Raw genomic sequence first — 72,089 nt, forward strand, 5'->3', positions numbered from 1 at the left:
CTGCGGAATCGAATTTTCCCCCTAAGAAGAGTTATGTTCTTCTAATTGGTGAAGGTTCCAATCCTAAGAAAAGGAAGAGGAACCCTTCCAAGAAGAAGAAAGTAGGTGAGAAAATGCCGGTTCCACCAAAAGCTGAAGACCCCAAGAGCAAAGTTGTTTGCTTTCACTGTAACAGGGTGGGGCACTGGAAGAGACTCTGCAAGGTTTACCTTGCAGAATTGAAGAAGAAGGGTAGTGAGACTACCGCTTCTGATTCAGGTATGTTCATGATAGAAGTGAATATGTCATTAAATCAAATTTCTACTTGGGTATTAGATACCGCCTGTGGTTCTCATATCTGCAATTTGTTGCAGGGACTAAGGAGAAGTAGGAATCTTGAGGAAGAGGAGGTGATTCTACTGATGGGAAATGGAGCAAGAGTTGCTGCTGAAGATGTAGAATCATTTCATTTACATATGCCTACGGGCAAGACTATTATTTTAAATAATTGTTATTTTGTTCCCTCGATTGTGAGGAATATTATTTCTATTCCCATGTTAGACTTGGCTGGATTTTCATTTATTATTGAGAATAATGAATGTTCTATTCTTAGAGATAATATTCTTTATGGACGTGGTACTTTAAATAATGGTCTGTATAAATGTGACATAATTTACTTCAGATTGAACAAACTAATAAAAGAAAAGGGATGATGAAAATCTCACTTCATTGTGGCACTGCAGTCTCCATTTAGTAGACATGGAGAGAGGGCTGCAAATTTGCTAGGAATGGTACACACAGATGTATGTGGACCAATGTCTACGCAAGCCGTGGGTGGATTTTCATACTTCATTACTTTCATGGATAATAGATCTAGATTCGGATATGTGTTTGATGAAACACAAGTCTGAAGCCTTTGAAAAGTTCAAAGAGTATAAGTATGAAGTGGAGAAACAAACCAAACATAGTATTATAATTCTTCGATTAGATCGAGGTGGTGAATACTTGAATGGAGAGTTTCTGGATTATCTCAAAGTAAATGGTATAGTATCCCAGTGGACGCCTCCAGATTGGTATCTGAAAGGATAAATCGAACTTTGTTAGACATAGTTCGGTCCATGATGAGCTATGCAAATCTTCCAGTATTCCTATGGGGTTATGCATTGGAAACCTCAGCATATTTACTGAATAAGGTGCCTTCCAAATCTGTTCCTCAAACTCCGTATGAGATATGGAAAGAAAGGAAACCGAGTCTTAAACACGTTAAGATTTGGGGATGTCCAGCTTATGTCAAGTAAGTTGACCCAGATAAGCTGGAATATCGATCCGTAAAATGTAGTTATGTGGGATATCCTAAAGAGACTTTAGAGTATTACTTTTACACCGATCATCGGGTGTTTGTCTCCAGACATGCTACCTTCTTGGAAAAGGAGTTTATCCTTGAAGGAAACAGTGGGAGCAAAATTGAACTTGATGAAGTTCAAGAAGCACAAACTACTACGGATCAAGTGAAAACACCTGTTCTGACTGAACAACCTTCTGTGGAACAGCCCATTCGTAGGTCAGGGAGAGTGTCTCGCCAACCTGAGAGGTAATATGGCCTTGTCATTGAGAATGACAATGAGTTGTCGATCATTGATGATGACGACCCTGTGACCTATAATGAGGCTATGAGTAGTGTTGACTCAGAGAAATGGCATAGTGCCATGAAATCCGGAATGAAATCTATGTATACGGGATACAAAAGAATGATTAGAGCAGATGGCCAGGTGGAGACCTTTAAGGCCAGGCTTTTGGGGAAAGGATTCAAACAAAGGCAATGGATTGACTTTGATGAAACCTTTTACCTGTAGCCCTGTTAAAATCAGTTCGGATTTTGCTTGCGATTGCTGCTTACTACGACTATGAGATCTGGCAATTAGCCAGATGGTTTTCTTTCCAAGAGAAATGAAAACCTAGTGTGTAAGCTGCTGTGAACCATATATGGTTTAAAGCAAGCTTCTCGTAGATGGAACATCCGTTTTGATGAGACAAACAAAGAGTTTGGTTTTATGAAAAATGTAGATGAACCATGTGTCTACAAAAGGGTTAGTGGGAGCGCGATAACATTTCTTGTGTTGTATTGAATTAGAGTTGACACACATAACAACATAGCAGACCCACTCACAAAGCTACTTTATGAAAGTCACTTTGATCGTCATAAAGACAAGATGGGTATTAGATACCAGAGTGATTGGCTTTAGTACAAGTGGGAGATTGAAAGGAATATGTCCTAAGTCCAATCATGTATTAGGATTTAGAAATAACTTTTTATGTAATCTGTTTTGATTTCATTGATATTAATAAAAGACTTGTTTTATTTTTATTACAGGCTCTATCTATTTAAGTGTTTAAATAAGATATACCATAGTTTAGAGTAAAGCTTTTTATGGATTATGATGAGATCATAATAGTGAGACCTAAAAGATGATAACTCTAAACTCAAATAGTTCCTGATCATAGGATTACTAACTGGTAATTAATAATCCGCAAAGATCGGTACATATTATGCTTGCTTCATTATGAAGGATGTCTGTTCTCATAGACATTTGTGTGGTGACACTATAGCTAGTATGTAGGTGCTTATTATAGAATAAGTTCACTGAACATGACTCGCACAGCTGAACAACTGATGGAGTTCACTCACGTGTCAGCAGTTGTTCACATAGTGATAGTTGTACAAGTATCCTTAGACTTGAGGTCATCATAGTCATCTTGTGTACACTGAACTATGCTTTGGTTTAGTTCTTAGTCTCTAGGGACAATTATTAGGGCTCTACTGGGTATAGGAATTTGTACACGAAGATAGTGTATGATCAATAAAGGATCTACCCCTTCCAGTGAAGGAAGCGAATGTTCAAGGCTGATCCACTTATGCTAGTTCAGGAATCTCTGGCCAGAGTGAATGAAATTAGAAAGGAGTTTCTAATTTGCATAGAACTAAGCATAGTAAATGGTAAGCAAGTGATTAAATTAGATAGGCTTGACACAAGATCCATGCCTTGTATTTAATCAGGACATTGTAGGGTAGAAGGAGTTTATTGTACGGTAACTATTCACTGAATAGGTTCTTGGTATTCTAAGCAGTGAATTTGTATTATCCGGATAGTCGCGATATGCTGAGAAGTATCCCTCACGATGTAGAATAGATATGATTAACTAATTAATCATATTTAATAAATTAGAGAATTTATATAAATAATGATAAAATAGTTTTATTATTATTTATTTCTACCACCGGCTTAATATTGAACCTACAGGGTCACACCATAAAAAAAGAATGATTTAATGGTGGAGGATTTAATTAATAATGGCTGATAATTATTTATTTATGAAATAAATAATTAATTAAAAAATTTAATAATTGATTAAATGAGATTTAATTGATTATAAATTAATTAAGAAAAATTCTTAATATTATTAATTAAGAATTTAATTTTTGGAAATTAAATCAAGAGAGAGAATTATTTCTAAAGTGTTTAGAAAAAGGATTAATAATTAAAAGGTGTTTTAATTATTAATGAGAATAATAAATGGGTTAATAATAATAATATTTTATGGGAAAATTTCAGCTGAAAATTTTGCTTATAAATATATTATTATAAACCCTATTTTTATTCTAACCCAAAAAGTTTTTAGAAAACCTAATGCTCTCCACCTCCTCCTCCTCCTTAACGTCGTTTTCTTGGTGGATACCGGTGGAGTGCTTCACGTTTGAGGAGCAGCTGCTAAGGATCTCCGATCGTTGCTTTTGGATCGCTATTAAAGGTTAGTAATAGATTCATATGTTTTAATCACGATTTATATATTTTTATTTGGATTTTATATGTGTAAAAGTGTTTTACCATGCCTCTGCTGCGATTAAAAATCCAACAGAGACGCGGCTCCACAAATCCGATAATAATTGTCTAACAGATAATCAAATTTATTCTTTAAATACGAAAGTCTTTATTCTAATTCAAATAACACGAAACTAAGCAGCACTGATCTTCACATAGTTCACATTCCTTATTCTTAATATGCTCCAAATTCCGAACCTGAAATGTTAAAAGGGGTGAGCTACACAGCTCAGCAAGTACAAATTGACTAACTCTTAAACAGAAAAACAATGGGTGTTTTAATAAAATGATTTTTCTTAAAACAATAATAGTTTTGTAAAATATTTTCTAAAATAAATCCAACCCAAAGTTTTATATTTTAAAAGTTAGAATTTAAAACTAAAAACAAAGCAGATTTTATAACAGATCAGAACAGAATAAAACAGAACGAAACGATAATTCTTATAAATACCACAGTTTTGATCTACGGCCACACTTTGCCAGTAGCCGGGGCATCTAATTTTTATTCTTATTCTTTATACCACACTTTGTCAGTGGTCGACATCTAAAATTCAATAATTACGCGCCCTTAATAGGTATCTAAAGTTGCACACTCGTGCGCCTACTAAGGATATCTAAGGCTAGTTCCGGAACTATAGCGTAAATTACGAACGGGTTTGAAAACGTAGAGACTGGGTTCTAAAATTCACAGATATCTATATCTTATAATTTCAAAATTAAAGTTCTTATATCTTATACGAAATCAAAAACAGAATTGAAATATCTTTTTCGAAAATTAAAACTAAGTCAAAAGTACTTACCTCGAAGTCGACTGAAAATCGAAAATTACACACGATCAGATCCTAAAATTTTAATTAGCAAAACACATAATAATTAATAACAAATTTGTACACTCAGATTACATGAAGCACTTAAGCAAACAAACTAGCAGACCACGTATTTTGATCACATGCGCATAATTACATTAATCAATTAGATTTACCATTGTCTACTATTAACAATTCAATAATCTAAAATAAATTTAACAAGGCTTCTGCATGCATGTACAGTTAACTCATGAAATATATTAATCCTTTGTACAATTTTCTTTGAACTATTAGCGCAATTATACAAAAAGAAACTTGAACATATGGAACTATGCATGCACTTTGGACAAAATAGACAAAAAAATACATGTAAACAAAATTAACAAACAAATTTGCAATAAAATTAAAGTACTAAATATATAACAAGCACAAAACTTATACATTAATACTAAATTAAATTTACTAACTCAAAATTTACAAAACCTTTAAACTAGCACGTAAACATATATCAGCTAATAAAATATTACTAAAAAAAATTTATCAATAAAAAAAAACAAGCCAATTAAGTAACCGAACATGTTAATAGCTATAATTATTCATAAAAAAAAAAGAACCACCGGGCGCGTGTTTCATTCTCAGACCAATTAAAACATGGTAGACAACTATTATACTCAAACAAAACTAAACATATTGAAACATACATGTGCAAAGCTACGCATGTCGTACCAGAAATAAAATAAAAAGAAAATACGTACCTTTAGCCCTAGCTCAAAACTGTCTGCGCGGCTCAAAATTATTATAAAGGGGTTCTTATATAGGCACATAAACACACAACCCTAATTTTAATTAGGATATAATACAATTTCTTCTTATAGATTTTGTATGCTCTCCAAGCAAATTCTAAAAATAAAATATTTGACACACAAATACCTAAAATAAAAAAAAATTCTAATTTATTCTTACACTTATTTCCACATATAACAAATCTTTTCCCAACTCAATAACTTACACAAAAAGTTTCCGGGATATTCCAATTTAAAATATTTATCTAAACGAATTAATATCATAATATCTAATAAATAAATTAAATATAAAATTACGGATTTTACACATACGATACTACTAAAATTTATAGGAGATTTCTTGGATTGAAGTAAGAGATTTGGAAAATAAGAAAATAAAAAAATTAATACAATCAAATTTGGAAACTGGTCATAAATTACTAAAAAAATTAAAAAGTTACATATCAATATTTTACCAAACTTTCACATGAACACATTCAAAAACCCAATGAAATCAGAACTCCTGTATGTAACTCTTACCGACTCAAAATCAAAACTATAAACTCATTCATTCTAATAGAATGGTGAAACAATTATATATATAAACACAAAAATAAAATAATTTTGTAATAATGTGAATTTGGTTAAAATTAAACAAATCTCACAAGATATTTTTCTTATAAACAGAGTTTTATAACTTTTTTTATATAAAAATTAAACATTAAATTTTTATTGAGAAGGAAAAAAGTTAAAATAATTTATGAAACTACATCTTTTAAAGCCTTAAAATGTGTGTCCAACTTTCATCGCCTACGGTAAACTTCTTGGGGGATATATGGAGTACTATATATAAATATATAGACATATATCAAATCATTAAAATATTAGAGACTACCACTATATTTTAATAATGCTACAAAAAATTGACATAATGTTAATAATCAAATCTCAACCTAACGTTAATGACTAAAAAAAATATGAACCTAATATTAGTGAGTAAAAGAAAAAAAATATACTTGAATGGTAAGTTTCTGAAGACACGATAAGTTGGGTGACGAAAAAATCCATTTTCCCTTATTTGTAAAGGTTTGGTGGAGAAGTGGAATTTTACATAGACATAGAATTTGTTTAGTAGTTGTCTATTTAGATATGAATTTGATTTGAATAATATAACTATAATTACCTAGCACGGATAATTTTATACTTTTAGCAAGTACCGACCAAACGACTATCAAACTTTTAATGTTCGTCTATTATAATATAGTACTAACCTAAAACTCGTGCAATACACGGATTATTATTAATATTATACTTTTTTTGAATTTAATTTGAAGTGAAAATTTTAAACTCTGAAATTTATTTATTAGAAATTTTTGATAATATGATTTGATAATTATTTTAAATATGGATGTGTATAATTTAGTGAAATTTTAGTTTTTAAAGAAATATCACTGATTGCAAGATTTAATTTTGTTGAAATTCAAAGGTGTATTCACAAAAGATAATTATGTTTTAATTAAAAGATAAATTTCAACTCACATCAATAGTAAATGAATTATCTTTACTTTGATATACCGAACAAATCTAACTAATTATATTGAAATTTATTTTAGTTTAATTTGTTTAAACCCGAATCAATGATAAAAAATTAATGTATCAATAATAAAAAATCAATTTAAACCCGAATAAAAGAAGATTTTATTTTATTTTATCCGATATAGTTATTTTCTTATTTTAATTTTGATTTATCATGAATCAATTGTATAATTTTTTTAGTCTGGATGAATAACATGTATTTATTTATATTAGTCCTACGCAATTATACAGACTAAGGAATCATCTCTATTTTCATTTTATTAAAATAGTTTTGAATTTTACAGTAATTGAAAAAACCCATAATTATATAAACCGAAACATTCCATACATAGATCTTCAATCAAACTTTTAATATTTCTGCTATTAGGATCGGATCTTAGTTATCTCACAATCTTAAACCTACATTATACCTAACAACAAATTAGGTTGACTTTAATTTTATTTAACACTGATTATTGATATAAAAGTCACTTTTAGTTTGAATTTAATTTTAGTTTTAGCATAGGTCAATAATATACATTATTTTATTTTAGCCCATATCAACCATCTAATTACATTTATTTTATTTTTAATTTTATTTTAGCTCTGGTTAAATATTATTTTGTTTTAAACCGAATAAATAACATATTTTGTTTTATTCTGATGACATTATAGCGACCAACACATTATGTTGTAGCCCGTTTTGATAATATTATTTTTAGCTATATCGGTAGTATTTATTATAATGTTTTATTCCGAGAAAGCAAATCTTGATTTTAGTTTCAGACCCGTTATGTCAACCAAATCCAACTAATTATATTTAGTTTTTTTGTTTAATTTCATTTTAGTCCGGAATGAATATTATTATGTTTTAGACCAAATTGATTATCAATATAATTTTATTTTAGTCGGATGACATTATATCTGTCAAACAAAATTTTCTTTCAATTTATTTTGTTTTAGCTCGTTTATGTTTTTTGTTTTAGCCTAACATTATATCGACCAAACGAATTTATTTTCAAATTTTTATTAGTCTTTATTATTTTATTTTAATCTGAGGCTGCAAATTCAACTAATTGTACATAATTTATTTTTATATTTTATTTAGGGTTAGATCAATAGTATAATTTTTTTAATAATATATATTATTTTGTTTAAATCAAAACCATTAGACATATTACAATTCTATTTGTATTTATATAATTATATTGTGAAATATAATATATTTATGAGAGTATTTTATTTTAAACATTACTATAATTACCGGGACCAGACCGACTACCAACACAATTTTCATTATTTTTAATTTAATTTTAGTTCTGGTTAAATATTATTTTGTTTTAAGCCGAATAGATAACATATTTTGTTTTGTTCTGATGATATTATATCCACCAACGCATTATGTTGTAACCCGGTTTGATAATATTTGTTTAGCTAGATCAGTAGTATTTATTATATTGTTTTACCCTGACATAGCAAATGTTGATTTTAGTCTCAGACCCGTTATGTCAACCAAATGCAGCTAATTATTTTTTGTTTCTTGTTTAATTTCATTTTTAGCCCAGAATGAATATTATTATGTTTTAGACTGAATTGATAATATGTATAATTTTATTTTAGTTTGATGATGGTATATCTACCAAACGAATTTACTTACAATTTATTTTATTTTAGCTCGTTTATTTTTTTTGTTTTAGCCTGATAACATTATATCGATCAAAATAATTTGCTTTTTAAATTTTTTATCAGTCTTTATTATTTTATTTTAACCCGAGCCTGCAAATCCAACTAATTGTACATAATTTATTTTTATTTTTTATTTAGGAATGGATCAATAATATAATTTTTATTTAATATTATATATTATTTTGTTTAAATCAAAATCATTAGACATATTACACTTCTATTTATATTTATATAATTATACTATGAATAATAATATATTTATGATAGTGTTTTATTTTAAATATTACTATAATTACGACGACCAGACCAACTACTAACCAATCTTTCATTGTTTCATTTTTAATATAATAATATAGATTGATAGATAATATAGAAGATTGATAAATTGATTGATAGATAATCACCATATATTAAAAAGAATTGTCCATAATAATTTTAGAGAAAGAATAATTTTATTTGGAGAAAAAAAAAGACAACATGTTTTACTTAAAAAAGGTAGAAATTAGAAGGATTTGTCTAAAATATTTGTAGAGAAAGAGTTGTTTTAGTTAGTGAAAATAAAAATGGCAACGTATTTTACTTATAAAGGTAATTGGTTATATATTAATTAAATAAGAGTAATTGAGTAGAATATTAATTTTTTTAAGAAAAGACAATTATGTAATTGAAGGAAGAACCGTAAAGTTTCGTATATAATATAATAATATAGATAGATTAGTAATTCGACTTCAAAAATCAATTTTTTTTATTTTGTTTATGTAATTGAATTGTAAGATAATACTTATTTTAAGTATATTTAACTTTATAATAGTAAAAATTATATAAAATAAATATTTTTTACTGTGGACCCGTACAAAATATATCTGCGACAACTATTGGTTAGAGGTAAGGATGATGATGTTAAGTTGCTGTTTTAAATAGTGGTTAGAGGTAAGGATGATGATGTTAAGTTGGTGTTTTAAATCAGTCAAGAATTTATGGATTGATAAAGTGAAGGAGCTTAACAAAGTTATAAGCAAAACAATATTTATATAAAATAAATAATTAAGTAGCTGAAAAATGTAATTTATTAGTTATTAGTGATTATAATATTATTATTTTATTTTATTAAATAAACATGTTCGTGATATTTAAAAGATGTTGTTTTAATTGAGAGGAATAAAAAAGGTAACGTGTTATAGTTGAAAACGATTTTTATTTCTTTTTCTATTATAATTCAATTACTAGAAGAAGTTGTTTTAGTTGAGAGAAATAAAAAAGGTAACGTGTTATAGTTAAAAACGAATTTTATTTCTTTTTCTATTATAATTCGATTAGTATGGCTAATAAATTTTTTAAGTAAAATAAGGGTAATTCAGTAAATTCAATGTGTACCAAAAAACATGTACCGTATCAAAATTTTCAATATTTCGTCTTTTATATAATAGTAATAAATAGATATCGCCTCATCATTTACTTTTTAATATTTCATTTAAATTAATTTTCCAAATTTCTAACATTGTTTACGGTGTCGCATTTTTATTGTTAATATATTTTTTAAAGTTTTTAAAAAGTTCACAAATATATATTATTGATTACACCAAAATAGAAAAAAACTTATGTCGTACCATATTATTTAACAAACAAATATGTAATTTACAATATTCTTTTAAACTATTAGTTTGAGCATATTTTCTTATGACGATCAAATAATTACATTAATTAAAAAAAATTGAGTCGCGGATAAAAAATCCGAGTAGAAACATGTCATATATTCCCAGTTCAAGGGAGAGTATCCATTTTCAGGTATAAATTTGCCATCTCTCTTCTCATAATCATTAATCACACACACATGTATACACACATGTATGTATATTTCCTTTCATCACCTTGTTTAATTTATTTTCTGAAACTTTTCTTGATTGTTCACTTGATTTTGTTATAAAATTCTGATCTTCACTTGTATCTTCACTTTTGTGTGTTGGGTTATGATCTTTTTGACATTGCCCATTTGTGTTTATTTGGTAACTATATAGATCCATAGTTTACCCATTTCATGTTATATGCTATTTACTTGTATGTGTGATGATATTTGTGTTTGTGCGTATTTATGTAAATGTAAATGTGTGGTTTGAATGCAGATTGAGTTTGTGCTAATGATTGGACTTTTCGATGTGCTCATTCGACTGATATGAGTTCAAGAAAATGTATACTGGATTAGTGAAATGTGCGAATTTTACGAGACTCTATTGTTTTTAAAATTGGATTGATTTTGGGCAAAAGATTTTAGGTTGTTCGATATTGTTGGTGTAAAGATGGTTGGGAGGAGAAACATGGGGAGAGCGTCCCCTTTTGTTTTGGTTCTGGTGACACTTGGGGTATTCTTTGCAACATATAACTTAATAACTGTGGTGATTCACCACAGATACGGGGTTGTTAATGGTTTGGACTTGGTTGATCCTGTAACGGGGTTGCCACGTGATGAGTTGGCGATGATGACTAGTTCAAATGCACCGCGATATCATGTTGCTCTTACTGCAACTGATGCGGCATATAGTCAATGGCAGTGTAGGATTATGTATTATTGGTATAAGAAGTATAAGGATATGCCTGGATCGGGTATGGGTGAGTTCACACGGATTTTACACTCGGGAAAGTCTGATAGTTTGATGGAGGAGATTCCGACTATGGTGGTTGATCCGCTTCCTCATGGGCTTGATCGGGTCAGTTTTCTTATCTCTGCATTTTAATTTATCAGTTAGGTATCTACCCCTTTCCAACATATTGTGGCATATTGTGGTCTCAACCATTAAAAAGTCATCATATTATGCACAAAACAATCTTTTTTATATTCACATGACTTCATTTACTGATTTTTTTTTGCATTTGCATTTGAACTTCTAAGCATGCTTAGAATTTTTCCCCTTCTATATGATTATTTTTTTCTTTTAATCATGCTTTGCTTTCTATATGTGGGAAGATGTGTTTAACTATGTTCACATTCTTAGTAGTTTTCAGTCCCCGATAGCACTCAGAAGCTTAAAAATATTTGATGCAGGACAAGAATTGAAAAGGCAACGATTTATTAAGGAAGATCGATAATAAGAGAACAAACGATGAATTATACGATTCCGAAGAATAATTAATCAATATTATTCCCAAGAAAATGTATAATCAAAGTTAAGTAATAATGTGGGGGATTACATCACTTATATGGACTATAAAACCCTAATATTAGACTTAATGGACTAAGACCCATAAACAATTGGGCTTTATTATAAATAAACTCCATGAATGATATACTCTTAGCCCCACATATAAAAAATATAGATAAATGCATCAATTATCTTTACACTAAATATATATAAACTAATTAATAACATATATATTAATTGTTTATTCTCGTTCCTCGTCATTCTCCCCTTAGAGAAAACTCGACCTCGAGTTTTGTAAAAATCAAGAATCATGCAAGAATGAGATGGAACCAACATGAACTTTATGTTTTTCAAGAGAAACGGTTTAGGTGAAAGGAACTCCGAAAATTAACAAGCAAGCGAAGGTAGTTTAGGCATGTACTCCGGAATGATGAAGTCGATGTGCTCAACCTCAATAATATTATCAAATACTCTATGATCCTCAACAATATGAAAGCAGCCAGGTCGTGGCTTAATTTCTTTCACTTGCTCCTCACTTGCAACCTCTATATGCTCAATTGTTTTTACCTTCTTAATTGGATCTTCTATAATTTGTTTAACCTCCTCAATGTTATCATCCATGGCAGCTTCTTCAATATGCTCAACTTCCATGTCCTCTTTGATCATCTTCTCATTTTCCAAATGTACGAGACATTTAACCTGAGATGTGAGAGTCTCAAAAGTCCTATGTACTTCCTCCTTTGCAAGTTTGTAACTATCATCTGCAAGTTTGCATCTTTCTTTCCTCAGCTCAATACGATACTTGTTTTCCAGCCTTTCAAGTTCATAATATTGATTATCTAACTCCTTCAAGGTAAGCTCATATTGAAGTAACTAACGTTCGCGACAAACAACAAACATAGACTTCGTAGTAGAACTCATCATGTTCACGCTTAAGGAAATAAATATTATCTTTCACAATATCAATTTGACGCTTGATATGGCAGACATGTTAGACATGTTTCAAGACATGGAAAAACAGTTGGAATTGAAGAACAAATCAAAACTTGGAATGAGTAGATTTTGAAAATTTCAGGGGCTGATTTGCACTTTCTGGAATGCTCAGCGACTGATTTTTATTATGTGCAAACTGCAGAAACTAGATTTCAAATTCCTGGAACATTAGGAACTGGTTTGTTGTATTCTGGAGTTGAATAACCCTTCGTTTTTCACGCAAACGAGTAGGAAAGCAGTGACCTTTGACAACGGCGAACGGGAACTAATTTCCAGCAAACAGATGCGGTTTCCGGCAAGCAACCCTGGCAGCTGCGTTAACTCTGGTGGCTAGCGACAATATTCCAAACTCAGGCCTTTCCAGATGTCCAGATGCGATGTTCGTTTTTTCTTTGATCTGATTCTTCTCTTTCGTTATGGTAATGGCCGATTAGGGCAGTAGTTGGTGTGGTGCGGGTTTGGGTAGAGTTATTAGGGTCCGAATATGCTGATTTGGGAACTAGGGTTTTTATCGGGTCGGGTATTTAGGTTCAGAATTTGGGGATTTAGGGTAAGCGGTTTGTGGGCAGAAGCTGTATGGTGGTTGATTGGTTGATTGTATGGTGTGGGTAGAATCCTGATCAGAAATTCCGGCGGAGATGAACAGTGACTTCTGAGGTGAACAGTGAAATTGTGACGTGGTGAACAGTAAAAATGAAACAGTGAATCGAATTCGACTCTGATGCCAATTTGATGTAGGACAAGAATTGAAAAGGCAATGATTTATTATTAAGCAAGATTGATAATAAGAGACCAAGCGATGAATTATACGATTCTCAAGAATAATTAATCAATATTATTCCCAAGAAAATGTATAATCAAAGCTAATTAATTAATACATAACTTATATAGACTATAAAATTTTAGTATTAAATCTAATGAACTAAGGCCCATAAACAATTGGGTTTGATTATAAACAAACTCCATAAATGATATACTCCTAGCCCCACATATAAAACATATAGATAAATGCACCATATATCTTTACATTAAATATATAAACTGATTAATAAAATATATATTAATTGTTTATTATCCCTAAACTTAGAGACCAGGTAAAATCGTAATAATAAATGAAACAATTTTTTTTTATTCTCTACCCTTAATTGAAGTATTTATATCAATTTTTTTTATTATTATCTACCCTTAGTTAGAGTGTATATATATATATATACTTAAATAAATTGTAAATAAATTTATTACCCACTAATCTATATTATTATATTAAAGACAAAATAATGAAAGTTTTGTTGGTAGTCAGTGTGGTAACCTGTTATAGTAATATTTAAAATAAAACATTCTCATAAATAGATTAATATTTACAATATAATTATATAAATACAAATAGAATTATTATCTATAAGTGAGATAATGGGATTCATCCCTAATAGTCGAAATATTAAAAGTTTGATAGCTAGTATGTATGTACAGTGTTCGCGTTTATATAATTCGTTAGTCATGATAATAGCATCGAAATGAAACAAATCAATATATATATTGATTTGTAAACACCATATATTGATTTGTTTCGTTTTATTGATATTTATATGGTGTTTACAAAAAGATAATATATTTTTGAAAATAATATACAATATCCCATCAATATATATTTTAAATTTTAAATAAATAAATGTTATATCTTAAAATTTCCACTTCAAATTAAATTTTTAAAAAAAATAATTTTTAAAAACAATCCGTGCACCCCACGGGTTATTATGTAGTCTAGTATCATAGAATAAATACTATATAATATTTTAAGTTTTTAACTACCCGTTTATCATCACTTCAGAAAGTAAGATTTTACAGAGCAATGTTCTGATCTAATGTTAGGTCAAAGTAAGCACATTTGTTTTGGTAAAATTAATTAGTTTATTTAGATTTTGGCTTTGGCTACATGTCTTAATATACCACTACTAATATACCACTACTATTGCAGTTGAGTACTTACATGTGTGTCTGCTAAATGGGTCCTTACATTTTTTTTGCTGTTAGTTGGGTGCTTACATTTTAGTTGCATACAGGGTTATATTGTATTAAACAGACCTTGGGCTTTTGTGCAATGGCTGGAGAAAGCAACAATTGAGGAAGAGTGAGTTGAAGAGTTGATAAGTATAATAATTTGTTTTCTATAATAAGAATTCGATACTGATTCCTACGAGTTATGCAGCTATATTCTGATGGCAGAACCTGATCACATCTTTGTAAATCCTTTGCCAAACTTGGCATATGGAGGTAATCCTGCAGCTTTTCCTTTTTTCTACATAAAACCAATCGATAACGAGAAGATAATGAGAAAGTATTACCCGGAGGAGAAGGGGCCTGTGAGCAATATTGATCCAATTGGAAATTCTCCAGTAATTATTAAGAAGGTAGAACCTCGCTTATGTATGATTATAGCTGTAAAGCTTATTTACAAATTTGCCCTTTAAGTATTAGGTTTTGGACACATAAAACCATGAACTAAACCTGTACCTATGTTCCCTGACGTGTTGCTAACTAAAACTTAATTGTATTATAAGTTAGCAAAAAATATAATGAAAATTCATTGATATATTTTATGTGTTGAACATTTTGGCCTTTCAAGTATGTAATGTACATATCAGCCATAGGGGTAATATCGGGAGGAAATTAGGAAAAAGGGTTGACGCGTATATGTTACCATCGATTATGGGCATGGAGGAACGGTTTTTTCCAAAGCCTGATACTTGGAGATTTAAAAAAGTAAATAAGCATTGCTGTAATCCCATGATTTATGTACTGTAAGTGGCTGCTTCATGGTATATCAATTATTTGTTTTAGAAGTTGCTCATTACATTTCTGCTGTTATATTCGCAACTACAAAAGTGATAGATATTGTCTACCAAAAACCTGTTATGTATGTGGCACTATGTCATGCAACCGTGTTTTTCTTTTAGCTATTTAGATCTACAAATCACCCTCTAAGAAGAAAATTTACGGCAAGATTTTTGCTGAAGGAAAAAGATGAAGTAGGAGTATGATTATAAGCTACCAATTAATAGCTAAATATACCAACTAAATTTGAAGGAAATCCTAGATTGACAATGTCACCGCATGAAGTGGATAAACATTAATGTATGCTTGGACCCAAAGTTTAATAATCTTGCTTTTGCAAGTAAATCTGTGCAGTCTGTCTTAGAGGAAGTTGTTCCTACATGGATGAATGTCTCACTGAGGATGAAAGATGACCCAGAAGCTGATAAAGCTTTTGGCTGGGTGCTGGAGATGTAAGTGGTCTTTAGAAAGATGTCCTTGCATTTTAACATTCTAATAGTCAAATCGGATTAAATTAGACTTGGGTCCATAGGTATTAACCCTTTTTTTTACTAGGTATGCATATGCAGTAGCATCTGCGTTACACGGCGTTAAACATACTCTTCGCGAAGACTTCATGATACAGGTTTACATACTCGTTATGAGATTATTTTATTTCTTTTTAATTTCTTTAAAGTCGCTACAAGTGATTGATCGGGATCTGAATATTTTTTATAGCCACCGTGGGATCAGGAAGTTAAGAGGAGCTATATTATCCATTACACTTACGGATGTGATTACAACATGAAGGTAAGTTATCTTATGCAATATTTTTTTAAGGTTTTATAAAAGCAGAATATAACAACCCAAGATTTTATTATTATTTGATATTCAATCTTACCCTTTGTGCTTGGCTTTTGCAAATGAATGATGAATTTTATGCCTTGATACGTCTACTGAGAATGTTTCCTTCTGTAGTAATTTGCCTTTTAGCTAAAGTAATTCATGTTGGTGCTCATAAAGGGAGAATTGACATACGGGAAAATTGGCGAATGGCGTTTTGACAAGAGATCACATCTACTTGCTCCACCACCGAAGAACCTACCACTACCTCCTAAGGGTGTTCCTGAAAGTGTGGTATGTCCATTCAACTTTTTTGTATCTGGTTAACTAATGTAAAACTGTATTCCTGAAAGATGATGCGGCTGTCTGCACTTATGGTTCTGCATTTTAAGCGTTTTTTTTTAATATTGTTTTTATTTAATGTCTGAAAATAACTCATTGATCTCCATATTGGTCCTTGTTCTTTTCATGTTCAGTTTTTCATATTAAAGTGAAACTATAATTTACTCATTTACTTAAAAACAGTCTTGCTAAATAGATTTTCTTATTAAATGATTAAATAATATTTATTTTTTATTTATTATAGTATCAAAACCATGCTCTAAGAAGTAGTTTTAAAAAATAAATCTGTTTAGAGGAAATAAAGAAGATAAGAAGTCAAAAGGGGGTAAGTCATTTGTCTGGAAATTATTTTATGCCATTTGACTTTCATGAAAAAAGATTATTAAATTTTGTACAATGTTGTCATTTTCCAGAAATTCGTAACATTTATCCTCGAACAATCAAAGGTGGGATGATGCTTTCCAGAATTTTTTATTTTCCTGCGTTTGTTTGACTTCTGGAAAATATTTTGTGGAAGCAAACAAATGCTTGAAATCAGGAAAATCTGGGAAAAAGCAATTCCTGCAGACAAACATAACCGAAATAATGCTTGTTTGAGTTGAATTGATGATGGTTTTTGGTCAAGTTACAACAGATTATTTCCATTTCCAGGTTAGACTTGTGAAGATGGTGAACGAAGCCACTGCTAACATTCCAGGATGGGACTCTCTTAGAAGACGTTTCTAAGATCGAGCAAGTCTTTAACACCTCTAGTTTAAAGCAGCCTGTAGGTGAGATGCGTACATACAGTTACAGCTAACAAGACAGACTAAAGAAGAATGTTTCACCATCAACTGTTGTATCCGTTCTTTAGCACGGGACTGATGAGCGGATGCAGTTCTTGTGTGCAGCTTTTTTTACGTTTAACTAATATGATATCTGAAGGAACATCTATGTATCTTAGTGGTTTGATTTTTTTTTTAGTCACGGATATAAGCGGTGTTGAAACATGGTTGCATAGGGCCGCAGACAGAAAAATTTGAAAGGCCCCTTTTACCTTTGCTCCAGTTGCATCTTTTTTTTTTTCTTTTTCCTAGAGGTTAATTAGAAAAATTAGGCAAACGTGTCTCCACTAGGCTATAACCATGCCTGTTGCTGTTCAGGGGGCAGAATCACGTTCCTCATTTAATCTTAAAAAATTTGGATAAATATCTTGAGCAATTCAATATTTACTTGATACACATTGGAATCCTGACTCTTTTAAAATGCTTAGATTTTTGTGTATCAATCCATAATTCTATTCATAAAAGATTTGATGCGTGGAAAGAGTTGAATGATTTAAACCCATTATTTTGTGTTCCGTGTAAAATAAAAATATGGCTATTAAAAGATAGAGAAGTTTCCGTAAATTAAATTAAAGCCAAAAAAATATGCATGCTATAGATAATGTTGTGTTATTGCAGTATCAACATTCTTCTTTGAGGTAAGAGATTAGTCGAAGCAAAAAATGACCAAACGAAATCATACGTTCCTACAAACAAAATTTTCCTGATCAAATACATACTTTAGCCTTATTCTGCATTGAGCTGTTTTATTTAGTTGCACAAGCTTGAGAGTCCAATGTCATTAGCTTAATGGAAAGGAAAACAATGTCACATAACAGACTGAGAAGCAAAATACAACAGCTGAACTTATCTCAAAATGTAATATGTGTTTTCTCCAGCTTTCCTGGTTAACAAATCACCGATATATATACAAGAACTAACACACTTAGCATATTACAAATACATTAGTGAGGACCAAGTTAATATTATTAAAAAAATCTCATCTATGACCCAGCAAACTCTTGGCGCAAATTACATTAGAAGGAATTCAAATTAAAAAAAAAATTCAGGAGAGATGCCAAAGTACAAGGAACAAGAATATGTGCAGTGGGGAAGAAGGATGTACAAATGCCGAGATACCAAATTATCAACCATTAATCTGAGCATCTGGTTGCTATCAGTTCCAATTTGGTGTCGATGGTTTATACATAAAATCTTGTGAAGGTCCTTTTTCATAGCTCAAATCTAGGTTGTGGAGTTGTTCCATCAGTTGAGAGCGGCGTTCTTTGAAGAAGTCAAGACGCGAGGTTAACTCAATGAGGGTTGAAGACGCTACAGATTGATGCCTAGGATGATAATCCATCTATAACACGTGTAACAAATTAGGATGAGCTGACATATATAGAGCTGTAATGTTACAGAAATGGTATGACATTGACCAACATTCTAACACAGGCATAATTTCTGACAGACCACTTGAAGAATCATTAACTAGCCTCTAATTGAAAAAGTTCAGTGACATACTTCCTCCATCGACTCTTGTTACAATATAGATTATCAGTTTCCACTTACAATTAATTGACTAATTAAATTAATGAATTCAATTTAACTGTTACACTATTTAGATATAGATCAACTTCGCATGATTAACCATCACTAGTGATTTTGAAAACAAGCAAACTGACTACTAAAACACACACTATTGCATAATTATGGACCAAACTGAGCATATATCAGATTAATTGACGAATTATCACTGAACTAGGATCTAAATAGGAAGTAACGATATGATTATTAAGGACTAACCTCTGCTGCTCTTGATGAGGAAGGTACAGATGCAGAATCAACAGCACCAAATTCATCCACAGAAATACTTGTCGAGGCCTCGGTACTTTTAGAATCACTAAAACTTGCCGACTCCATGAGATGCTTCCGTACAGGCTGCCTGCTATTGTTACTAGGTGTTGCTCCTTGTCCTTTAAGATTTCTGGTCCCCGTCAAATTTTCCTGCATATAAATGCAAATAATCTCAATCAATCTCCTGCAGCTATTTATATATAATTTGACCCCACCGGAAGGTCTGGAACTTCACAAAATTACTGTTGTATGGGATGAAACCGAATCCATCAACATCCTTAATTGAATACTAGTACTTGTTTGCCCTAGCTATACGGGTTTATAAATTAGGTGTTAGTATAAATAATTTCTTAACAAAGTAATTTATACATATTTTTACCCACTATTTTTTGATTTAGCAAATGATTTTCGTGGGTCTGTATTTACATTGTCACCTATTTTTAGGTTTTTCTAAAGATATTTTACACCTACATAGTTATATATAAATTTTAGCTAGTTCCCAATACTTTGATAATAATAACGAAGTTGTGAGTTATTAGTAATTTTACTAATGAAACTGTGAGTTCATTCATACTAAAATTCAGTATTTTAGTTGTAGGTGTGTGTTTTAATTTAATTGTATATTTGTTGTTTAGGAGGTAACAATTAAATTTACTATAATTATAATTATAGGCGTGTGTTTTGGTTTAGTTGCAGGTCTGTATCTTGTTGTCTAGGTTTATATAGTGCTGGACATGTTTCATTTAAGTTATACCTGTTAAATTTATGACTTTAAGTATGTTTGAGTAGCTATGACCTTAGGTTAAGTGTGTGTGTGCATGTGTGTGTGTGTTTGAGTAGTTATGACATTTGTGTATTAGGTTAAGTGTAGGTGTGTCTGTTTGAGGAGTTATGACGTCATACATAGCTTCAGGATTAGATATATTAATGATTTAAATCTTTGTAACACCTAACCTTTGCTTAGATGAACACATCTGATTAAGATAGTTGATCAAGGTGTATCTAATGATCAATTACAATGGGTCCAATTAAAATTTGTCCCCTTCAAGGAAGAGATAGTCAAGGTAGGTGTACGAGTATCTAAGAATATCGCACATAATGGGAAAGGATATCCATCACCTTCTAACTAAGGGATTAGTTTCCTTAACATTATATGCACAATGAAAGACCCAGAAAGAGGTGGACGGGAGTGTACTAAGAGGCTCTATCGTTTCATATTGTCACTAAGAGTTCTGTATACAACTCTAATGATAAAGTACAGGGATGTTTTACCTCAGTTTTTTGTTTCCTCTCATAATTAACAAAAGCAAGTGATGTATCAAAACCTTGCTGATAAGATTTCCTGCAAACATACATAAAACAATGTATAAAAGGTCATGCAACATCATTCTATTTATTAGAACCTTTATACCTAGGAAAAAACATATCTCTTTCTTCACTTGAAATCTTTAATAGCAATGACAAGAAAATTATTTATTGGTTTACAGACCCAATATATTGACAACGGTAAAAAAGATATATCTAGACAGTCACTCACTGTTGGGTATTATGATTATTATGGACATGTTGGTGGCGATCACAAGCATCAGAGAGGGAGCCATAGTGACTCTGACGTTGCTGATTAAGTTGATGATGAAGCTCGGCAACTTTTTGCTTCAATCTAGCAACATCAGCTTCGGCAAGAGCAATCTCCTCAAGTTCTGCCCTTGTCTTCACATTAATTAAATTTAGTCAGTAGTCCGCAACATTATTAAAAAACATAAAGATAACAATTTCCTTAATGATACACAACCTTTGTATCCATACTACGAGTGCCTGAAAATTGGCCGTTAGACATGCTTAATCCAACTTCCAGTGCAGCCCTTAAATCTCTCTCAGCTTGCAACTGCTCTTGAAGTCTCGAAACCTACAAAGAGAGATATCAAAAGTCAGTTGACAACACAATAATCCATGGTAATTAGGTCAAAACGCCAATTCCAAGAAAGAGAGTAACAATAAAGGAATTACGACACAAGGAGTGACAGGCACATCTTAAATTTTTCAATAAGTTGATGCTAATGCTTTTAGACATGCAACCAAGTAGTTGGGTGAAAAATTACTTCACTGTAAAGCTCAGAATAAAGGAGCGTAAATCTCACGCTGTCCTATGAATATCAGTCAAATTGACAACTGGTTTCCTCTTCTTATTCTCCTCTTTGTTGCTAAAATTGGTCTGGTCTTCTGACCTGCTTTTTTAACAGTTTCTATTTTCAAGTAGGATTTTCTCTGTTTAATGGATAACCATTTACTACCAATGGAGAATTGCATTTTTAGAGAGTAATCTCCGATCTAAATTGGCCTTTTTTCTTTTATCTTTTGAGTCACAACTTTTAGTGTTCTTATCTCCTTTATCTAAAGATTTAGGGTTTCCAGTTTGGTGAATTGCATCACATTGCCTAGTGAAACATGATGAAATGAAATTGTTTAATACTGATCAAGAATTTTCACAAAGAACATCAAATGCTTGGGCAAAGAGCGAATTCAAATATACACAGAGGACACTTTGGAGAACACCTAGGAAGCGTAAAACTAGGTGTGCTGCCTAGCTAACACCTTATGCAACAACGCTGGACAGGTCTGTGGGTAAAATAATGTAGCAAACAGAAGGTATCCATTTCCTAAAATGTATACCTCCTCCTGTAAGCTAAGAAAGACAGCATTGGTAGCTATGACGGCCATATGGAAGTTTGAGTTGGGGGGGGTCAAATTTTAATTTTGAATGTGATTTTGAACCTTTCTTCATTCTTACTTGTTAATTTATGTAATAAACTCACACTTCATCCTGTCACTCAAGTCGTTGAATATGCTATTCAATATTTGCATATGATGACGGCAAACTAAAAATTGAAGATCCCTGAACACATATCATGAAACAGTAGGGAGCATACATCTTGCTCAAGTGCCATGCGACGCTCATGCAAAGCTTGCTTCCTTCGCTCCAAGCTAGCTTGTAATATCGCATTCCCCCTAGCCTAAGATAGGAAATAAATTCAATATATTTATGTTTTATGAAAATCCAACATGCTGATCATTTTTTCGAGTTACATATACCTCCTTTGCAATTCGGTGTCGTAAGTCATTTTTTGCACTTTCAAGCCTCTGGATAGCAAGCCTACAAAAACAGAATCCAGGTTTATTCCAACAGTATATTCTTTAAAGGACAAAGAAAAAAAGAGTTTGCACTAAGAAGGATACAACATATACTAAATCAAAGCTTCTGTTTGTTGAGTACATGAACTTTGATGGAAGTTCAACAAATAGTTTAAGGCTCATAAACAGAATCTTAAAAGATTCCTGACATAGCTGATAAGAAATACTTTTCTGAAAATGCAAAATAAAAATGATCTAGCAGCAAAGAAAGAATTTGTAGGAGATAAAGTGCACTTTTCATTTCCTTACCATATACTCTTTTATATGCAATTAAAATAGAATGAAAAAGAAAAGGGTAGTCCCAGAGATTATAACAATACCGGTAGCAGTCCCTCAGGAGGAACCACCAGGGAGACATGATTGGAAGCAATGATTTTTTCAAAACAATTTAAACCAAAAGAAGGGCTCTACCAAGCTGATGCTTATCAGCCAGTATACACTTCATTAGAAGTAAAATAGTAAGGGATCGGGAATGTGTAAGAACCAGCTCCTTATTGAATGTCTAACTTCATCGCAAAGACAATATTTTCACATTCTTTAAATAAAATATGATTATGCTTGAGTGTTCACGATGAACATAGATTTCAAGTTGACAGACAAAAACCAAAAACTAACGAAAATGTTACAATAAATGAGTGAGAATATTAAGCCACATAGAGGCGGACGGCGTTGCAGGACTACATATCCCTGACTGATCTAGTAACAAGTTTTACTCAAAAAAATTAATAACAGCAGTTAAACTTAGTCACTCCTATAAAGATTTCATTTTGAAAAAGTAACTATAACCTAAATTCATTTACCACTCTAAAAAAAGTTGATAAAGTTAATGAGAAGAATTTTTTGTACACCATATTAATTGGTAATGTAGCCAACAGATGCAGGCTCTAAAGCTGATCAATGAGCTGACTGCACTTCACAATCCAGTGCAATATTAAAAGATGACCAATTCCAGAACTGAGATGTTCATAATTATAGACGACCGTTTAACAAGTGAAGGTACTAATATTCTAATTAAGTTAATATTAGGAGGTGGAGAATCAGTATTTCTTATAGCAGGATGTTTAGGCAAGAGCGAAACAAACGGCACAGCTGCCACGGTACCAGGCTGTACTTCTGTTATCATGCAAACTGACAAGAGAAAACATGGAAGACCAGCTAGCTGATTTCCAACAGGCAGAACACGACAGACTTTACTTTAAAATACTGCATGCAATTTGAAATGCAAACATACAAAATATTAAGTTAAAGGGAACAAAGGTGTCCAAGAGTGCCTCAAGGGAGTGCCACAGATTCAAAGGAGAGAATGAATCCTTCTAGAAGTCGTAAATCTCTTTCAAAATGAGGACAGAGAACATGAAATGAGGCTCCATTGTTGGTACCCACTAGAATATTAAGGTTTAAGATATTTTGATTTGGAAGTTACAAATTATTTTTCTATCTACTTTTTTCATTTGTTATGATTAGAATCTGTGACCGGGAAATGTAACATCCGGCGAAGAAACTTTTAAAAAAATAAAATTAACTTTATCTCTTTTAAACTAGAAATAGACACCTGTACAAGTAATTACTATCCTATGTCAAACATCAGCACAAATTGGGATTTCATTAACACATCAACAAACAAACTTGAAATAGAACAGTAATGCTACCCATATGCATTATCAAGCATGCTATAATATATTAAGAACTCACTCTTCTTCTCCAGAAGAGTCAATTGAATCCATTGACGGGGTCTTCCTGGTCTGTGAATAAAGAAAGTAAATATTGTATTAACAGTTACAAAAACAATACTGATACAAATAGCTTACGGAAAATTTGAACCCAAATGGAAAATATATAAACACAAAACCTAAAATTTAATGATGTACATTTTATGCCTTAAAATTTAACAATTTAAACAATAACGATTTCCTTGTAAACCTTTTGTAATCATGCTGATCTGATATAGCGCATTGCTCTTTTTAGTTATGCTTGACGTTTTTTTAATTTGGATATCCAATTCTTCTCTCCACCTAATAATTTCTCTGAAACACTGTCCATTCTGCCAGTTCCGCTATTTTAATTTCCACAAAGTAGTAGTTTAATTTAGTAGAAAACAGCAATCAATAAATCTCTCTATTTTCGTAAAAGAAAGGGACAGGGAGAAAAAACTCAAAAAATACTTCCATCAAGAAGTGTTAGATTGTAATATGTAACATATAAAAAATCAAACCTCCTGCAGTAGTACTAGCTTTATGAGATAATAATTTATCAATAAACAACTTGAACTACTAAATGATAACTTACGCTGTTCCTTCCCCAAAACGTTGACCGCTTGGTATTGAGATTGGAGCTCGGAGGTTTGGTGATTGTCTTTTCACTACTTGATTCCAGTCCAGATACTGACAAAGGTAGCCCTTGATCCATAGAGGATAGAATTTGCCCCATAGAACGATAAGAGTCACCACCAGGTAATACCACTGAAGAGTCCAATCCATTCTCACCTGCCTTGTCTTGTAAAGCCTGTGGCTCATTGGCTCGAATATTTACATGTGGCTGAGAGCCTACAAGTGTACTGGTCTTTGCCCCTAAACCGTAATCAGCTCTAGGGGATCCAACATCTGAATCATCACCTCTGTATGCCTGAATAGTCATGTAAATAAAGACATCTGAAATTAATTTACAGAAAAATAGTTAACACCTGATTTCCGGGAAGCATGAACAGGCCAATTACTACCCAACACTCCTCCATTCATAGGATGAGAATAGATAGCCTAATAATGGGAGTAATGTAATTGGTCTATGCATTGTCATAACATAAAATAAATAAATAAACAAGAACTTCGTAAGAACTATCAACTTGATAATCCCAGGTATGTTCGATTTGCGATTCCATGTCCTTTGATCCATATTCAGACAAACGCACAATTGATATAAGTAAACATTCGTAATGCGTGTATCAGCATTCCCAAAATTTTCTTTATTGGCTTGAGTAGTTTTTAATTGCCCATTTGACATTTCAATATATGTTCCACAAGTTAAATTTCAAGTGACTAGTAGGGTATTAGTCAAATGCAGACACAAAAAAGCAGAACCTTATCATCATAAAGATCGCTACCAGCATAACCACTTGTTTCACTCAACTTTCCACTGAGCACACGATCCTGGTCATCATCAGACTCTTGATGAACTTCATTTTCTGCATCATGGTAACCATTTTTCTTAATGTCCATGGTTTCATCATCAGTTGAATCGTCACTCACACTGTTACCAATTTGAGACTCGGCAGAAATAGAGCATCTGTGCATAGCATCACTCTGGAAAGGAAAAAAAGGGTGAAATTAAATATATGTAAGCACACCAATAAATGCAATCATTAATCCACACGACTAATTCATTCACGATTTCCTAAATTAAGGCATTGAAAAAATTGATTACAGTTATAATATTAAGATAAAACGAATGTAACTGAAAGTTGCGTTAAAAATGTATTGCTACTGCATTGGAGTCCAAAGCAGCCTCCTTTTTAATATGAACATATTTGTTAGAACATAAGAACAGAAATAAAATGAAACATCAATTTAAGGTAAGGGCAAGATGATAATATAGTATACTCCTCATGTCTACCTTATGCTGATAAGTTACAGCTAATAGATACTTGAAAAGCTAGGTCACTTTAATGAAAATACATCAAAGATACTCTTTTTCGAGTGGAATAAAGGAATAGGTTCATATAAGGTAGGAGCAGAAGCACGACTGATATATTAACTTCTTCACAAGATAATGCACATCAGCTATTTCTATGGCAATATCACCACATCATCAATGTTATCACCTTTATGGGAGGAAAATTATCAAGTACAACACGTCACGTTGAGCTCCACTGAGTAAATGACACTAATGCATAGTAATAAAAGGGGAGGCCCCCGGTAATACATATGCTTTAAAGCCATTTTCTAGAAAGAAGAGAGGAGAAAGATGGACCATCCTGTTGATACTCACTATAAGGTGCTAAAAGTGACCATATTGTTTCAAGGAGGAATTGTCCATCCACTTGCACAAATAACTTAAAAAAGGACCTTACAAAAAAAGAAAAAGAAAAGACAATATCCCAGCTTTGGATTAAAAATATAATAAACCTTCTTTCATTTGCAAAGATGATTCCACATCTTAAGCTCAGATATTGATGATTTCAATACTAAAAATTAAGATTGCCTTTAGGTGGTTTCACTAGCAAAGCCTACAATTATGTTTTTTTACTTCTCTAGCCGAACTTGCTGTGATAGCGACACAGCAACAAAAAATTATGTTTTAATGCATTATCCTTGATGCTGGGCATCCTAATCATATTTCTGAGCCCTAACTCCTAACTCTGTTAAATGCTCATATCATACTTTTTAGGTTTTTTCTCTTTCTTTATGCAAGCATGGCGTGTCTCGTGGGGGGTCGAATTGGGGTTAGGATTAATGGTCTTTGCTTCACGTACTTTTTCTGAAAATTATTTATATCAACTAAAAAACAGAAATAATTATTTGCAATGCAAAGCATCCCTTGAATGCAATATGTATTTGTGGTTTGTGATCCATGGGCAGCTGATTGTAAATAGAAGGCACCAAATATACAAAACAATAAAACATACAAATCTTTGTATCCACGTTATACCATGCTAAGGATAGGGCTTAATGTTAAAATTTATTTACAAATTCTCCCAAGAAAAAATAAAAAATAAAAATATTTATATACACGTGTCATGCCTAGGTTTGTACATGCCTAGGGTTGTAAACTAAAATCTATTTGGATATGCTTCCATTTTGAAATGTTCAGCGATTGTTAGGTTTCTCTTTTCCAAAGTTGAGGTGTCCTACCTCACTCTGCTTAGAGAAATATCACTTGTTACAACTTTATAAACTGGATTTAATCAATGTCCTGGACTGGCACTTTTTCAACTTCCGGTGCATCAGTGACGGTACTTTGTCAATTTCTGGTATATCGGTGATGGAAACAGTGCTTGTTTCATTGGGACCTGGATTCCTAATTACGAGCCTTACCATAAGATTCCACGATCCACAATCCACATGCGTTTTGGGTTGCTTTATATTGGAGCTTACACACATTGTCCGCTAGTTTGTTTTCCTTAATCGTCATTACGTTAATTTTCACCTTATATGAGTTCGGCATCATTATCTATAAAAAGTGTTTTTATAGAAGTTACTCTTTGACCGATATTATAACTAGTCTAGACTTGAGGTTTCCTTACAATTTATGTAGGAACCGGCTGAAAGTGCTTCATTGACGTTGAAGTTTCACTTATTTCAGTTTCGTGCTCATACTCTTTTGTTATCTATAAATTGTCTTCTTCTAGATGAGAATTACCAATTTACCTATTACTCTATAATACAAAGAGAATCAAGGTCCTTTCAAATTTACATGGTTAGTGGCTGAAGGTGCTTCACTTGAGTGGTATATACTTGACTTGTCAGCTTCATTCTTGATCTACCTTACTTCCCTTCGCATGGTGAAAATAAATTCGTATAAGTAGGTTGTAACATTTAAGAGTCTGTTCAAGGGGGGAGCCACCTTATCATGCTTAATTAGCGGCTGACAAACCTCAACAAGTTACACGTTAGATAACGAGAGGTCCAGAGAAACAAGGACAGTATTTCCCCATACTCTTCAATTTCTATAACAAATATTTTAAATTTATCACTAAACCCTCAAAAAAGGCCAAAAGCAAGAAACATGATCCTTCCTCGATAGTCAATACTCCTCTATTATAGTATCTCTTCTTCCTTCAAAGATACTTTCCTAATTTCCTTAAGACCTCCACCAATAATATCGGCTTCCTATCTAGTAATTTATTGAACATCAATACTCTCACAATAAATTGTTAATTCTTATAAGCTTTGTTTTGGGGTTAAGAGAGGCACAACAAGCTAACCTTTTTTCCTATCTAGCATATTAGTTTTCTCTTGGTAAGTTAGCTTTGTTCTGGGGTTGAGAGAGGCATAGCACACAAAGTCACAATAGTGAAATTATGACAAAGGAATTCCTATTTATAAGGTTATGTCCGGGAGGGGGGGGTTCATAGGCTAGATTTGGTTTATGCAGGCATCATGGTTGACTTATGCCCGACAGGATCAGAAAATTTGTCATTTTTGGCTTATGACCTATGTGAAAAAAAAAAATTAATTTAGTGACGGGAAAAGTATTAGTTGACAATAACATGTAATATGACATCAACTTGACTCTTCAACCTTATCTCTGGCAAGTCTTTATTGCCTTTTGTGAAAGAACTAAATCCTAATGCCCAAAACACCTTATTCGCAACAAACAATTACATTATGGTGGCGTTGAGCATTCAATTTGTTGAAATATCAGGGCTATATATACTTCTGGCCTACCGTTGAGATCTTAGGCTTTGCAGCGCCAAGAGAAAATCTAAAAAGTTGTGGTTTTTTCTTCGGACATTTATACTGATTAAAATGGAGTCTTTGCTAACATAGTATGGCTTCAGGATGAGCTAAAATAGTACGGCTTCAGGATGGAGATGATACTAGGAGTTTATAAATAGTATTTTACAGAAAAATAGCCACAAAACAAGATTAGAGACTAAATCTTTGTGTAGGCAAAGGGTGCTTGTGGGACAATGTGATGTGAGCATACATTAGCACCAGAAGAAAAAGAAAAGAAAAAAAAAGTCTACACCACCCCTTCTCCCACCTCTCACTCCAAGCTTAATTTCAACCTCAAGAAGTGCCATAGAAAGAAATGTCTTATTTATAGGCAGTAATGGAAAAAAATGCATTATGTTTGTACTTCAATATTAAATTAGAAACCAAAAATAAAGCAACTCACATCAAATATGTTTTCATACTCCTCCAAAAGTGTTGTGATGATAGCTTGAGCATTGTTAGCAGCATTTGCAGCAGCAAGAAGCTGAGCAGAACTATCACCATTCATATCATAATCGTCCTCCAACTCACATTCACCAGCCAAAAGAGGTCGTAAAAGTAAAGGAGCCATACAAGCGGCAACAGCAGATGGAGTCATCCTATTAACAGGTGCATGTGTAGAAACTATGTGCATCATCTTCAAGATTCTGCAAGTGAATATGACAAAATGAATTATGCATGGTGTGTGTGGAAAGAAGTTGACATGTATAGTGACATATCAATGGAAAGGTTTACTTTCTAGCATACTTGCAAGGGATCAGATTGCCTGACCTAAGCTATCAATGTTAACTCATTTTGACTTAAAGGCAGTCTGAGTATTCTACCGTGGCATTTAACACAATAACAAACATTTAAACCTTGTACGATCTGGTCCATTTTTATTCGATTATCAAGACACAAACAGTAGAGCCTGAGCATCATTTATCAAGTTCATATTTCAACCCTTCAACACAGAAAGTAATAAAATTTAATGTTAAGAACTTGCTATTAGCCGTTCTAGAAAAGTATAATGGATATGCATATTTGATAGCAATGTAAATGCCAGCATTTGTATGTTTCAAACAAAAAATTTAGTTGGTATTCATGTTAATATTTTCATTCTGCTTATTCAGTTTACTTAATAATCCAGTATGTGAAGGACATTCTTGCCAGAGGGTGAAAAGGAAGAACCTTTGTAATAACCGCCTGTTCGGCTCAGGAAATGTCTCCAGTATCGCTGAACGCATGGAATTTAACCGAGCATCCTTTCTGTCAATCTCTGAACAACATATTCAAGAGAACAAGGTCAAAATGTATTAATCTACGGGTCTCAGAGAATTCAAAATTCATTATTCGCCATTCATAGGAACTGCAATTCAAATTCCATAAAAAAATGCACTAAATGTATCAGGAAAGTACAACGGAATCTAAAAAATAAATTTCGTTGTTACCTTCAATATTTGAAAGGTAACAAGAAAAAGAAAATAAAGGACAAAACAGCAAAGACAAAAGAAGTGCAGGTGCAAAAACAAAAACAGCAAAGATCTTTGAAAGATGAATAAGCTTAAGATTTGATACACCCACTAAAAACAGTAGATTTGATATCCAATAGGGCTCAGCGATGCAATATGTCAGCCATTTCAAGCGGTTGCACGGAAGACAGAAAATATGGCATTTGGATAAAATTGGAACAATATTTCACATACAGAAGACCGTCTTTAAGGCATTATGCTATGACCTCTTAGACTCAACTGTCCCCCTTAAGCTAGAGAGTTCTTTTCTTAGTTACCCATGCAACAGATGCTCCACTAATCCTTGAATCAGTATGCGTGCAGGCATTTAAGTTAATGTAAAATTTCAGATCTGCGTAAACATATCACAACTACTCCGATTTAACGAGCACAGACCTATCATAACTTCATTCCCTTGCCAATGATCAGATATACTAGTAGCATTTACAGCTGGTCTTTTCATTTAACGAAGTTCTTCATAAAGTCCATAATACTCTATTGTCTAGTACTCACAACTCGCAAGTTAAAAAAGGTGGACCTAAAAAAAATACTTTTACATTCGAAGTTAGGATCTATTCATCTAAACTAAAAAATTGCTGGATAATATTATAAAGTTTGTTGGCTTTGCCAGATATCGATAGTATGGAAATAATTCCCTTACCTTGTTTCTGCCATATTCATCTATATTTAGTCAGGCAACGATAGAGTAGTGTTCCACAGCCTGCCTGTATTGACTAAAATACTAATACTTCTATTAGTTTGCACTCAAAAAGTGCTTTTGCTTACAATTGAGCGAAATGGGGATTCTTCCTTCAAAATACTATTGTTCACATCATAATATTAGAAGCATGAAAAGATTGGCAGGATAATAACTCTTACACAAAAAGTAAAAAATGAAAATAAAGGAAAACTTGCAATCCATAACATATTTGTGGCTAATCGATGGCTCGGAACCAGATACACAATTTTCAGAGGAGTGTTCCATCACTTACTATAAGCTTCCAACAAAGCAGTGCAGCAAGAAGCAGGAACAGGAGATGAAGGTAGTTCCCGGAGAACATGCTGCAAGAAAAATTTGGTCATGTAAATATAGGCATATATGGATAATGGACCAACAGCTTGATTTTTAAATTTGTAAGATCCCGGTACTTTAGGGAAACGAATTGACATCCCATTATGTAGGACTCATCCCCTATTATACTTAATCAATTGACAATAAGATAACCGTAACTGATAGGATGATTATCAGAACCTTACTAGATCATCAAAAATAGTTAAATACAACTTTGCTAGATGTATTAACAGATACAAGTTAGTACCTTAATGCAGTCTCCAATTACATGAGCATCCTCGTCTTCACCAAATTCATTCTTCCCTGGAAACAAAAAAATTCAAGCTTAAGTTTGCACACCTTTTATTGTAATAGTATGAGCTGTGTGCTTACAAGAAAATTAACAGAAACTACAACCAATTGATAGAATATTTTTTATTTTATCCGCATGTGGTCAAATAGATCAACATAGGGAAACTTTAGTCTGGTTAATTGGGCAACAATATTATATTTTATATAATATTCTAAAATTATATCAAAAAACTGAAAGAAGCCAAAAAGCGGCCCACAACCACGGGCCAAATAACATGGACATGATAACGGTGGTTTGTGTTTATTTATCAGCTCATTTATTCCTAATATTAAAAGACATGAGCATATACCACAATTGGCAAGTAGTTTAACAAAAGCAAATGTAAAACGGGTTTTAGTGTAAAACTCAAATTTCACATCAGAAGTTAACAAATTAATAAATAATGGGGTATAAACAAGTTATGTAACAAATTTATTGTAGATTTAAGAAATGCACGTTTTCAGCTCGAAATAGTTACTGATTTATAGGGTAAGAAATCAAATGTTAGTGATTAAGGTGCAAAATTGACAGGAGACAGAAACCAATACTGCATAGTGTTTCTACCTTGTTCATATTCTTGAACTCTGCTATCTACTTCCTCAACATCTGCTGATTGTCGGAGAATTCCTTCTACTTTGGTTCCTGTTAACTCAGTAGAATTTAATTATAAACATTAACGACACAGCCTAGACTCATCAAAAACTATAGCTTGCAAATTACACTTAAACAAGAATAATACAAAAAAGGAATTACTTTCGGTAACTAATATAATTCTTTCATAGAAAATCTCCTAACTTCAAAAAACATTAGATCCGCCAGATGTAAGCAAAAACTGTCTACAAACATGCAGAAAATGAAATTTAATTTACCACCAATAGATATTAATATTAAATACTAATGAGTTAAATGTTAATATAGGAAACGTTATTTGCTAAATTGATAGATTCTGCAGAACACGCATACTACAAGTTGCAGTGACAGTGGCAACAAGAAGTTTAAATTCCATAAGTCGCAGTATGATAACTTACCATGCATCTCAAGAAATCTTAGAGCTTTCTCTAAGAAGGAAGGTCCTCCATCTATATCTTCTAATGCTAGCAAAATGGGTCTTCCGACAACCAAAGACTTCACGGGACGCTTTTCTCTCCCTGAACAAAATATTCAAGAATACTCACACTTCCTGGGGAAATATAAATTACATGGATGACTTGGTAATACTAGTCACTAATATAGAAAGTGAAATCATAAGAATATGGGTATTTAGCGATGCTCTAACATTGATTAAATGACCCTTCCATTGTATCATTAGCATCATTTCGAAAAATTCCATTATGTCCAATTACGAGTGCTGCACTCGGGGCTTGTGCAAGAGCAAGTTCCAAAGCTGCCTTCCACTCGTACAAGTCTTCTGATGACTCAGCCTAAAAAAAAGAGTTCTAAGCTTAAGGAACTACAAAAAGCAACTAACAAATAACACACACGCACACACACAAAAAAATTAACATTAAGATGTGAGAAGATCAGGTGAACAGAATAAATTTCAAAAAAAAAGCACCTTAAGGGTAAATGCTCTTCCATCGCGTCCATCGGGAAACAGGACAGTTAGAAGCTTTTTATCTTCTCTAACAACAACACTGTATATGAAGCACACCTATTAGCAAGGAATACTACTAAACTTGACATTGCACTAAACTCTCAATGCACCAATAAGCAACTAATAGAACATAAAACTGGTGTCATTCATACCTCCCTGAATTATTCAAGTCAATGCCTCCTAGTGTCATATTTACTTCACCACCTCTCTGGGGAAGCGCGCTCTATTTTAAAACCAAAAATCATGAATATAATAATAATAATAATAATAATATTAAAATATAAACTTTTAAAATTCTCATTATGCCTAAAAGATAAAGGACAATAGATAGACTGAAACAAAATCAATTATATATAATAGAAGCTGTATAGTGAACATCTTAATCCTGAAGGATTATGCATTTTGCACAGTATGAGCGTTAAAAAAGGAAAAATATCACAGGAGAAACAACAATTGTTATGGCCGTAGAATGGCCTTTCAATATGTTAGTGTTATTAATTCTATGGGAATATAACAACAATGGCGAGTTAAGGTAAGGAAATGAAGTCGTAAGATAAGACAATACTCACAGGATCATTTTTGAAAAAGACCAATGATGTGCGAGTAAGAATAAACCAGCGCTTCTTCCAAGATTTCCAACCGAGACCTGCAGACATAGCAAAGACTTGAGAGTTTAGATTATCACAAGATGGTAAATAGATCTTTGGAAAATGGAACCCAACAGTTGCATAGGAAATATACACTAGATCATCAAAAGTGTCGATTTAACAGATACATATACATCATTGGTTAGTTATAAGATTTAAGTACGTAATTACATAGTAACTGCAATACCAAATACAAAGATTGCTGATTGATTAATATTTCAAACTTAACTTGACCTTCCATTAGCATAGTTAAATAAAATTCAGATATAAACTGATTGAACTGAAAACTATGCATAGTTAAACAAACAATAGGACCATAGTATCTAGAACTTATAGTTAGATTATTTTAAATGAAATGGCATAAGCTAAAAGACTTGGAAGTAAATAAAAATTATAAGTGAGTGCAAGGGAATAAACACCTATCAGATTAAAAAAAAGATAAGAGAATTCTGCTCAGTTCCATTGTATCTGTGATTAGTTGTTGCTTGTGCAAGAGTGAAACAAGAAAGAAACATTTGTATGTTGGTGCAGCTTAATGACCTAAGTGATATATGTAAATAAGTCCTAGTGACTAACCTAACAGAAACAAATATGAATTGGTGGGCCGAAAGATCCACCTCATATTCCGGCATTTTGGATAAGATGTAAAGCACAGTAGATGTTGAAGTTATCACTAGCTAGTTTAAGATGTGCTGCTGTAGACTTTGTAGCTTATATTCTAATTAGGTTGTCAAAATGCAAAAATAGAAACAACTGACAATATAGATGAAATCTAAACATGTAGGTTAATGATATAGGTTGGATAACATTGATAAAGTTGCTATAAAAGGATGACACAATAATTCTAGTAGATCTGACTTCCATCAGAATTTGGGGGTTACTAGAGTTCTTTTTCCTGCTCAAGAGACTCTTGGGTAAGAATCTTGAGGGTTCATAACAATGGCAAAAAATTTGGTGTTCACCTCTTCTACGCCAAGGTAATCACCTGCCAATAATCAAGTATTCTTAGGAGAAATGGAAGAGAATTACTGAGAATTCTGTTTCAGATCCTCAAAGAAAATTTGGGAACATTTAGAGGCTCCGTACTTTAGTCAGAATAATCTTTCTCATTTTTAACAAAATTTCTAAGTTTTTTATTCTGTTCACTACACAGCAGAACATCTAAGAATGATTCACCAGATATTTTGAAGGAAAAGAGGCAAGCAAAGATTGAATTTGAGCAGCATTGTATTTGTGCGTTACTGAGTTCACTGATCTATTCATTGCTGATCCAAGCAAGAAAACTATTTATAGACGAAACCTTCCAGAAAATTGCATTTGCTGCAAATATAATACAAAGTGTTCTACTCATCTAACATACTATGACTTTCTGGACATTAATTGACTAAAAATATCTCCAAGTTATTGTCACATATTAATTGTTTATATTTGTGTTCAGAACAAGTCAGCTCAAGCTCAGTGTTAACTTAAGCAACCACTAAATCACTGGAACCTCCATATTCTTCCTTCATCTCATCAAATACAATAAAAAAAACATAATCTAGCTCTCAGAGGCAACATGCTTCTGTATCAGCAAGTCACTGTCAAAACCCTTGTGGAAAAGATAAATTAGCGTTCAACCACTATCTCAGCAAGTCGCAACCTGCAACAACTCTAGTCAAACACCACTCACTACTTGCACCCTCTATCCTTAAACTACCAATGGTGAACTCATATAGGAAGAACTACTAACACCCTCTGCGGAAACAGCCTCTCTGTTCTTTTAGAGTTGGCGTAAAGTCTCGTGCATGTTACCCTCCCCAAGGCCCAAACCCTGTTTTACGAGCAGATTACAGTGGGTATATTTGGTTCTGTTTACCTTCTTCAGCAGCAACTTATCCAAACACATACAGTGCCAAACAGGTTATTCCTGTCGACCTACAATATTCTAGAGAAACTTTCTCATGTGGATTAAATTTATTAGATATCTCCGGTAAGTTGCACCTTTTCATGCACGTTTGCAAACATGTATTAAGGTAGCATGTGATATTTTACTTCAACAAACGTGAGGCAAGAGTTTACACCCAGCATTTCATTCATGCATGGGCCATGTCTTTAAATGCAATATAGTGTAACTTCACATGAATATTGAGGGACAGAATCAAGAAAAGGAAGGGCTCAAAAGGAATGACAAAGTAATGAATTTGTATACCTTTTGAGGATATGAATAGTGGCCCACTCTTGAAAACCTGTAAGAAACAAAAAAGCATTCACAGTTATCTATTTTCAATCAACAGCTATGTATAAGCAAAAGCCTGGCATTACTGTACTAAATATATAATCAGAAGAGACTTTACACAAGTAAACACTGGAAAGATTCTACTTGCCAAAGGAAAACAAAAATGCAAAAGCTGTTAAACACAGTTTAAAAAAAAATCTACAGTACTGTGATTTTAGTAATGTTTCCCCTCTAGGTTCATTAGGCTACTAAACACGAACACGTCTCGTAATAAAGGTATAGGTTTGTGCAAGATGCCGAGATAGAAAGGAGAGCTATAATTATAGTTTGCATAAAAGACTGATAGGTTTACTCGGAGCTTTCTATTATAATTCATAAAGATGACACCTTCAAGCAGTTTCAGTTGTGAATTTCTAAAAGTGATTGTGAGGCCCCAATTCTTGATTGGAGGGGACACCTTCAGTTGTGAATTTCTAAAGCTGATACTTCTACACAACTTCTACACAACGAATTAAAGATTCACTCTTCATTCAAACATGATATGACACTACGATTAGCACCAATGTACAGTTTTGAATTTTTGATCAATTCAGTATCTAAGTCGATAATCTGGTACCACATTATCCTATTTTGCGGAAGTTTGTGTATCCAATCTACCGAATCCTAAGAAAATCTCGTAATCTCAAACTCCACAAACAACATTAGGAAATCTCATAAAGATTCAATTTTTATCCAATCTAATCAACTTAAACAAACCAAAATTACCAAAACAAATTCTTCATTCCACAATCAAACACAAAAAAACCAACAAAAATCCAACAATTACCGTATTCGAAGCACCGATTCGAGGCCTCTCTGCCAAAGCCAAAGGAGCAGACATTTCCACACAGTAAAACCCCCCAAACTATGAGCATTGATAGCAATCACCAAACCATTAAAAACCCAATTCACAATTCACCAACCTTACAAAACTATTCAAAAATCTTGCAAAATCAAAACCCACATCAAAAACACAAAATCAAACAAGATCTGAGCTGGGGTTTCAATAAAACCAAAAGAACCACTCTCTCTCCAAAAAAGGCCACAGCTTCTCTCTCTAAAATGGGATGTTAAATTAGGTAAAAATAACAAAATGGGGTGCCTTAATTAGATGGCAAGAGTGGGTTATTGCAGCTGTTTGTACCTAATCTATAATATGTTTTGATGGGCAAGAGCAGTTAGAGAGATGGGGTTTATCTGGAAAATGTTGGTTTGTGTTCGAAGTATAGTTGTATGTAGATGTCATACTAACTTGGGAGACTCTAAACAGGGAGATTGTACTTTAAATGTTGGGTGGAGTCCAAATGATAATCACGGATGGACATCCTTTTACTAGGGTACTCCACCTTATGCTATGTGTCTTTCGGCGTTATTTATGGTAGTGTCAATATTACTTATCATGCTGGTCAAAATTATAAAATGTTGTTCAAGCATATTATAAAATATATATTTATTATAATATTTTAACCGTTAATTTATTTACAAACTAGTTTATAGCCCGTGTGTTGCACACGGAGATTTCAAAAATTATTTATTAAAATAAATAAATAAATTTATAATTTAAATTGAATAATATGATTATAAAAGATTAAATTATCTATATAATAAGTGTATTACATCTACATATTATGATAAATTTATTTAAAAAATACTTTCCTCACATATGTTATTTTTATGTTATATATTTTATGAGATTATTTCTATAAATAAATCTGTTAAAATTTAAACTTTACTTCAAATTTGTATTAAAAACTTACGATAAGTAGTTTTCAAAAAAAAAAACTTATCATAAATAACACAATTCATATTTAAAATTGTATTATAAAGTTTCTATAATTAAAATGGGTTATAATAATTAAAATGGGTCATAATAAGTACTTATAAAATGGGTCATAATAATTAAAATGGTCATAATAAATCCACCTTATGCTATGTGTCTTTCGGCGTTTATTTATGGTAGTGTCAAAATTACTTATCAGCCTCTCTCAATGGAGGTCAAAATTACAAAATGTTGTTCAAGCATATTATAAAATATATATTTATTATAATATTTTAACTGTTAATTCATTTACAAATTTGTATTTACAATACAATTAATAATATATTGAACTTATATTTTACACATAATATATTTAACCTGATATAATTTTCATTTTGACTTATATTTACAATACACCTATTAAACTTATATTTTACACATAATACATTTAATCTGATATAATTTTCGTATTAACTTATATTTACAATGCACTTAATAATACAATAAACTTATATCTTACACATTATACAATTAATCTCATATAATTTTCATATTCTATCTCACCTATAAATTTGTGACTAACTCTTACTTTTTTATTTATATCTCTCTTTAAAATATCTTAGTATAATCTGCTCATTTTTCATCCATCATCTGACCCGGGAGTAACAAGAGAGCTTCATCATCATCTTCAATCCATCATTTAACCGCGAGCAAGCATCATCATCCTTAACTAAGGTAACTTAAAGATTTTGTCCATTTTTTTCCTAAGTCTTGTCCATTTTTTTAATACACAAAAATTTCATTTTTTTTTTTTTGATGATATTGTTATTTTTTATTGAGAAATCTATATAATATGTATTAAATTAATAAATAACTTTATCTTTATGTCCATTTTTAATCATTAATTATAAATATGTGTTCTAGTTAATTTTTAACTAACTTATGTTCTTTTGATGGTAATATCTTTTTTCTTGGAAAATTTGTATAGTATTGCTAAAATTAATAGATAACTTTATATTTATATCCTTTGCTAGTCACTGATTATAAATATATATTGTAGTTAAATTTTTAGCAAATTTATGCCTTTTTATGGTACTCTTTTTTTCTTGGAAAATTTGTATAATATGTGCTAAATTAATATATAACTTTATTTTTATGTCATTTTTTAGTCACTAGTTATAAATATGTGTTGTAGTTAATTTTAACTAATTTAAAATATATATATATATATGAATACTAAATAACTACTAATACATGCATGTAATGTAAGATAGAGTAGTGATTTCACACTATTTGTTTTATCCTTTTTCAAATAATTTATAATAAGTGTAGTGTTTTCACACCATTTGTTTTATCTTTTTTTTTAAATTAAATTTTAGTTTTCTGAATATTTTGTAATCTATGCAATCTCCATTAAATATAAAATAATTTTTCAAAATGCATATATGTTTTGGCACCATTTTTTTTGTCCGAGTAGAATTAAGATATAACATTAAATTAATAAATTTATATATATATTTATGTATGTTATAAATTAATTAAATTATGTAATGTATTCAGTCTTGATTAATAAATTTAATTACTAATTAATAACATAATAACTAAAAAGGTATATAACATATATTTTGGTAAGCTTATAAACGAATCTAAAATATATATTATTTTAATGAGTAAAGTAAATATAGTTGGAAAATTGGTAAAAGTGAGTAATGAAAATACATGGCCTAACTTGACATTGACATATTCATCTTAGTGTGCATTAGACATCTTAGACAAAATTATATGTAAGCTAGACTATTATTTATGTATTAGCTTGCAATTAATCTATATATTATATTGATATTATTTTTTTGTCTCACATAAATAATAATTTCACATGAAACAATATTTTCCAGTTATTGCATTAACTCTTTGGATTGTTGGATCAGTAGCCCATCAGATTTATGGGTCAGAAGATCAATGAAGAAGGTTGCGTACAGATTTGCATGATTTCATAGAGACGCGTTCGGATTATTGGATGAAAGTATGGCATAAAAATTTAGATGAAGTAAGAATGACGTTAAGAAGAGTTAACCATTGTGAAAGTCCTTGTTCATATGAGTATTGGATGTTTTGGATGAAATGGGTCCACTAATTGCGACTATTTACAATGTGATTTTAGTTGCTTTGGACCCGATAAAAGTGGGTACTTTGACATATTTGCCATTATATGTTCCAGAAGGCATTAATAGTCCGGAGAAACTCATCTGCATAGCATTTTTAAGAAGCTCTAATCACTTTGTTTTGGTATGTATGCTTTACTAGTTTGTGAATGTTTATTAACTTATATCATATTGTGTTGATATTATGATTATATTTACAGGTCTCTATGATCAATAATTGTCCTGTTCGGGAGATTTATAGATTTTGGTTCAAATTTTATGAAGATTTTGTACATGGAAGGGATGCTTCTCTAATGACTAGAATTGAGAAATGGAAATCTTTACATACCTCTATGTTAATATGTAATTTAATAATGTGTATGTACCTTTTTAATATATCTTTTATACATTTAAGAGATGTACAAATAAATATTTGTGAATTCGTTAGCATGGTCGTGCTAGAGGGTAACACCTCCGTCACCTGAGACCTTTATGCATACTATTTAAAAGATTATAAATAAATATTTGCAAATTAGTTAACAAGTATATTTTAAATATTATTATTGTGTATTTAAATTAGAAACATAAATTATATAATTAATTAATTAGTATCTCGATTAAAATATATTTTAATTTTTTTAAAATAAGTATACTTTGAGAAAAATTTCTATAAAAAAATCATATTTTATAATTGATATTATATAAGAAAAATAAAAATAATTGATATTAAATATAAAAAAATTAATGATATTCAATGAATATTTTAAATTTGATGTGTTATATTTTCAATAAAAATTGACATGATGAATTATTTTATAAAAAGTTAAATATTTATAACATATAATATCACATATTATTTTATATGAATATTAAGTCTAATTATTAATTTACTTAGCAATCAGCAACATTACGTAGTAATCAGGAAAAATACACATGTATACATTAATCAAGGTTGAATCATTTATTGAGCACGAGGGGTTTTAACGTAATCTAAACAAACTGCATTTGGCAAAAGTGACCTGCATTTGGCACCACATTTATTTATTCATACATCAGTTTAAAACAGGTCTCAAAATGTCCTTTATAAATATTATTATAGAATATTAACTCTTAATGATTTAAAACAATTTTAAATTTTAACTCCAACAATAATCTTTATCTTCATTCATTATTATTATTATATTAATAATTTTGAAAAGATATGGACAAAAAGTGAAAGAAAGGGAAAAATAAAAGTAAAAAGAAGAAAGAGAAATGAATTTTTTATTACTAAAAATGTTATAAGGGAGCACTAGAAGTTCCTTAAAAATAAAAAATGAAGATAATGTATTAGTGATTTAAGGAAACACTAAGACATTGTTGGAGTGCCATTTTTGTCAAAATACTTATAATTGAACTTAAGAACTCATAATATTGGACTTGCTCTTAAGATTTAGGAGGCCCTAAATCCTATTGCCTAACCCTAATTTAATTAGATCCTAAATCCTAGGCACCAAACTCTAATTATTAATTATTTTTAATATTTTTTTGGTTAATCAAATCTCAATTTGGGTTTTAAAATATTAAAATATTTATAGATATGAATAAAATACGAATATAATACCCGTTAAAATAATGTGATAAACTTGGAAACATAATATTATCTTGGTAAAAAGAAAATTAAAAAACGTTAGTCCATGTTAAGTTTTCACCCTTCAAAACCAAACGCTAGATCACATTTTGTCATAAAAGAACAAAAACGAAATTAGAGTTCACATTTTCAACAATCAAAACTATTTTTCAGGCTGCGTTTTTTGTCTTTTTTAAAAAAAGAAGGGGAAACCATAACCCGCAACTACATTTTGGTTAAATAACAAAAATGGAAAATGAAACTCCGTTTTGAAATGACATTTGGAGTTATCTTTCTTCAAAGAACATTGAGGATCATTCTACACCATATAGTGATATTTGGGGCCAACACCCAATTTTTACTCTGAGATTTTACAAAAATTTGGAAAATGCAGATTTTGTTGCCTTTTCGAAAAGATTGTGGTTAAAAAAATTATTTATTATGAAAAAATATGCCACACTTTGAAAATAATAAAAGGTAAAATATAGTGGAATACATTGTTCAAATTTAGTAGTAACCCTTCACAACGTTCTTTTAAAATAAGGTTCTTTTTTTATTTATTTATATTTTTTATCTGATCTTGATCATTATGAAATATTAATAAATTAAAAAGTTTAAAAAGTCGTTCTCTCCTTGAACATTTTTACTTCAATGAGTCTCTCTCTCGTTAATCACAAATCTAATATCATAAAATTATATTTTATTTATTAGTCAATAACCAATGTAACATTTTTATATTTAATAATATAAAATTTTGAAAATATTGAAAAATATATTGAAACGATTTGAAAGCATCGTCGCCCTTGTCTATGTTGGGTAATAAACTAACACTACGTGTTAGATATATTTGAGATGTCATATCTAATATGTTTCATGTTTAGTTTTCAGATCTTAACAAATAGGAAATATCATTACTTACTGGAATCAGTACTTACTGGAAGTCAGAACATAAGGATATCAGAACTTAGATTATCAGAAGATAAATATCAGAAGATAGATAGCAGAACTTAAGTACGAGAGGACTTGCAGTTAAAGAAGGAAGCTGATTTACAGGAAAGAAGATCGAGACTAATACAAAAGAAGATATGCATGGAAAGAGTTAGAAGATAAGAAGACTTGTATAAGATATCTGATTGATATATTTTAGGAGACAAAATTATATTCCATATCAATTAGAAGTTATCTTGTAACTGTGTACTATATAAACACAGATATAGGTTTACACTATATGTGTTATCATTATCGAGATACATTATTCATTGTAACCTAGCAGCTCTCGTGATATTTGTTCATCAATGAGAGAGAACGGTTCCATTGTAACAGAGTTTATTATATTGAATATATCTGTTTACTGTTATTTGTGTTCGAAATCGATTTGATTGTATTAAACACTGTATTCAACCCCTTTCTATAGTGTTGTGTGACCTAACAATTGGTATCAGAGCTAATTTGTTAACACACATACAGTAAAGATCCAAAACAATCATGTCTAAAGAAACAGAAAATCCAACCAACCCACCAAAACTGAAGAAACTAAAAACACTCAAATCCACAGTCGATATGAGACTATTAGGGTTCCCATACTGAGACCTTCTGAGTACCCCATATGATAAGTAAAGATGGCTATGTTTCTGGAAGCCACAGATCCAGAATACCTTGACAGAATTAATGAAGGACCGCATAAGCCAACCAAGCTCTCTGTTATAGTTGCAGATCAACCAGCAAAGACCATACCAAATGAGAAAAGTGAGTATACAGCTGAAGATATCTCAACCATTGTCAAGGATGCAAAGGTAAGGCATTTGCTGCATAGTGCCATTGATAATGTCAAGACTGCAAAGGAGATATGGGATGTTTTGGAGACAAGATGCCAGGGAACTGATGCAATCAAGAAGAACAAGAGGACTATACTCACTCAAGAGTATGAGTACTTTGACTCAAAAGGTGATGAGTCATTAACTGACTTATATGAGAGGTTTGTCAAACTCATGAATGATCTGTCACTGGTGGACAAGGAATATGATCTTGAAGATTCAAATCTAAAATTTCTTTTAGCTCTTCCTGAAAGTTGGGATTTGAAGTCTACTACTATAAGAGACAACTATGCTCTTGATGAAACTACTCTTGATGAAATTTATGGTATGCTCAAGACTTATGAACTTGAGATGGATCAAAGGAGCAAGAGACATGGGAGGAAGTCAAGGACAGTTGCTCTTAAAGCTGAGGAGGAATTCCCCAAAGTGGCTGTCTCAAAGAAAGGCAAATGAATGGCTCTCATCATAAAGTCTAATTCAGAATCATCAAGTTCTGATGATGATGATTCAGAAACTGAAAGTTTACCTGAAATAGATGCTGATGAAGAGATGATGAAATTGTGTGCTCTTATGGTGAAGGGTATCACAAAGATAGCCTACAGAAAATTCAGAAGGGGAAAGAAGTTTTCCAAGAAAGGTGGAAGTACTGATAAAAAGGGTTCAGAAAGTATGAAAACAAAAGTGCAAAGTCTGACAGAGGAGACAACTCAAATGTCAAATGCTACAATTATGGTGAAAGATGCCACATATCTCCTGACTGCAAGAAAGGAAAGAGTGACAAAGGAAAGGCACTTGTCAAAAAGAAGAAAAGCTAGACAGACTCTTCAGATTCTGAAGATGAGGTGAATTATGCTTTAATGGCAAATGCTGATGGCAGCCCTGAAACTGCTGAATTAAAGGTATCTCAAACAACTTATGCTTTTGATACTGATGATATTACTGAGTTGAGGTTATATCTTAAAACCATGTTTATTAGCTACAGAGATCAAACTTTAACATGTGAAAGATTAACTTCTAAAAATCTTGCTTTTAAGAAAAGGAATGATTATTTAGAAAAGGAGTTAGTTATGTTCCATCAAACTCAGAAAGAAAGAGATGTTGCTTTTTATGTTAGAGATGAATTGCTAAAATTGAATAAATCTCTAAAAACTGAGTTAGAAAAAGAAAAAGAGATTATCAGGACTTGGACTAACTCTGGCAGAACAACTCAGAATTTAATAAGTAGTGGAAACTGGAAAGAGGGCTTAGGTTATGGAGATGATAAAAGTGAAAAAGGAACTGAACAAATTGAGCCAATTGTTGTTAAACAAACTGCTAAGCCAAAGGTAAATCCTGTTAAGTTTGTAGCTAAAACTGTAAAGTCTGATTCTAAAAAGATGAAAGAGTTCGTGGCAGAAGTTCAGGAGAAGTCAACTTCTGACAAATTAGAACAGGATAAACCAGCTGAAGTCAACATAGGCTTAATGACTAAGATGCAGCTTAAGCATAAGCGGAAAGAAATAAGGAATGTCAACAAGGTAAAGGGAGCTAGGGAAAAATATGAATGGAAAGGAAGGTGTGAATAAAAGCAATATTTATATGCCTGTTCCTAATGCTCCTAGAAAGAAATGTTATAACTGTGGAAACTCTAACCATCTTGCTTCTTTTTGCAGGAAGAATAAGAATATAAACTCTTTACCTTCTAAGTCAGGAGTTAAGAGTCAGTCTGTTAGGTTTAAGCCACAAAATCCTTGTTTTCATTGTGGTAGTTTATGACATTCCATTTATACTTGTAAGGAATATCATAGTTTGTACTATGATTATTATCAAATAAAACCTTCTTTGAAGAAAGTTGCTTTAATTCCTTCTAGTGTAAAGTCTGATGCAAAGTCTGATATAAGTTCTGATAAACAACATGTTAGCATAAACTCTGATATTAAATCCACTGCAAATGCTAACAAACTTAAAAAGGCCAAAGGATCCAAGCAAGTCTGGGTCCTTAAAACTAACCATTAGTGGTCTTTGTGATTGCAGGGCAATATGAAAAACATCCTAGTACTGGATAGTGGATGTTCAGGACATATGACTGGAAATAAAGCCCTGCTCTCAGACTTTATGGAGAAAGCTGGCCCAGGAGTTTCTTATGAAGATGACAACATGGGAAAAACTCTGGGATATGGTAATATTAATCTTGGGAATGTCATCATTGAAACAATAGCTCTAGTCTCAGGACTTAAACACAATCTGCTGAGTGTGAGTCAAATCTGTGACAGAGGTTATCATGTGGATTTCTTTGAAGAACACTATGAAGTTGTAAGCAATTCTACAGGAAAAGTGGTTCTGAAAGGTTACAGGCATGATAACATTTACGAAGCCTGAATTTCAATAAGTACTGATGGTTCTGCAATCTGTCTGTTGAGTAAAGCATCAATTGAAGAATGCTGGAATTGGCATAAAATACTCTCTGATTTAAACTTCAACAACATAAATGAGCTTGTAAAGAAAGATCTTGTGAGAGGACTGCCAAAGTCAGTATTTTCCCCTGATGGCCTTTGTGATTCATGTCAAAAGGCAAAACAAAGAAAATCTTCTTTCAAGAGCAAACCTGAGTCATCAATTCTTGAGCCTTATCACCTACTGCATGATCTATTTGGTCCAGTCAATGTCATGTCTATTGCAAAGAAGAAATATGCTATGGTTATAGTGGATGAGTTCATAAGGAATACTTGGGTGTACTTCTTGTACAAGAAGAATGAAACTGCATCTACTCTAACTGATCATGTCAGACAGTTGGATAAGTTGGTCAAAGATTCTGTTAAAATTATAAGAAGTGATAATGGCACTGAGTTTAAGAATTCAATCTTGGAAGAGTTCTGCAAATAGCATGAAATCAAACAGGAATTTTTTGCACCTGGAACTCCACAGCAAAATGGAGTTGTAGAAAGAAAGAACATGACTCTCATTGAAGCTGCACGAACTATGCTTGATGAAGCAAAGCTACCAACCTACTTTTGGGCTGAAGCTGTGCAGACTGCTTGTTTTTACACAGAATGCAACACTCATAAACAAGCATGAAAAAACACCATATGAGACGGTGAAGAAAAAGAAGCCAAATCTGAAATACTTTCATGTATTTGGATGTAAGTGTTTTGTTCTTAAGACTCATCCTGAACAACTGTCAAAATTTGATCTAAAAGCTGACGAAGGAATTTTTGTTGGATATCCACTTTCCACAAAAGCCTTCAGAGTCTACAATTTAAGAACAAGGGTTGTCATGGAATCTATCAATGTATATTTTGATGATAAGAAGATTATTGGACTTGAAGATTTCAATAATCATGATCAGTTGAGATTTGAAAATGAAGACTTAAATTCTGATTCTGTAAATTCTGATGACTTAAACTCTGATCCTGTAAGTACTGATGTCATTGAATCTATGGTAAAAACTCCAAAGGAAAATGCACCTGTCCAGGGGGAACAAGCTGGAAATCCTACCACATCTCAAGACTCTCAAGAAGCATCATAACCTGTCACTGGCTCTTCAAGTTCTGATTCATCTAGTTCTGATGAGCCAAATTCTGATAATTCTGGAAACTCTGATACTTCAAATCCTGAAGGATCCAAGTCAAATTGTGAAGTCTCAGAGAGCATAACTACAGGGGGAGCATCAGAAAATGTTGATGGAGACAACATGGATCATGGGGGAGTATCTAGTTCTAGAAGTCAACTTCAATCTGCAAGGAAGTGGACCAAATCACATACACCTGACTTAATTATTGGAGATCCTGAAGCAGGTGTCAGAACTAGAACTACAACATCAAATGAATGTCTCTATCATTCTTTTCTATCTCAGACTGAACCAAAGAAAGTGGAAGAAGCTCTTCAAGATGCTTATTGGGTGCAAGCAATGCAGGAATAGTTAAATGAATTTGAAAGAAATAAAGTATGGACGCTAGTGCCAAGACCAAAGAACAGATCAGTTGTTGGCACAAAATGGGTGTTCAGAAACAAAACTGATAGTGATGGCATAATTACAAGAAACAAAGCAAGGTTGGTTGCTAAGGGTTACTCTCAACAGGAGGGTATTGATTATGATGAAACATTTGCACCAGTTGCTAGATTAGAAGCCATAAGAATCTTTTTGGCTTATGCTGCTCACAAAAAGTTTAAAGTCTTTCAAATGGATGTGAAAAGTGTTTTTCTTAATGGAGAATTGGAAGAAGAGTTCTATGTTGAACAACCTCCAGGCTTTGTAGATTCAAAATTTCCAAATCATGTCTACAGGCTTGACAAAGCACTTTATGGCCTTAAGCAAGCTCCTAGAGCATGGTATGAGACTTTAGCTCAATTCCTACAGGAAAGTGGATTTCACAGAGGTACAATTGATAAAACACTGTTCTACCTTAACCATGGATATGACTTACTTTTGGTACATATATATGTTGATGATATCATATTTGTTTCTACAAATGCCAAACTCTGTGAGAGGTTTGCAAAGCTAATGCAGTTAAGATATCAAATGAGTATGATGGGAGAACTCAGCTATTTTATGGGACTTCAAGTCAAGCAAAATGAAGAAGGTACTTTTATCTGTCAATCCAAGTACACCAGAAATTTACTCAAGAAGTTTGAAATGCAAGATTGTTCAACTGCATCCACTCCCATGGCCACAACAACCAAGTTAGATAAAGATACTGGTTCATCAGTAGATATTACTAACTACAGAGGTATGATTGGTTCTTTACTCTATTTAACTGCAAGTAGACCTGATATCATGTATGCTACCTGTCTTTGTGCAAGATTTCAGGCTGATCCAAGAGAACCTCATTTAATAGCTGTAAAAAGAATTTTCAAGTACCTTAAGGGTACAGCTGATCTGGGATTGTGGTATCCTAGAGAATCAGATTTTAAGCTAATAGGTTACTCAGATGCAGATTTTGCAGGATGCAAAATAGACAGGAAAAGCGCTAGTGGAAGCTGCCAATTTCTTGGAGGCAGATTGGTTTCTTGATTTAGCAAGAAACAGAAGTCAATTTCCACATTAATTGCAGAAGCTAAATATATTGCTGCAGGAAGCTGTTGTGCACAGATTCTTTGGATGAAGAATCAGTTACTGGATTATGGGTTAGAATTTTCTAAAATCCCTATTTACTGTGATAATCAAAATGCTATTGTTATGACAGGTAATCCAGTTCAACACTCAATGACAAAGCATGTTAGATATATTTGATAATGTCATGACTAATGTGATTTATGTTTAGTTTTCAAATCTTACTTAAATAGGATAAATTAGTACTTACTGGAAGTCAGGACTTAAGGATATCAGTACTTATATTATCAGGAGATAATCATCAGAAGATGGATATCAGAACTTAAGTACTGAAGGGCATTCAGATAAGGAAGTCAGCTGGTTAAAGGAAAGAAGACCGAGACAAACATAAGAAGAGATATGCATGAAGAAGGAATTATATGAAGAACAGAATACTTGGAAGAAAAGATATCTGATTGATATATTTTAGGAAGTAGAATTATATTCCATATCAATTAGCGATTATCTTGTAACTGTGTAGTATATAAACACAGACATAGGATTTACACTATAAGTGTTATCACAATCGAGAAGATTAATTATTGTAACCCTAGCAGCTCTCGTGATATTTGTTCATCACTGAGAGAGAACAGTTCCATACTGTAACAGAGTTTATTGTTCCAATAAAGTTTGTTTTCTGTTACTTGAGCTATTAAAGTTCGATTTGATTGTACTATACACTGTATTCACCCCCTCTACAGTGTGTGTGTGTGACCTAAAAAGTGGTATCAGAGCCTATCTGTTAATGCACAAACAGTTTAAGATCCAAACACAATCATGTCTGAAACAGAAACTCCAACTAAGCCCACCAAAACTGAAGAACCTCCAAAGACACAAGTTCAAAGCCGATATGAGACTATTAGAGTTCCCATATTAAGACCATCTGAATATGCCATATGGAAGGTGAGGATGACCATGTTTCTAGAAGCTACAGATCCAGAATATCTTGATAGAATCAAGGAAGGGCCTCACAAACCAACCAAGCTCGCTATTGCAGTTGCAGGTGAAGCAGCAAAGTCTGTACCAAAGGAGAAGAGTGATTACACTGCTGAAGATATCGCATCAATTGCTAAGGATGCTAAGGTAGGACACTTACTGTATAGTGCTATTGATAATGTAATGTCAAACAGGGTAATAAACTGCAAGACTGCAAAGGAGATATGGGATGCTTTGGAAACAAGATGTCAAGGAACGGATACGATCAAGAAAAACAGGAAGACAATACTCACTCAAGAGTATGAACCCTTTGACTCAAAGGCTAATGAGTCATTGACTGATTTATATGATAGATTTGTCAAACTCTTGAATGATTTGTCACTGGTTAATAAGGAGTATGATCTTGAAGATTCAAACCTTAAATTCCTGTTAGCTCTTCCTGAATGCTGGGATTTGAAGGCAACAACAATAAGAGACAACTATAATCTTGGTGAAACAACTCTTGATGAAATCTATGGAATGCTCAAGACTCATGAGCTTGAGATGGAACAAAGAAGCAAAAGGAAATGAGGAAAGTCAAGGACAGTTGCTCTTAAGGCTGAAGAAGAACCCCCCAAGGCAGCTACCTCAAGGAAAGACAAAGGTAAAGCTCTTTTCACAAAGTCTGATACTGAGTCATCAAGTTCTGAAAGTGACGATGACTCGGAATCTAAAAGCTTGCCTGAGACGGATGCTGATGAAGAGATGATGAAGCTGTGTGCTCTTATGGTGAAAGGGATCACAAAGATTGCATACAGGAAGTTCAGGAAGGGAAAGAAGTTTTCCAGGAAAGGCACAAGTTCTGATAAGAAGAATTTCAGAAAATCTGAAGGAAGAGGAGGAAAGTCTGACAAAGGAGATTATACAAATGTCAAATGCTACAACTGTGGTGAGAAAGGCGACATATCTCCTGATTGCAAGAAAGTGAAGAGTGACAAAGGCAAGGCTCTTGTCATAAAGAAGAAAAGCTGGACAGACACCTCAGATTCCGAAAGTGAGGAGAATTATGCCTTGATGGTAAATGCTGATAAGGCAAGTGCTGAAAGCAGTTCTGAAGCTGCTGAATTAAAGGTACCTCAAACTACGTATGCCTTTCATACTGATGATGTTAATGAGTTGAGAAGATATCTTAAAACCATGTTCATTAGTTATAGAGATCAAACTTTAACATGTGAAAGATTAACTTCTGAAAATCTTGCTTGCAAAAAGAGGAATGATTATTTAGAAAAAGAGTTAGTTGTAACGACCGAGGAATTACGCTTGTATTATATTATAATAATGATAAATTATGTGTATTATTATGTGATTAAATGTTTTAAGTCGTTAAACCCTAACTGCTATGTGTTATATGTTGGTTGTTTTGATCCAAACGTGTTTTGGATATTTATTGAGCGTTTTATCGTCAGTTATATATATATTATATTAAAACCTGTACAGCTCAAAACTATGTTTTAAAAGCCCATATTTCAAACAAAATCATTGGCTCTATTTTATTAAAAATGGCCTATACCATATCGCTATTCTGAACCCCTAGACGTTTTACAAATTGACCTTTTTCGCGAAAAATGACTTTTCCGGACCCCTTCGGGTACCAAAAACCACACAAAAATTATATTTTTATTTTTATTTGATCATGAAATTATCATATATCATTTTTCTTTGTATTTTTGTAATTTTCACAATTTTTGGGAATTTTTAGTATTTATTTTGTATTTATTGGATATTTAAAAATTCAATATTAAAACCCAAAAATTAGAAAAATTGGGGCCAATATATTTTTATTAGGAGTGTAATTAGACCCTTAATTTTACTTAGGGGTATTATTTTCATAAATATAAATACCTGAATTATTATTAATTAAATCAGTTAATTATACTTAAAAATCAGAAAATAAAAAGAAAATCAGAAAAGGGAATTAGGGTTAGGGTTTTGTGAAGAACAACAGCAGAATCAATCGCGAATTTGAGGGTGATTCCGGAGTCCAAATCGTTCATGTAAGTAGTCAAATTGAAGCTGGTGATTCGTAGTTTATGATTATGTAACCGTTTTTGTTGTTTGATTTCTTGATTTTTGATTTGTATTTTCGGGTTTAATTCTTGAATTCGGGTTTGATTTTCTGATTGTTGTTTGATGATTTCGTTACCACGAGCGTTTAGATCGTCGATTTTGGAGTCGATTGGTACCGGTTTCTTGGTGTTTGGTTTCCGTTTCGAGCTCGTCGGAAAAACGGCGACGCCGCCGTCGTTCTTCATTTCCGGCTGCTGTGTCGATGAACGAGGAAGGAAGATCAGAAGGGAACGTCGTGTGGTTGCTGTGGAACGAAAACGGTGAAGAAACGGGATTGAAATCGCAGCTGTGGTCGTGTTTTTGTCTCGCCGGACTTTCGCCGGAAATTTCCGCCGGTGTCGGATTCTGGGTGCAGGGCGGTGTTCTTCCCGACCCGATTGGGTTGGAGACGACCCGGTTTGCAACCCGGTTTCGACCCAGGTTTGATCCTAAAAGTCCAACCCCTGTTCCTGTTTTTATGTTTCTGATTAAATTATTTATTTATTTATATTTTAGTAATTAAAAATCAGTTTTAATAATTCTAAAAATTAATTAAAAATTAGTTTTAAATTCTGAAAAATAGTATTAATGATTTCTGAATTATTTTATTAAATTATAAATTCGAATTTATTTATTTATTTATTTAATTATTTATCTAATTATTTATTAATTATCTAATTAATTAATAATTGGGTAATTAATTAATAATTAGGTAATTAATTAATAAATAAAGATTAGAAATAATTAAGTAATATAATTAATAATCTAATAATTAGTTAATAATGTGAATAATGATTCGATAATTAGAATTATTATTCGAGCGTTAGTTATTCGAATAATATTGTGGTAATTATTCGTATCGTATAACTAGTTATCGGTAATTATCTGTTTAGCGAATCGTACGAGTAGCAATAATAATAGAGTGGTTCGATAATTATGTGGGAATTGCGAGTAGCTCGTAGTTATACGAGTGATTAATCGTTAAGTTGGTTTATAATTCGAGTAATTCGTAGTTATTCGATAAATAACGTATCGGTTAATTAAATCGATTGATTATTTGTAAATAATCGATATGATCGAATAAGTAATAATAATTTGTAATAAATAATAATAATTCCTAATAATTAGGGATTAATTATTTTAAAATATAATAATTATTAATTAATTATTTAAAAATATAATTAAGGATTGTTTAATTATAATTAATTATTTATAATTAATTATTAATTAATTAAATCTTGTTTAATTCATAATAATTCAACCGTTAGTCCGATTTGAGCGAAACGAAGACCCCTAGACTCAAAAAAATGAGTCGAATCCAATAAAAATAGTTGTAAGTTATAATTTCTTCCGAAAAGAGAGTGGTTTGGTGATAATTGATAGTTCGTAGGTCCTAGTAGGGGTATAATTGAGCCGAATAAATCTCGAAAAATTATAATAAAATCATATAAGACTAGTAATGCAGATATGAGTCTAGAATTGATTCTAAAAATAATTATAAGTCTAGAAATTGATTATGTGCTTTATGTGCTACGTGCTTTACGTGATTATGTGAATAGATGTGCTATATAAATGTATGTGTATATATGCGAGTCAGATAGAAACGCATGGGTAGACCGATAAGGTTGCGTGTTATCAATTCAAGATACACGTATATAGTAAGTTATCTAAACGCCTATCTTTCCATGATTTGTTCAGTGTTAGCAAGGCAGAGCAAGCTATGGTCAGAAGGCGGTGAGTTAAACCAGGTTAAGTACGCGCAAGGCAAGTTTTTTCCCCTATTCTAAATTCAGAATAGTTATTTATATTTCTTTTCTATTGTATCAATTCTCTTTGATAATCATTGTTCATATACACTGTTATCCAATTATTATTGCTTGCTTTCAATTTCATTTCAATTCTTAATTCACCCAATTTATTGAATTCCCTGTTCATATTTCAATTCCTTTACCCTTGTTACATATACTCTGGTATATCCTGATGTTGGGATATATCAATAGCATTCTGATTGTTCCGGATGCTAAGCCTTGGACTGGATGGTTACTATACGGGCTGGGTTTTACCCAGACCATTATTTAATAGGCCATAATTGCCTGAGTACTCCTTATGTTGGTTGGGTCTATGCAGTTGGGTATAGATCCCTACTATATTATGACTGATCAGCAGGTTATAGTGCATATGTTGGTTCTTGTTTCCAGTCTTGTTAATTTGGTACTCGCCAGCATTGGCAAATTACTATCCTATATAGATTCAGATGGTTGTTCCAACCAGCAGCTTATTGGTTCACTCATTTCTCTTTCTTTATACTATATATATTGTTGCAGGCTTGTTGAGCAATTTTAGCTCATCCCTTTTTATTATTATTTCTATTGTTTTACAGTTAAGGTAGAGAATGAAACCCATCAGGACCCGCATAGTCAAGAAGCGAGTCAAGCAGCGGGACCCTCTTATACCAAGAGTGTTCCTTCCTATTCCCGAAGAGAGCTTTGAATTGCCAGATCAGGTGTAGCAGGATAAGTAGTAATGTTGAGTTGAATAAAAGTCTTGTATAGTTTGAATAAAAGTTGTGTAGTGAGATTGTAGATAGAATAAAGTTTTGTAACAAAGAGAGTTCTTGAGACAGGTTTTATTTAGTTGGGTTTGTAACAAAGTGTAGTATGTGGTTCTTGTTTTCAACTCAGACCTTAAAAGATCCTGAGTAGTGATAGTTCGGGGTAATTATTATATTTATATTCCGCTTGTGCAGGTTTAGTTGGTAATTGTTGTTAATAACGCCCCAAATCTATACCTCGGATTTGGAGGGTGTTATAGTTGGCATCAGAGCTTAGGTTTGACCTTTGAAAACAAGAACGTTAGGGCTAAGATAAGACAGGAAAATGAGATATGATAGAAGTAAGAGTGTTAGGATTGTTTGTTTATGTGATTAGAAGTTATGAGTTTTAGGAATTGTGATTTGATTGTTTTTGTGTTATTATTTTTATGTATATTAGATGGCTTCTTTATCATCGTCTAGGGAGAGGACCGAGATAGATCCAGTGGATGCACCGGTATTAGCCCCAGTGTCAGAGCAGATCTTACCTCCATTACCACTACCTCCACCATTGCCACCTGAGCCAGCACCAGAGATACCACTTCCCCCAGAGGTACCAGATTTTGCAGATTATTTTCCATATTTTGAGCCAGAGATACCAGATTTTCCACCTTTAGAGTTTCCGATGTTCGATATTCCTGACATGGTTGATCTTCCGCAGTGGGAGGATTTAGAGCCTTAGATTCCTATGCCACCAGTCGAGATTCTAGAGACGCCACAGATGGAGCCAGAGGCAGAGCCGCCAGTATATGCACCTATGGAGCAGCCTGTCTTATTCCCTGCCCCATTAGCCATTTATGCACCTATTCCGGGAGTTTATCAGTTTCCTCAGCCAGAGTTTATGGATGAGATCGTGGTAGATGGACCATTACCTTCTCGAGGTTCCAGCACTGATCTTCGTGAGCATCATACAGTGACTTACCAGCACTTTCAGGCGGAGAGGGAAGAGAGGATTAGATGGCAGAACCAGTGTAGAGAGATCCTTGGATTGTATAAGACGCAGGCAAATGGTCCTGTCAGAGCATTACGACCAGATTATATACTGAGAGAGAGACTACATCAGATCCACCGGATTAGTTCTCAGTAGCTTACTGATTTGAGACAACAGGATCTTAGTGTGGAGACAACATATCGCAGAGCATTAGGACTTACCGAGGCAGTGCTAGAGGCATTGCAGGAGGAGTTGAGCCACGTGCCACCAGGATTTTGAGACTAGCAGATCGATGAGTGTGGTATTATGTATATTTTGTAGATAGAGGCAGCATAGTATTGTATGACTAGTTTGTATGAGTATAGTTACTGACTTTGACTGATAGTAGTAGCAGTATGACTGTTATATCATAGGTTTTTGTACCAAGCACTGACACCTGCAGGTGGTGTTCTACCTATATATATATGAAATGATCTTTTGCACATTTTCTTTATTTTATTTCCAGTTATTTAAGCATTTACATTTATTTCAGTATCATTGCATATTTACAAATGTTGTTTTATTTACGATCATGTTGTACCCTTATGTTTAAAAAAAAAAAATTAAAAAAAAAACATCATACTGTTTTATTTATTCAGTTATTTAATAAGCTGTTTTATTTTCCCAAATCGACTGTTTTAATATATGTTTAATATACTGTTATTAAAGAAGACCCATTGTTTATTTACCAGAAAGATGGCACCTAAAAGAAAAGCACAACCCGACTCATCAAATGGAAACACCGAGGGCCAAAACAATAATAACCAGATGGATCAGATGTTTAATCTCATGCAACAGCAGATGTTGATGATGCAACAACAAATGCAGCAGCAACAACAGCAGTTCCAGCAACAGATGTTACAGCAAGCCGCTCATCCAGGACATCAAGTACCACCAGCAGCACCTACGGTCACTTTCAAGCAATTTCAGTCACTGAAGCCTCCGGAATTTATGGGTTCCACGGATCCTACAAAAACGAGAGCTTGGCTGAAAGAGATGGAAAATGCTTTTTCGTTGGTAAAGGTTGAGGAAGAACAGAAGACGGATTTCGCTAGCTACTTTCTGAAATGTGAAGCTAATTACTGGTGGGAATCGAAGAAAGCTTTGGAAGAAGAAGGTGTGGTGACCTGGGATAGATTCACTGATCTTTTCTTGGAGAAATATTTTCCTCATTTTATGAAGAACCAGATGGAGATCACATTCCTGGAGCTGAAGCAAGACAAATTATCGGTTGCGGATTATGAGACCAAGTTCACTGAATTGGCAAGATTTGTTCCAGAGCAAGTGGATACGGACGAGAAGCGGGCCAAGAGATTCCAGCAAGGACTGAAACCATGGATTCATAGCAGGGTAGCTGTGTTTAAACTGACAACTTATACGGCTGTTGTTTAGAAGGCTATGATTATTGAAGGTGAAAGCGAAGCAGCTCAAAAAGAGAAAGGACCAGGAAATTTTCAGAATCGTTTCAACAAAAGGCCGGGATTTCAAGCTCGAGGAAAAGTAAATTTTAGGAGGCCGGAACAAAACAACCAGAGGATGGGTAATCGACTTCCTGCCCCAACTCAGCAAAGGCTTATTCGACCGCCTATACCTGATTGCAGAACGTGTGGTAAAAAGCATACGGGGATTTGCAACAAGCCAAATGCCACGTGTTTTAAGTAAAAGCAAAGGGGACACTATTCTGGAGAATGTCCAATGGGAAAAGCAGAAGTTACTTGTTTCCAATGTGGGAGAAAAGGACATATCGCCAGAGACTGCAGAGGAATTGCAATGGCCGCTATTATTCCAAGAGTTTTAGCATTACCTCCACCTCCACTACCACAACAAAATCAGCCCAGAGCAAGGACTTTCAATATGTCAATGAAGGAAGCGGTACAGAGTCCGAATGTGGTTGCAGGTACACTCCCTGTAAATTCCGTAAATGCTTTAGTATTGATTGATTCAAGAGCTACTAGATCTTTTATTTCTGAAGATTTTATCTCTAAGATAGATTGTGAGATCCAGTGGTTAGATGAAGTGTTAGTCATAAAATTAGCAAATGATGATCAGGTTGCAGTAGATAGAGTATGCCCGAGTTGTGATATTGAGATAGGGAGATGTCATTTTTCAGTTGATTTGATACCTTTTAGGTTAGGGGAGTTTGATGTTATTCTAGGAATGGATTGGTTATCTAGTAATAATGCTCAGATTGATTGTGCGAATAAGAGAGTGAAATTGCAAACTGAAGAAAATGAAACGGTAATATTTAAAGGTGAGAAACAAAAGCAGAAATTTCTATCAATAATGCAGACGAGAAGATTACTATGCCAAGGATGTCAAGCTTACTTAGCCTATGTACGGGATGCTGATAAGGGAAATCCGAAGATTGAAGATATTCCTGTAGTTTGTGAGTTTCTTGATGTTTTTCCAGACGAACTACCAGGACTTCCACCAGATCGAGAAATCGAGTTCACTATTGACTTGACGCCAGGGACTGAACCAATTTCGAAAGCTCCATATCGAATGACACCTATTGAAATGAGGGAATTAGCAAAGCAGTTGCAAGAACTTCTCGACAAAGGAATCATAAGGCCAAGTGTATCCCCATGGGGCGCGCCAGTATTGTTCGTGAAAAAGAAGGATGGTAGTATGCGACTGTGTATTGATTATCGTGAGCTGAACAAGTTAACTATCAAGAATAAATATCCTTTACCTCGCATCGATGATTTATTTGATCAACTAAAAGGAGCAGCATGGTTTTCAAAAATCGACTTACGATCAGGCTATCATCAGTTAAAGATCAAGGCCGAAGATATTCCTAAGACAGCGTTCAGAACGAGGTACGGACATTACGAATTTCTTGTGATGGCTTTTGGATTGACAAATGCACCTGCAGCGTTTATGGATTTGATGAATCGAGTATTCAAGAAGTATCTGGATAAGTTTATCATTGTATTTATTGATGACATCTTGATCTACTCAAAGACAGAAGAAGAACATGCAGCACATTTAAGAACGACATTGGAGATATTACAAAAGGAGCAGCTTTACGCAAAATTTTCAAAATGTGAATTTTGGTTGAAAGAAGTGCAGTTTCTAGGGCATATCATCAGTAGAGAAGGCATTCAAGTTGATCCAGCAAAGATTGAAGCTGTGTTGAATTGGGAAAGACCAAGGACGCCGATAGAGGTTCGAAGTTTCTTAGGATTGGCAGGATATTATCGAAGATTTGTCAAAGATTTTGCGAAGATAGCAACACCGTTGACCAAGTTAACTCGATAAAATGAAAAGTTTGAATGGAATAGTAAGTGTGAAGAAAGTTTTCAAAAGTTGAAGAATCGGTTGGTGACCGCACCAGTATTAGTACTGTTAGACGAGCAAGGAAATTTTGTTATTTACAGTGACGCTTCGTATCGCGGGCTAGGATGTGTGTTGATGCAACATGGTAACGTCATTGTATATGCTTCGAGACAACTTAAACCTCATGAGCAGAAATATCCTACGCATGATCTGGAATTGGCAGCAATTGTATTTGCATTGAAGCTTTGGAGACATTATCTGTATGGTGAAAAATGCGAAATCTACACGGATCATAAAAGTCTGAAGTATATCTTCACGCAAAAGGAACTGAACATGCGACAACGTCGATGGCTGGAATTGATTAAGGATTATGATGTTACAATCAGTTATCATCCAGGAAAAGCAAATATTGTAGCAGATGCGTTAAGTAGAAAAGAAAGATTGAATCGGTTAACTTCATGTGAAGAATTGGCTAAAGAATTCGACAAATTGGAAATTGAGATTCGTATTCCCCATGAATCTGCAGGAACTATCTACTGTTATGGATAAAAAACTAAGATTATTACTTGCTGTATTTAATACTAAGATTCGGGAGCTCAAGGCCTTTAATGGCTGCTCTCGTACTTCGTAGCTTAATTCTGCCTTTACGAGATGCCTACGTATCTCTGTGAATTAGAGAATCAAGCCAAAAAACGTAGTTCTGATTGGTGGGGGTGAGACCCCTTATATAGGTGTTGGGAGTCCTTGAATTGGACTTGGTATAGGAGACTTGGTGGGCAAGTCTCATAATTAGAATGGACTTTGGAGTCCTAGGTAGTAGGAAACCGATTCCTTATCCTTTTAGGTCCCCTTGAGGCTAATCTCCAAGGATTTATATCCTTATCGGGATTCTTTTCAACATCTGATTTGTCCCTTATTAATTAATTATGAATTTAATTAATAATCAGGGCTTTTGGGCCTTTTTTATTCCATCAGGCCGGATCTGGTCCATCAGGCTTAACCTTTCTGGTCTGAGTATCATATATCTTTTTATTGGGCCTAGCAGCCCACAGTTTGTACAATTAATGCAGTTTTAATTATACAATCATAATTTATTTATCCCTATCATTTGCCCCCCAACTTTTGGGAAACATTGATTAGGTTTCGCAGAAGTTAAGTCTATTCGTTCCCTTACAGGGTTTCGTTTTTGCGTAAAGTGTGGAGCGACCTACATATTTACAATGAATCTTCCTTTTATTCAGAAATTATCTTAATTTCCAGGAATTTTTCCCTAATTTTCTGGGATTTTCCCTAATTTCTGGATTTTTCCCTTAATTTCTGGGATTTATCCTAATTTTCTAGGATTTTTCCCTAATTTCTGGATTTTTCCCTAATTTTCTGGGATTTATCCTTAATTTCTGGATTTTTTCCCTAATTTTCTGGGATTTATCCTTAATTTCTGGATTTTTCCCTAATTTCCGGGATTTTTCCCTAATTTTCTGGGATTTTTCCTTAATTTCTGGATTTTTCCCTAATTTTCTGGGATTTATCCTTAATTTCTGGATTTTTTCCCTAATTTTCTGGGATTTATCCTTAATTTCTGGATTTTTTCCCTAATTTTCGGGTTTTTTCCCTAGTTTTCTGGGATTTATCCTTAATTTCTGGATTTTTTCCCTAATTTCTGGGATTTATCCTTTATTTTCTGGATTTATTCCTTATTTCTGAAAATATTAACATTTTTCAGAAATTATTTTAAGGAATTTCCTTATTTTTTTATAATTTTCCAGGATTTTTTTTTTTTTTTTTTTATACAATTTTCGACCAGGAATCCATTCGACCAGGATCCTGGTCGAATTAGCCTTCAGATTGCCCTGGTCGACAGGGTTTCGAGCAGAATGCTTTCGACCTCAATTCCTGGTCGAATTTCGGCCAGGATTTTCACCCCCTTTTTTCCTTTTTTTTTTTGTCGACTAGGAATTTTTGTCCCTTTCGGTCAGGATTCCTGTGTTTCTGACCGAATTAACCATCTTTCTTGCCTTGGTCGAAGCTATTTCGAGCAGGATTGGTTCGGCCAGGATTCCTTCGTATTTCTTGGTCGAATGGGTCTAAATCCTGATCGAATTAAGTCTGGTTTTGAGCCTTGATCGAATTCTATTCGACCTTAAGCATTTCGATCAGGAATTCTTTTGATTTCTGGTTGAGCTGGGTCAAGAAGCAGGGTTAAAAACTATTCCGGTATTTTCGACCAAGAATTTTGGTCAGAATTCTTTTTCTTGACCGAATTAGCCCCTTTTTTCAGCCTTGGTCGAAGGAAATTCGACCTCAATGCATTCGGCTAGGATCTTGGTGCAAGTCCTCCTCGAATGGGGTCAAGAGTTCAGAATATATTTGTTTTGACCTTGACCCATTTGACCTGGGCCCTTAATTTGGGCTGAATTTTCTGGGACCAACCCTTCAATGGGTTTTTAGTTGATTGGGCCCCTCCCTTATTGGGCTAACTTTTGTTTTTAACTGGGCCTAATATAAAGGCCTTTTTACCTGGGCTTTTTAAACACTTTGGGCCCTTAACTGGGCTTGATTTTTTCAAGGTTTTTCTAGAATTGGGCCTTATTTCTGAGCCCAAATTCCAGGTTCTTCTAAGGTTTTTCTGGATTCTTCCAGAATCTTTTTAAAAATTAAAATTTTTCACTTGGTTTTTCCAGGAATTTCCAGGATAATTCCAGAACCTTCTCTTTGTTGGGCCCAAATGGGCTTTTTAAGGCCCAAATCACCTCTTCTTTGGCTATATAAAGGTGGGTGGGGGGAGTGTTCCTACTCACACTCTTCACTCCTCATTTCACACATTTCTTCCAACTTCCTACTCTCTCTCAACCTTCCTCCCCTAGTTTTCAGCCTCCTTCCTTTCAAAGTTTCCAGGCTTTTCCCAGCTTTACTAATGGCTGACAAGAGTTCTGAGAGGGCGGCCAAGATAGCCTCTGCTTCAAAATGAGGTAAGGATATCGAGATCCGCTCTTCATATATGTCTTTAATTGATATGATTAACACTAGGGGGGATGAATATCCCTCCACTGCACATCTCGACTCTTTTAATCATTGTAATACTTGGCACAACATAGATTTCAATAAACTAAATGCTCGTTATAACGTCCTTCCTCCTCTTAGATTAGTTCCAGTCTCTGGTGGTGATCGTACCTGCCACTGGAGACCCGATACTCTCTTCATTTACACAGATGCCCTTAATGCTGGGCTTAGGTTTCCTTTTCACCCCTTTATTCCTCATCTTTTGGCTGATTTACAAATCAACCCGTGTCAGCTTCCTCCAAACGCCTGGAGGAACATTCTATGTTTTATGGTCTGCTGTCTTAGGGAGGGCTTTCCTCTTTCTGTAGCTGTTTTTAGGAAAGTCTTTCAGTGTTACAATAGTTCTTCCAATATCTGTGGCTGGGTCTATGTCAAGCAAAGGCCCAAAAGCAAACATATCTTTAACAGCGCCTCTATTCCTGATAATAATCAAAATTGGAGGAATAGTTTCGTTGGGTTACGTTGGGAGAATGGTGACTGGGGCACACTTTTTCGATCTTCCTTCGGGAAGGTCAGTGATGGTAGCCTCAAATCCATTCACTTAACTCCTGAAGAAACTATTATTTATAATGGGCTTACTCAGGATGATGGCACCACCACCAGCTGGACTCTCTTAGAGGAGTTTTCCCTGATTCATGTGGGACTATCCTCTGTTTCTCAACAGGGTATTTTTCTTCCCTTCTCAATTTTACTTCATTTCATGCATTATTAACATCACTTATTTTGTCCTTTGCTTTGTTTCAGCTGCTAAGGAGATTAACGAGGACAATGTTCCTTTGGTTGAGGAAACAGCTAGGATGAAGAAAGCTCGGCTCGCAGGCCTAGACACCCGGGGAAAGGCCACGGAGCCTATCTTTTTGAAGAAGCACAAAGAGCCTATAGGGGAGGTTTCAACTGAAGGAGCTGGAGGCCATGGTGCTCCTATCACTGCTGCTGCCCCTACTGCTGCTGCCACAGGCGCCTTTCAGCCTCTTTGGGGATTCCGCCGAGGGGACACCGTAGTTGGTTCCACGAAACATGCTTGGGATTGGTCCTACCATAGCGTGACTCCCAAGGATTTTACTGATGTGGTGGCCACCCCTGATCTTGAGAGGATTAAGCTCATGGGAGCTCAGTCTCTGGCTTCGGTATGCCTTCTCTTTTTTAAACTTATTTTTCATTCTTGTAGCATTTTCTTGCCTTATACTTTGTTAATTGCTTTGTTCCAGTCTAACGCCTACTTTCAAGGCGCTGTGAGGCAAGCCAAATCGTGGAAGCGGGCTTCTGATAAGGCCGATAATGCCCTCAGGAGGCAACAGAAGAAGTATGCTACCCTGGAGAAGAAGCTCAAGCGCAAGGAGGAAGAACTCGGAGAGTCTAACGCCGAGCTGGTGGTACTTCGGGCGGAGAAGGATAAAGCTATAGACAACTATCTGGACTCGGAGGAGTTTGCCCAATCCATGAGGATTAGGGATGATTCAGTCTTTCCCGGGTTTTTTAGGACTGGTTGGGACACGACCCTTGGGACCGTGAACGAGGCTTGTCCTGATATTAACCCGGCGGACTACATCTGCCCTGATGACGAGGCTTTGCTACAGAGGTTTCGTACCCGAGTAGTTGTCTCGGACCATGTTCCTCAGGATCCACTCCTTCCTCCTCCCGAGTCTTCTTCCAGACCTGCTGAGGATGACAGCTCTTCCTCCTCCTCCGAGACGACAGAGAGATCCAGCGAGAGAGGAGAGGATGATAATATGGATGCCGAGGGTACTTCAGCTCCTTAGAGCTTTTTCAGCCCTGCGTGGCTTTCTGTTTTTTATCCTATTTTCGAGACTTTATTTATCGAATTTTTGTAATATCTATCATATCTATTTCATTTATCACCTTCTATGCTTGCATCCATGCATTTGACTTTTATTTGTTAGGCCACAAACATACTTTGAAGAACTCATGAATTTTGTAAAATTGTCTGGGATTCGTCCCTTACACAAGTAATAATAAACTTCGTAATAAAACTAAAACATATAAATCCTAAGCAAGCAAAGCTTCAAGGTGCTTTTCAACCTACTCGCCATCCTGACGAGTGAGAATCGTATCCGGCTGCCCTACACATAGTAAACCTTCAGGTTTTGTGCATGCCAAGTTCTCGGGACTTCAAATCCATCTATAGTCTCTAGCTTGTAGGTTCCTCGACCTTGAACACTCTTGACTTTGTACGGCCCTTCCCAATTCGGGGCAAGCTTCCCTTTTTGTCCTACACCAGATGCTTCTATCTTCCTCAAGACTAGATCGCCTTGTTTAAAAAACCTTTCTTTAACCCTTAGGTTGTAGTAAAATGAAGCCTTTTTCTGATATTCTACTATCTTTGCATGTGCCTTATCTCGCACTTCATCGATCAGATCCAGGGCTAACCTCTGCCCTTCCTCATTTTCTTCTGCGTTGAAAGCCTGAATCCTTGGAGAGGAATGTGATATCTCCACGGGAACTACTGCTTCTGCCCCATATGCCAACATGAAAGGAGTTGCTCCTGTCGTGACTCTATAGGTAGTCCTATAGGCCCATAATATGGGAAGTATCTCATCCACCCAATTATTTCTTGACTTCTCGATCCTCTTCTTTAGTCCATCCAGGATTATCCGATTTGCTACCTCTGCTTGCCCATTGGCTTGCGGGTGAGCCACAGAGGTGAATCGTAATTCAATTTCATTTTCTTCACAATACTTCTTGAATTCCTCATTGTTGAATTGTGCTCCATTGTCAGTGACGAGGATACGTGGAATTCCATATCGGCACATAATGTTTTCCCACAGGAATTGTGCAACCTGCTTAGTAGTGATTTTGGCCAAGGGTTTGGCTTCGATCCACTTGGTGAAATAATCAATGGCTACAATCAGAAATTTCCTTTGTGCCGTGGCCATAGGAAAAGGCCCTAGAATATCCATCCCCCACATGGCAAAGGGAATAGGCGAGTTGATAGAGGTCAGCATCTCGGGGGGTTGTCTAACAACTGGTGCATGCTTTTGACAGCGATCACACTTTTTCACATATTCTTTGGCATCAGCCATTATTTCTGGCCAATAGAAGCCTAAACGGGTTATCTTATGAGCCAAGGCCCTGCCCCCCAAGTGCTGCCCACAAATACCTTCATGTACTTCCTCAAGAGCCAAGCGTGCCTCGTCGGGCCTGAGACACCTCAAGTAAGGAACCACGAAAGATCTCTTATACAGAATTCCATCTATCAAGGAGTACCTTAGTGCTCGAATAGTTAACTTCCGTGCCTCAGTTGTATCACTTGGCAACCAACCGGTCTGAATGTGAGCCTTGATGGGATCAATCCATGACGTCCCCAAACCTATGGGAGCCACAAGCTTAACATCTATGCTCCGTGTCTTCAAAACACGGAAGTACACACTTCCTGAACTTTCTTCAATCTCAGACGAAGCGAACTTTGATAGCGCATCTGCTTTAGCATTTTCTTCCCTTGGAATGTGTTCAACATGGCATTCATTAAATTGGGTCATCACAGCCCTTACTAGGCGAACATACTTAGCCATCGTATCATCCCTTGCCTCAAATTCTCCCTTTACCTGGGATATGATCAGTTTCGAGTCTCCACGGACCTTTAAGTTTTTGACTCTAAGTGTCCCAGCTAGACCAAGGCCATCAATCAGGGCTTCATACTCTGCTTCATTGTTTGTGGTTGGGAAGTCTAGCTTCATAGCATACTCAATTAGGAATCCATCAGGGCTTTGCAAAACCAACCCTGATCCACTGGAATTTGTTTTTGATGCTCCATCAAAATAGAGAACCCAATATTCTTTCTCCTTGTCCCCATTGTCGACTCCCTTGTCTTGAGGTATGGTATCTTCCTGCCCCCCGACTTCTTGGTTGGGTATGGTACATTCCACCACGAAGTCAGCTAGTGCCTGGGCTTTTATGGCCGTACGTGGCCTATACTTGAGATCGAACTCTCCCAACTCTATTGCCCACTTAATCAGTCTCCCACTTGCCTTAGGACTGTGAATGATGTTTCTCAGCGGCTGATTTGTTAGCACTTCAATCTGGTGAGCTTGAAAATAAGGACGCAGCTTTCTTGAAGCCATTACCAAGGCTAAAGCAAATTTCTCAATAGTTGAATAATTCAACTCTGCACCATGCAAGATTTTGCTGACATAGTATACGGGTTTCTGGACTTTCAGTTCCTCCTTAACCAACACCGCGCTCAAGGCGCTTTCTAAAACAGCCAAGTACAAGAATAAAACTTCACTCAGAACTGGCTTGGCCAACAACGGGGCCTGGCCCATATACTTCTTTAACTCTTCAAATGCCTTCTGATTTTCCTCACTCCATACAAAGTCTTTAACGTTCTTTAATGACTTGAAGAATGACAAGCACTTGTCTCCTGACTTGGAGATGAATCGTCCTAGCGCAGCAACCCTTCCTGTGAGTTTCTGAACATCCTTGACAGTTTTTGGGGGTTCCATGTCCAGGATTGCCTTTATTTTATCGGGGTTAGCCTCAATTCCCCTCTTTGAGACCATCAATCCCAAGAATTTTCCAGATCCTACTCCAAAAGCACACTTCGTAGGATTCAACATCATCTTGTGGTACCTCAAGACCTCAAAAGCTTCCCTCAAATGGGTTATATGATCAGTCTTTACTAGACTCTTGACTAGCATGTCATCAACATAGACTTCCATAGTCTTCCCAATAAGATCCTTAAAAATTTTATTCACCAACCTCTGATAGGTGGCTCCTGCATTCTTGAGACCAAACGCCATAACAAGATAACAATAAACACCAAAGTCAGTGATAAATGATACCTTTGGAATGTCATTCTTATGCATTTTGATCTGGTTGTATCCGCTAAACCCATCCATGAAACTCAGCATCTCATGTCCAGCGGTGGCATCAATCAAAGTATCAATTCTAGGCAGCGGAAAACAGTCTTTGGGGCATGCATCATTCAGATCGGTGAAGTCTATACACATCCTCCACTTTCCATTAGCCTTCTTCACCATTACAGGGTTTGCTAACCACTCCGGAAATTGAATCTCCTCGATGAAACCAGCCTCTAAGAGCTTTTCCACTTCCTGCTTTATAGCCTCTTGTCTTTCCGGGGCAAAATTTCTTTTCTTTTGTTTCACTGTCTTCCGGCTTGGATCTACGTTTAGCTTGTGAGTAATTAACTCCGGGTCTATGCCTGGCATATCAGTTGCTGACCATGCAAACACATCACTATTTTCTTGCAAAAATTTCACTAACTTCCCTCTAAGGGGCTCCTCTAATGTGGCTCCAATGAAAGTCGTCCTCTCAGGATTCTCGGGGTCTAAAGGAACCGAGACCAATTCTTCTGCTGGCCTTCCTCTATTCTCATCATTTTCTCGAACATCCATATCTTCAATAGGAAGAACCTGCCCCCCGACTCCATCTGCCCTCAAAGAGGCCACATAACATCTTCTAGCCATTTTTTGATCTCCTCTTTCTTCTCCAATCCCGTTTCGGATGGGAAACTTCATGACTGAGTGGTAGGAAGAGGGGACTGCCTTGAAGGCATGTATCCCTGTTCTTCCCATGATAGCATTATAAGTCGAACTAGCCTTTACCACCACGAAATCCAGCATCTGCGTTGCTTGCCTTGGCTCCGTACCTATGGTGGTTGGCAATTTGATTATCCCTTTCACAGGACATTCTACTCCAGCAAATCCATATATCGGCATGTCGGTTGGTGTTAACTGGGAGTCGTTATACCCCATCCTTAGAAAGGTGTCGTGGAGCAAGATATCCACAGAAGCACCATTATCCACAAGGACCCTCTTAACCGGGCTATTTCCTATTATTGGTGTTATGACCAGCGGGTCGTCATGGGGAAACTTCACACCCTCTAGGTCGGAATCATCAAAAGCCAATGTTACTTCTGTCCTGGCCCTCTTCGGGGCTTCTCCAACAATATGCATAACCTCTCTAGTATATGCCTTTCTGGAATTTTTGGACAATCCAGCAGCAGTTGGACCTCCAAAGATCGTGTTTATCACAGGCCCTCGAGGTCTCGGCCCTCCATAAATGGTGTTTATAACTGGTCCTCTAGGCTGGGGGTTTCGCCCCTGATCGTCTTGGTCCCTCCTACGATCTTCAAAGTTCTTCCTTCCATTATTATTTCTGTCCCCTCCATCTCCAGTATACTTGTTCAATCTTCCTTTTCGAATCAAAAACTCAATTTCATCTTTCAATTGCCTACACTCATCGGTGTCATGGCCAACATCTTTGTGAAACCTGCAATACTTGCCCTTATCTAGCTTGGCGGGATCAGCCTTCAAGGGCTTAGGCCAGCGAATATCTCTGTCTTTCTCAATCTCCATCAAAATCTGACTTCTGGGAGCATTCAGCTTAGCGTATTCAGTGAACTTTTGCCCAGGTCCTCCCTTCTTGGGGGTTGAATCAGGATTTTGTTCGGTTCTAGGATATTTGTCCTTAGCGATATACTCCAAATCAGTTTTTCGTTTCTTGCCTCCAGTGGGCTCATTACTTACTACGGTCTTCCTCATACTTTCTTCAACCTTGATATACTTCCCTGCCCTCTCTTGGAGCTGCAATATGCTCTCAGGGGGTCGTTTGGCCAAAGACATCTTGAAAAACTCATCCCTAGTTCCTTGTTGCAGTGCTATCATGGCTACCTTATCATCAAGGTCTGGGACTTTTAAAGCCTCCTTTGTAAAACGATTCAGGTAATCTCTTAAGGATTCCTTAGCTCCCTGCACAAGACTCATAAGAGATGCTGAACTTTTCTCATGGACTCTTCCACTGATGAATTGCTTAATAAAAGCCTGACTTAATTCTCTGAATGATCCAATAGAATTTGGGGGTAGGCGACTGTACCATCTTTGAGCCATACCCGACAGGGTTTGAGGGAAGGCCCGACATTTTATAGCATCATTCACGGGTTGCAGCAGCAGTGCATTAGAGAATGTCCTAACATGATTAGCGGGGTCTCCTGTGCCATCATAGGCTTTGATAGTGGGCATCTTGAATTTCCTTGAGATATGGGCATTCATTATCTCTTCTGTGAAGGGTGGAGTTGGATCATCAAGATCTCCAAGGGGAAGGAGATTGCTTGGATCAGTTCTTGGGACAGCAGCCCTTCTTCTTACCGGACCATCCAGGTCTATGATAGGAGGAGGATTTCTCCCCCTAGGAGGTATGTGGGGTCTGGTGGCTTGGTGAGCCTCCAAATCACGCCTCAGCCTTTGGATTTCAGCCTCATGAGCCCTGATCTTTTCCTGCACTTCTTGGGGATTCGCCCCTGGGGTGCTTTGGGGGCGTTGCCTTCCATCGGCCATTGGCTCTTTTCCAGGACGCCTCCTTCTCGGGGCCACTTCATCATCCGAAGATTCAGAGTCTCTCTCAGTGTATGGACCAGAAAATTCCCGATCCTCAGGGATAGGATCCAAACCTCGTATATAGGGGGGCGACCACCCTCGTGCTTCGCTTCGCCCAGCATATCCGCTTCCTCCAACCTCAGGGTGAAGGGGCATCCCATAAGTGGGGTTAGTAGTAACAATAGTTGAATATTCATACCCGACGGGTCGAGAATTCACAGGTATATGTATTTGTTGAACTTGAGGATTCGTACCTTGAATAGTCGGGGGAGTTATCCCTTGTGGCTGAGGATGAGTTGCCCCTGTCTGGGCTTCCCCCTGAGTAGATGCATAAGTTGAATGGGGAGGAACCTCCACGGTTGATGAAATCACCTGGGTTGTCTCTAATGGTGTTCCTTCCTCTAGAGCTCCAATTGTTCTCCGTGTTCTCGCCATGGTTGTTGTTGTTTTTCCCACAGACGGCGCCAAATGTTATGGATAAAAAACTAAGATTATTACTTGCTGTATTTAATACTAAGATTCGGGAGCTCAAGGCCTTTAATGGCTGCTCTCGTACTTCGTAGCTTAATTCTGCCTTTACGAGATGCCTACGTATCTCTGTGAATTAGAGAATCAAGCCAAAAAACGTAGTTCTGATTGGTGGGGGTGAGACCCCTTATATAGGTGTTGGGAGTCCTTGAATTGGACTTGGTATAGGAGACTTGGTGGGCAAGTCTCATAATTAGAATGGACTTTGGAGTCCTAGGTAGTAGGAAACTGATTCCTTATCCTTTTAGGTCCCCTTGAGGCTAATCTCCAAGGATTTATATCCTTATCGGGATTCTTTTCAACATCTGATTTGTCCCTTATTAATTAATTATGAATTTAATTAATAATCAGGGCTTTTGGGCCTTTTTTATTCCATCAGGCCGGATCTGGTCCATCAGGCTTAACCTTTCTGGTCTGAGTATCATATATCTTTTTATTGGGCCTAGCAGCCCACAGTTTGTACAATTAATGCAGTATTTAATTATACAATCATAATTTATTTATCCCTATCATCTACGCTATGACTTTTCAACCAGGGTTGCTAGAAAAGATTCGCCATTGTCAAGATAAAGTGATGAGTCAAGACGACAACTTAACGGGAGAGGAGATTACAACTCAGAAAGATAATGAAGGAATTTTACGTTTTGCGTCAAGAATCTGGATCCCTAACGTGGCGGAATTAAAAGAAGAAATTATGCGAGATGCGCACAATTCGAAGTATTCCATTCATCCAGGAAGCACGAAAATGTATCGCGATTAGAAGGAAAACTTTTGGTGGCCGAATATGAAGAAGGAGATAGCAGAATGGGTGAGTAAATGCTACACGTGCCAGCGAGTTAAAGCAGAACATCAACGTCCGAGTGGGTTATTACAACCATTAGACATTCCAGAATGGAAATGGGAACATCTAGCGATGGATTTTGTAGTGGGACTTCCAAGGACGAAAGTAAATCACGATGCAATTTGGGTTATTGTTGATCGATTGACGAAATCAACACATTTTCTTCCAATTAACGAGAGATTTTCACTGGACAAGTTAGTGCACTTATATCTTAAAGAAATTGTGATGCGTCATGGAGTACCAGTATCGATTGTATCGGATCGAGATCCTCGTTTCAATTCAATATTTTGGAGACAATTCCAAGAATGTCTAGGAACGAAGTTGAATATGAGTACAGCCTATCATCCGCAAACTGACGGTCAAAGTGAAAGGACAATTCAAACGATTGAAGACATGCTACGAGTTTGTGCAATCGATTTTGAAGGTAGTTGGGATGAACATTTACCCCTAGTGGAATTTTCTTATAATAACAGCTATCACGCTAGTATTGGAATGCCACCGTATGAAGCATTATATGGGAGGAAATGCAGATCACCAGTGCATTGGGATAAAGCTGGAGAACGCAAGATTTTGGGTCCAGAATTAATTCGGCAGACCAAAAAAAAGATTGAACTTATTCGAAAACGAATCGAGGCAGTGCAAAACAGGAAAAGCAGATATGCAGACCAAACAAGGAAGGATATGGACTATGAGGAAGGAGAACACGTATTGCTCAAAATATCGCCATGGAAAGGATTGACCAGATTTGGCAATAAAGGGAAATTGAAGCCACGATATGTTGGGCCATTTGCAATTTTGAAGAAAATTGGGAAGGTTGCGTACGAGTTAGCTCTACCACCCCATATGCAGCACATTCACAACGTATTTCATGTATCTATGCTTAAGAAGTACAATCCTGATACAAGGCATGTAATAAAATATGAACCAGTAGAACTTCAGGCAGATTTATCGTATATAGAGCAGCCGATAAGGATTTTAGATCGGCAAGAGAGGGTATTAAGAAATAAGTCTGTGTCATTAGTAAGAGTCTTGTGGAGAAACCCAGTGGTTGAAGAATCAACCTGGGAGCTTGAGAGTGAAATGTTAGAAAGGTATCCTCAGTTATTTGCATAGTGTGATTCTGAGGACAGAATCTTGTTAAGGGGGGAGAATGTAACGACCGAGAAATTACGCTTGTATTATATTATAATAATGATAAATTATGTGTATTATTATGTGATTAAATGTGTTAAGTCGTTAAACCCTAACTGCTATGTGTTATGTGTTGGTTGTTTTGATCCAAACGTGTTTTGGATATTTATTGAGCGTTTTATCGTCAATTATATATATATTATATTAAAACCTGTACATCTCAAAACTATGTTTTAAAAGCCCATATTTCAAACAAAATCATTGGCTCTATTTTATTAAAAATGGCCTATACCATATCGCTATTCTGAACCCCTAGACGTTTTACAAATTTACCTTTTTCGCGAAAAATGACTTTTCCGGACCCCTTCGGGTACCAAAAACCCCACAAAAATTATATTTTTATTTTTATTTGATCATAAAATTATC

The 72,089-nt window shown here is 34.5% G+C and overlaps 2 protein-coding genes and 1 long non-coding RNA gene across 5 annotated transcripts; 1 reads left to right on the plus strand and 2 right to left on the minus strand.

The window, feature by feature from the left end:
* The first annotated feature begins 10,375 nt into the window (after positions 1-10,375).
* Positions 10,376-17,899, plus strand: LOC141684328 (hydroxyproline O-arabinosyltransferase NOD3-like). 3 transcript variants are annotated; one of them, XM_074489244.1, is made up of 9 exons: positions 10,376-10,491; positions 10,827-11,408; positions 14,894-14,961; positions 15,040-15,241; positions 16,020-16,117; positions 16,221-16,290; positions 16,383-16,454; positions 16,668-16,781; positions 17,481-17,899. In XM_074489244.1, the coding sequence occupies exons 2-9, from the start codon at positions 11,001-11,003 to the stop codon at positions 17,553-17,555; spliced, it is 1,107 nt and encodes a 368-aa protein (XP_074345345.1). In that variant the 5' UTR covers positions 10,376-10,491; positions 10,827-11,000; the 3' UTR covers positions 17,556-17,899. The 3 variants fall into 3 exon arrangements, with proteins under 3 accessions (XP_074345345.1, XP_074345344.1, XP_074345346.1); XM_074489243.1 differs by having other exon boundaries at positions 10,489-10,551; XM_074489245.1 differs by lacking the exon at positions 17,481-17,899 and having other exon boundaries at positions 10,489-10,551; positions 16,623-16,759.
* A 578-nt stretch (positions 17,900-18,477) lies between these two features.
* On the minus strand, positions 18,478-37,826 carry LOC141682523 (rho GTPase-activating protein 7-like). Its single transcript, XM_074487212.1, has 22 exons — positions 37,288-37,826; positions 36,435-36,471; positions 34,166-34,242; positions 33,749-33,819; positions 33,558-33,636; positions 33,279-33,423; positions 33,031-33,150; positions 32,567-32,644; positions 31,919-31,974; positions 31,592-31,661; positions 30,280-30,367; positions 29,513-29,756; positions 25,753-25,974; positions 24,965-25,300; positions 24,371-24,420; positions 22,580-22,640; positions 22,417-22,500; positions 21,282-21,395; positions 21,027-21,199; positions 20,762-20,831; positions 19,439-19,639; positions 18,478-18,995 (listed from the first exon to the last, which is right to left on the minus strand). The coding sequence occupies exons 1-22, from the start codon at positions 37,339-37,341 to the stop codon at positions 18,810-18,812; spliced, it is 2,616 nt and encodes an 871-aa protein (XP_074343313.1). The 5' UTR covers positions 37,342-37,826; the 3' UTR covers positions 18,478-18,809.
* LOC141682524 (uncharacterized) lies at positions 30,618-31,585 on the minus strand. Its single transcript, XR_012559810.1, has 2 exons — positions 31,261-31,585; positions 30,618-31,137 (listed from the first exon to the last, which is right to left on the minus strand). It is a non-coding gene; the product is annotated as an uncharacterized LOC141682524 (long non-coding RNA).
* Positions 37,827-72,089: the final 34,263 nt, after the last annotated feature.

The sequence above is a fragment of the Apium graveolens genome, chromosome 9, assembly GCF_009905375.1.
Source record: "Apium graveolens cultivar Ventura chromosome 9, ASM990537v1, whole genome shotgun sequence".
NCBI classification, from domain to species: Eukaryota; Viridiplantae; Streptophyta; class Magnoliopsida; order Apiales; family Apiaceae; genus Apium; species Apium graveolens.

Bases quoted from the DNA above. Each gene is read 5' to 3' on its own strand.
- LOC141684328 (XM_074489244.1), top strand. From the start codon at position 11,001: ATGGTTGGGAGGAGAAACATGGGGAGAGCGTCCCCTTTTGTTTTGGTT. The intron at 11,409-14,893 runs GTCAGTTTTCTT...AGTTGCATACAG, and splicing joins TTCCTCATGGGCTTGATCGG to GGTTATATTGTATTAAACAG. The intron at 16,455-16,667 runs GTAAGTTATCTT...GTGCTCATAAAG, and splicing joins GATGTGATTACAACATGAAG to GGAGAATTGACATACGGGAA.
- LOC141682523 (XM_074487212.1), bottom strand. From the start codon at position 37,341: ATGTCTGCTCCTTTGGCTTTGGCAGAGAGGCCTCGAATCGGTGCTTCG. The intron at 30,368-31,591 runs GTAAGTGATGGA...TATGTTGTTCAG, and splicing joins TGCTTTGTTGGAAGCTTATA to AGATTGACAGAAAGGATGCT. The intron at 20,832-21,026 runs GTGAGTGACTGT...GTATGTTTGCAG, and splicing joins AATAATCATAATACCCAACA to GAAATCTTATCAGCAAGGTT.